The 52,163-nt window shown below is 38.8% G+C and overlaps 4 protein-coding genes and 1 non-coding gene across 13 annotated transcripts in view; 2 read left to right on the top strand and 3 right to left on the bottom strand.

Moving 5' to 3' along the window:
* Positions 1 to 9,854: 9,854 nt before the first annotated feature.
* LOC131313356 (ATP synthase subunit b', chloroplastic) lies at positions 9,855 to 10,798 on the bottom strand. Its single transcript, XM_058341632.1, has one exon. It carries the CDS (start codon positions 10,644 to 10,646, stop codon positions 10,011 to 10,013), a length of 636 nt encoding a protein of 211 aa, XP_058197615.1. The 5' UTR covers positions 10,647 to 10,798; the 3' UTR covers positions 9,855 to 10,010.
* A 1,217-nt stretch (positions 10,799 to 12,015) lies between these two features.
* Positions 12,016 to 23,220, top strand: LOC131315663 (UDP-N-acetylglucosamine transporter UGNT1-like). Its single transcript, XM_058344853.1, has 10 exons — positions 12,016 to 12,381; positions 15,011 to 15,087; positions 15,505 to 15,666; positions 15,780 to 15,913; positions 18,531 to 18,661; positions 18,744 to 18,788; positions 18,948 to 19,045; positions 21,812 to 21,919; positions 22,664 to 22,720; positions 22,847 to 23,220. The coding sequence occupies exons 1-10, from the start codon at positions 12,237 to 12,239 to the stop codon at positions 22,919 to 22,921; spliced, it is 1,032 nt and encodes a 343-aa protein (XP_058200836.1). The 5' UTR covers positions 12,016 to 12,236; the 3' UTR covers positions 22,922 to 23,220.
* Positions 23,221 to 37,314: 14,094 nt separating this feature from the next.
* Positions 37,315 to 39,860, top strand: LOC131315885 (auxin-responsive protein IAA29-like). The gene is made up of 2 exons (XM_058345110.1): positions 37,315 to 37,701; positions 39,407 to 39,860. The coding sequence occupies exons 1-2, from the start codon at positions 37,391 to 37,393 to the stop codon at positions 39,648 to 39,650; spliced, it is 555 nt and encodes a 184-aa protein (XP_058201093.1). The 5' UTR covers positions 37,315 to 37,390; the 3' UTR covers positions 39,651 to 39,860.
* Positions 39,861 to 40,327: 467 nt separating this feature from the next.
* On the bottom strand, positions 40,328 to 40,400 carry TRNAR-CCG (transfer RNA arginine (anticodon CCG)). The gene has a single exon. It is a non-coding gene; the product is annotated as a tRNA-Arg (tRNA).
* A 2,947-nt stretch (positions 40,401 to 43,347) lies between these two features.
* LOC131315858 (DEAD-box ATP-dependent RNA helicase 47, mitochondrial) overlaps positions 43,348 to 52,163 on the bottom strand; it is a 9,055-nt gene continuing 239 nt past the window's right edge. Inside the window, exons 1-6 of one of the 9 annotated variants that reach the window (XR_009196925.1) lie at positions 52,102 to 52,163; positions 47,620 to 49,373; positions 46,660 to 46,711; positions 45,399 to 45,462; positions 44,435 to 44,498; positions 43,348 to 43,734 (exon numbers count right to left, since the gene is read on the bottom strand). The exon at positions 52,102 to 52,163 is cut by the window's right edge and continues 37 nt beyond it. Coding sequence is in view for 2 of the 9 variants with exons in the window: in XM_058345073.1 (XP_058201056.1) it covers positions 47,625 to 49,289 (1,665 nt within the window). In the remaining 7 variants the exon portion in view is untranslated. Of the gene's footprint in view, positions 43,735 to 44,434; positions 44,499 to 45,398; positions 45,463 to 45,548; positions 45,800 to 46,659; positions 46,712 to 47,419; positions 49,374 to 49,956; positions 50,104 to 52,101 lie in introns of those variants that run through there. The other 8 variants (XR_009196924.1, XR_009196922.1, XR_009196921.1 and 5 more) reach the window with 8 other exon arrangements.

Below are 52,163 nucleotides of genomic sequence, written 5' to 3'. Positions count from 1 at the left end.
AATCTTCGGGAACGAAGAAGCATCAGTCTGGAAAGCAGTCTGGGAAACAGTCTGCCAAGCAGAAAGGCAAAGAGGTCAAGCTGGGACCTAAAGGAGGCGTTGCCAAGAAAAAGTTTCAGTTTCAAGGCAAGTGCTTCAATTGTGACAAGGTTGGGCACCGTGCTTCAGAGTGCACCAAGCCTCCGAACCCAAGGGCGCGCGCGCATTTGGCAGAACTGGAGGATGGCTCTGATGTCAACTTGTCAGCGGTGGTCTCTGAGGTGAACTTGGTGGGGTCAAACCCTCAAGAGTGGTGGGTTGATACTGGAGCTACCCGCCACATTTGCTGTGATAAGAAGCTGTTTACCTCCTTCGAGCTGGTTACAAACGGCGAGAAGCTGTTCATGGGGAACTCTGCAACCTCTGAAGTGGAGGGTCAAGGCAAGGTGATCTTGAAGATGACATCTGGCAAGGAGTTGACTCTCAACAATGTCCTGTTCGTGCCGGACATTCGCAAGAACCTGGTGTCCGGTTCTCTGCTGAGCAAGCATGGCTTCCGCATGGTGTTTGAAGCGGACAGGGTGACTGTCACCAAGGCTGGGGTCTATGTGGGAAAGGGCTATATGACTGGTGGTCTATTTAAGCTCAATGTAATGACTGTAATTCCACGTATTAATAAAATGAAATCCCCAGTTGCTTACTTGCTTGAGTCTTCCAATTTGTGGCATGGTAGACTAGGTCATGTTAATTATGATGCTTTGCGAAGGTTAATTAACTTAGACCACATTCCAGCTTTCCAAATTAATAAAAAACACAAGTGTGAGACTTGTGTTGAAGCCAAATTGACCAGGTCTTCCTTTCAAGCGGTTGAAAGAAGCACTGAGCCATTGGATTTAGTTCACACTGATGTGTGTGATCTAAAGTATGTCCAAACGTGAACTGGTAGAAAGTATTTTATTACTTTCATCGATGATAGCACCAGATATGGCTATGTATACTTGCTTAATAGCAAGGATGAAGCGTTGGAAAAATTCATTCTTTATAAGAATGAAATTGAGAATCAACTTAGCAAAAAGATTAAGGTGGTGAGAAGTGACCGAGGTGGTGAGTATGAATTACCGTTTGGAGAATTTTGTGCACAACACGGAATTATCTACCAAACCAGTGCACCTTATTCCCCTCAGCAAAACGGAATTGCTGAACGGAAAAATCGTACCTTGAAAGAGCTGATGAATGCTATGTTGATAAGTTCTGGGTTGCCACGGAACTTGTGGGGGGATGCTATCCTCTCCGCAAATTATATACTTAACAAGGTACCTCGCAAGAAAGTCAATAAGACTCCTTACGAGATGTGGAAAGGCAGGAAGCCTACCTACAGTTACCTTCGAATGTGGGGGTGTCTCGCAAAGGTAGCTGTACTTCCACCTAAAAAGGAGAAGATAGGGCCAAGGACTGTTGATTGTGTGTTTATTGGTTACGCACATAACAGTACTGCCTATCGGTTTCTTGTGTATGAATCTGAGATACTGGATATTCACAAGAACACTATCATGGAATCTAGGAATGTGACGTTCTTCGAACACATATTTCCTTATAGATCCATAAAAGAGTCAAGTTCCGTGAAACGGACTTTGGAGACTGCATATGAAAGCAGTCAAGACCAAGAGGAAGAAGTTGAGGTTGAGCCAAGACGTAGCAAAAGGGCTAGAACATCAACATCCTTTGGTCCAGACTTCCTAACATATCTGTTAGAAAGTGAGCCTCGGACATTCAAGGAAGCTGTGAGCTCTCCTGAGGGTCCTTTGTGGAAAGAGGCTATTAAGAGTGAAATTGATTCCATTCTGCAAAACCATACGTGGGAATTGGTAGATCTTCCTCCTGGTAGTAAGCCTTTGGGCTACAAGTGGATTTTCAAGAGGAAGATGAAGGCAGATGGATCAATAGATAAGTACAAAGCTAGGCTTGTCATTAAAGGTTATAGACAAAAGGAAGGCCTAGACTACTTTGATACTTATTCTCCTGTCACCAGGATCACATCCATTTGAATGATAATTGCATTTGCAGCTCTGCGAAATCTTGAGATACATCAAATGGATGTGAAAACAGCTTTCCTTAATGGCGATTTAGATGAGGAAATTTACATGGAACAACCCGAGGGTTTTTCTGCGCCAGGTCAAAAAGGGAAAGTCTGCAGACTTGTTAGATCTTTGTATGGTCTAAAACAAGCACCGAAACAATGGCATGAAAAATTTGACAATGCTATGATGTCAAGTGGTTTCACAATCAACGAGTGTGACAAATGTGTATATGTCAAAGACACAGACGAAGGGTACGTCATTTTGTGTCTCTACGTTGATGACATGCTCATTGTTGGTAGTAACGATAAGACTATCACATCTACCAAGAAGATGTTGAACTCGAAGTTTGACATGAAAGATATGGGTCTTGTAGATGTAATACTAGGTGTTAAAATCATTAGAACATCTGATGGACTTGCACTATCTCAGTCTCATTATGTCGATAAGATTCTTGAGAAGTTCAGCAAGTCTGATACGAGTATAGCAAGGACTCCTGTGGATGTGAATCTCCACTTATCCAAGAATGTGGGGGTAGGGGTATATCCCAATTGGAGTATTCTCGGATAATTGGGAGTCTGATGTACTTGATGAGCTGTACAAGGCCTGACATAGCCTATTCAGTTAGCAGACTGAGTAGATACACGAGTAATCCAGGGCATGACCACTGGAAGGCGATAGTAAGAGTACTACACTATTTAAGGCATACTCGTGATTTTGGGCTACGCCATTTTCTTGAAGATATTCCAAGATGGTCGAAACCTGTGCCAGCAATTTGCGTCCATTGCGATAGTCAATCAGCAATAGGAAGGGCACAAAGTAATATGTATAATGGTAAGTCTAGGCATATTCATCGTAGACACAATACCATTAGACAATTACTCTCAACTGGGGTTGTTACTGTTGACTATGTGAAGTCAAAGGACAACATTGCGGATCCGCTAACCAAAGGGTTAAACAAAGAGCTAGTTGAGAAAGCATCGAAGGGAATGGGGCTAAAGCCTACTACGCTCGGGTTACCGTGAAGGAAACCCAACCTAGCTGACTGGAGATCCCAAGATCTAGGTTCAATGGGACAACCTACTTGCGAGTAACGGAGAACGATCACTGTGGAGACATGCTCTCTTGCTCATTCCTATAGTGCGAAACAGTGATACCTGCAAATGGAAACAGGTTAAGCGTTGGCTTTTAATGACTCTTATGCGCTGGAATGCCAAGCGGGGTATAGCAGGATACCTTTTATAAGAAGGTCACCTATGTGAGTATGAAGTGGGGCCGCTTCTTTGAGAATTTAGGAAGGCGAAATTCTCGAGAAAATACTTGCAGAACCAGGAAGGGGTGTCACGGCCAAAACGAACCCAACAGTGAGAACTAAACTGTGTTGGGAGAAGTTCCGTGTGATGCCTGTTGTCTCGGTTTACACAAACGGCAGAACAGTTCAAGACAACATGTTCACTGGTCAGCCAGTAAATCCGATAGGTATTCACAAGGGAAGGTTCAAGGCCAAAAGCTACCTATCCTATGCGGAATTTTTCCATTGTACTCTCTCTCGTATCAGCTTTGTCTCTCGAGTCGGATTCAGTCAATTTCATTCATGTGGGGGATTGTTGGAAAAATGGAATTTTAACCAAAGAGAATTTGGTGGGACCCATAGCGCGCGAGGTGGGCCCAAATTCCATTGAGAGATGAATGAGAAATTGTCTCTCAAAGTGGGTTTCGGACCGACAACAGTGCACGGTTGAATGGTCAAAGCTGGGTTGATTACCCAGAGTTATTACCCATGATTATGTATTCAATTTTGAGAATAATAACTGTATCAGTTTTATTTTAGAATTGAATTGCGAAATCAATTCCCCTATTGATTATTGGCTCCTCCATGAATATTCGTATTCATTGTCGTATTGATGGTAGAGGCTCCTCCTTCAGCTATATAAGGGGACCTCTACCTTTGGTTTCAACACACCGAAAACAATCCAAAGCATTCTTCTGCAATACAATTATTCTTTTCGAGAGAGAGAGTACAGACACAAGTTAGTTCGACGGGCAGTCTACGGCGGCTGAGTCGTAACCGAGTCAACCCTGGGAGACGAACACTGACACAACCTCCAGCACCGGTGAGGCGGCGAATTTGTCTTAAGGGCACCGTTGAACAAAACGGGTCTCGGTTTGGAATTGCTAATACTTTTTTACAGTTTATGTCTACATTTCATATTCTGTAATTTTGTAATTCATGTTCATGTTGTAATTTTCAGAAATTAGAAAAATTGTTTTTTGTTTTTCCGCACTATTTTCCTACACTTTCTCCACGTTCTGAGTGAGGTAGTTATTCTGACAGGATGCCTCATCGTGCACTCCATCTTCAACAGCCTTCATCAACTGTCTCAGCCATGACTCTGATGTGCTTTACTTGTTCCTTGATCACTTGCCAAGTGTCCCTAACTATAATGCACGTTTTCAACCAGTCGATTAGTCCATTTAGTTCGCTGCCATGCATAAACTATAGCCAAACGAGCCAACTCCCTGCTGTCACGTGTCGCCATTCGACCCAGTCGATCATCAGTGGCCAATTTGCTAAATTATGGTGTAAACACAAGCTCATGCTCACACTTGGTTGCCCACTTAGTATTAACGACAATTGAGATTTATCATTATTGTTTGAAGCCATGAGTAAATCGGAAACCCTTTATAGTGGTCTTCAATTTCATGAATTCCAATATTTATTTATATCATAAAATAGAGCGATTTTTGTCCACACATACAAACGAAAGCACCTCTCCAGCCATCAGATCAAATTTTCAATAGGTTATAGCCGTCCAATCAACTTCTTTAATAAATTTATCCTCTCCCTCCCTCTTTCCTTACTTCTTTGGCAATGTTTTCATTTCTAGGGACAAACATATTTTTTCTTTATTTAACAGTGAGCCTTTTATTATCAAAACGTTTTCTTCTCCCTATCGTCAATCTTTAACTCTATCATTGGGGTGTTGTGCATTATCCAGAAAACTCTATTTAATTCTTTCTTCCATCAACTAAGGTAACAATAGAAAAACATTATAGAAACTTTAGTCATACAAAAGAATAAACTTAGTTTTTTTTGGTAACAGGTTGTTTCACCTATTTCTTGGACGCATGATTCAAAGTAGTAGTGCTTGATAATTTGTCTCCGTTGTAAGCCTGTAGCATTCTTTTGATTTGAAGGGGGAAAAAACCTTAAGTTGTAGCATTCTGTTGCAAGAATCATTTTCAATGTTAAAGGAAAACAACATTCGTTAACTTACGGGAAGTGGAGTTTTAAAACTATTCATATTTTTTTTTTTTGGATTAGTTGTTGGTTGAACTATATTGGATACGGGTGTGATTTAAGTATTGGTTGATCGTGATAGCTGTTAACGAATAGTTGTGCATAAGTTAATTACAAATTTCATTTGGGTATGTGCTCCTACTTTTTCAATGGGTGTGGTATTATTTGTTGTGAAACTATTTTTAGAAGAAATTAGTTCAATTTATCCTATTTGAAGAGAATTTTAAAAAATAAATTATAAAATTTTCCACTTGAGTTTGTTAAGATCACTAGAAGGGAAGTTTTTTTTTTAAAAGTTGTAATAAAAAAGTATTGTGTTGTGCCTTTTTTTTTTTATCAGCGTGTTGTGTCGTGCCTAAAAAGGCACAGGCAATCACTAGTTGTTTCACAAAACGTGAGTCTACATGACTCATAAAAGGTAGGGGGTCACGCGACCCACCTAGTTATGCTCTAGCGTTACAAAATCTAAATCTAAGTCTATAAATCGAAATGTGTTTGGAGTTCCATCAACAAAGGTTGACAACGCAATAACCTCGTGCTGCCTGGCTGAAACATCTCACTTAGGTTGACAAAACAATTGTTGCTTTCATATTATAAAATATTCAATTATTGATATGATTGATGTTATTCGAAATAAATGTGTTGTTTTCTTTTTCAAATCATTATTTTTACGAGGAACGTATTACTCTCCTCTTTTAGAAGTCAATTATTGGGCCCCTCATGCCCTACAATCAGGCTGTGAACCACTAAAATCTATGGGTGATAGATAGGTCTCTCCCGGAATGTCGGATTTGGAGTTCCTATGGTTATTACTAGAGGTGGTAAATGGGAGGGTTGAAACGAATCGCGGGTCAAATATGAACAGGTTAAATACGAGTCAAATAGTAAACGGATTGAAATGAATCGAGTCGAATATGAGTCAAGTCAAGTCCAAACCACCCCTGCCCCCCTCTCTTTCCTTTTTCCCTTCCCATTTCCCCCCTTCCTTCTCCTCTATCTTCCCTTGGTATGGGTTGAATATGAGTCCTCTTTGTGGATGCTTCAAAAAGTAATATAGATAACAAATAGCAATGAGCCGATTAAAAAAAAAAATAGTAATGACATAAATTAGAACTTCGGTTTTATTATCCTGGGCCCCTCCACAACATGCAAAACGATTTTTTTTTGGTCAAACGAAAATAACATGTAAAACGAATTACTATCAATTTCAGTGAAATACAGGAATGAGACTAGATTGGGCAGTGCACCATCACAATCCTTTTAAGCTATTCCTTTTTTTTTTCTTTATTCTTTTAAGTTGTTTAGATCAGTTTATGTGTTCTATGACTAATTCTTGAGGAATCAATTTCGCCATTCGCTAATGAAGAGTTAGAATAAACCGGGGACGATAGTCCACATGAATTGTCCGGTCAGAAGAAAAGGGTGTGGAATGTGGTCTTTCTAAATTAATTGATGAAAAACTTTGAAAAATGAAATGGATACATAAATTAGCGAAAAGGTAACTGTGGCACCTGCTAGACTAGAGAGAGAGAGAGGAGGAGGAGCATATGTGTTTGACTTGTATTCTGTTTCCCGAGTCGTCTTTTACTAGGCTAGTTCTGTTACTTCTGTAACTACTACTCCCTCCGTCCCTAAATAAGTGTCCGGCGCGCAAAATTAAGCCTTCAAAAAAATGCATTTGTTTCGTTAAAAAAATTAATTTTTTTTTCACAAATTAATAGATAGCAATGAGTTCTATTAGATTGTGAAAAAAATTTAATTTTTTTAATAAAAAATATTCATGTTTTGTCAAGCCTAGTTTTGCGCGCCGAACACTTATTTAGGGACGGAGGGAGTATTAATGGCAATTTTGCAATTAGCTTCACGTTTTCTTCCGTGTTTGGTGTCTCTTCCGTGTTTTATAACAAGTTGTGGGCCTTTTAGTTTAAACTCATATTGAATACATTTTCAACCCATAAGCGTTCAATCCATATAAACCCATTATAAAATATGAGCGGATTGGGTTAAATTATAAGTGGACGAATTTGGACTGATTAAAAAATATGGATTGAGATTGCCACATCTAGTTACTACTGTGGAAAGTTGTTATAGCCAGTTGCCCGACCAAAAATCACCCTTACTAAACAGATGTCACTAAATCATAAAAACGGCCATCTTCTTCATATGTTGTTTCGTCCGAGCTGATGACGTAACGGGATGACAAGTGTTACACGTCATAATATCGTGGCTCATGTTCGAGTTTGGAGAATCAGGCTCTCCATAAAAACGCAAGGTGTAAGCCGTGAGGTTGCTTACCTACTATGTGTTGAGCTCCCCCAATCTATTGGCCTCTGAGGCTGCAGGGTTTGGGATCTTTTTTGGTTAAGCTCTATTGGGGTGTTCTTTGTGATCTTGTTTGAGGAACTGCAGTAGAAGCAAAGAACCGATGAAAGGCGACCGCGATTCAAAACGAACGCTGTGCTCGAATCTTAGATTTTACAGAGGGATTCCTAGTAGAAAACTAGGAAGAAAACTAAAGAAGAATTATCTAATACCTACATGTGAAAGCAGAACTAACTAATACCCACCTGCGAATGTTGTGCCATACAAAAATGGAACGGGCATTCCATACTGGAGATGAGAGGAAGTGGAATAAGCTGGAATGGTATCTACATCCTCGAGAGGTTCGATCCATGGGGAGAGTGGTAAAAGAAACAAATGAAGAGCATGAGTTAGAATGGCATAGATACCTAACGTGTATACGATTGAGGACAGGGTTGCAATAGCACCGAGCTTTGAATTGTTTGAGCTTGGCTCATTGCTAATTGACTGAACTCGAGCTTGGCTTGAGCTCAAATAATCAAGCTTGGGCTTGACTCAACTATTGCTTGATAAACTCGAGCTGATTTAAACCACCAAGCTTGATCTCAAACTCAAACTCAAACTTGGAAAGCAAAACTAAGCCCTGGTTATGTTTACATCAAACACAGGCAAACACATAACAGAAGTTAAGGCATATCTCACCACGAGTAAAATTCAATAAACAGATCATTGTGTTCACGATCCTACTCAAGCTGAGCTAGGTATACTCGAGCCAACTCAATTACTAAACGGGACAAAAAGTTTGCTCTCGAGCATGTTCTTTAGCAAAATGAGTCGCTTGTACCGGCTGAGCTGGAGTCGTTCACGAACTTAGGATCCCAAATAGTTGGTACATATGCTTTGTCAATTGAGTTAGTGGAGGTACTCGACACAAGGCCATGGAGTCAGAGCCGACACTGGGCTAAGGCCCAAGACGCAGCCTTTTTTTTTTGGCCACACGTTATATATCAGCTGCGTTAGGGGAGTCAGAAAGTTAGTCCACAAGAGATTCATAGGCTGTCCATAGCCTTGAACCCACAATCGCCCATGACGGGGCTTGAACCCTGGTTAGGGCTAGAGGCCCCTCCAAAAAGTGCAAAAATTAGAGCCCCAACTGTTTTTAGTACCTAACATATAGCTCAAATTTTTTTTTCTAGCAACCAGTATACAAGTCCAAAAGGAAAAAGTAAGGCCCCATCTAAAAAATTCGCCACAGGCCCCAAACTGTCAAGACGAGCTCTGCATGGAGTGAAGCATTCAATAGCTCAAAGTTATACAAGACCCAATTTGATGCAGATTCAAATACATTAACCACCATGAGTTAACAAGGAATTGGATACATGTTACCCAATTACCCAATCTCCATTCAAGAAATTACAGCTTCTACACATATGGAGTATATAAACAATAGATCAAGTTTACCAGCATAGGTAAACTACCGTTGTAGCTATTTTAGCTCACCAAAGTGAGAAATGTTCAGCTATAGCAGCATAGGTAAACAATAAGGTAAAATTCCTTTGTCTATGGTTCTTAGCTTCTTTTGCCTAAGAATTGTTCACAATCTACTCATTATTTTATTGTTTCAACTCTCTCCTTCACAATAAATAAACAATAAAGATAAAAGGAGAAGAGTGGAAAAATGTATATTTTAATTGGTGTTAGGTAAAATAGATAATATTTGTGTAATTGTGAAAGAAAAAGTTGATAGCTAAAGTAAAATTGTAAACTGTTCACAAGATAGTATACCTATCCACCGGTAAACTTGCTCTTAGAGCATCTCCAATCCATCCAAAATAGAGGATGGATGTAACACATTGAGGGGAGATTTTGTAATTTATTTCATTTTTTCTTCACTTTTTGTACTTTTTGGGAGAATCTTTGAGGGACCCATCGTCCTTTTTAGAGTTTTGGAGGAATTTTGTACTCCAAATTTACTTTTGATCCTCTATTTTTAGAGGACCAAATTTACTTTTAGAGGACCAAACTCTAAAAAGGACGGTGGGTCCCTCAAAAATTCTTTCAAAAATTACAAAAAGTGAAGAAAAAAGAGAATAAATTATAAAATCTCCCCTCAATGTGTCACATCCATTTTCTATTTTAGAGAAATAGAGGTGGATTGGAGATGCTCTTAAACAAGGGGAGACAACATCAACAGAATGTGGCAGCATCCAAAGTAGTATTTTCAATTTATTTAATCTCGATTACAAGAATGCATCTCAAGAACACAATATCAGCCCATCTATAAAACATTTTACACCAGAACTAAGACACAACAATTAGAGAGAGAGAGAGAGAGAGAGAGAGAGAGAGAGAGATTAGACAGGGAGGACCTTCTTGACAATATCCTCACTGAGCGCCTTGATCTGGGAATCAAGAGCCTTAATGGTCTCCTCCTTCTGCGCCTCCAACTTAACCAGGGCCTCCTCCAGCTCCTTCTCCACCTTCGCCTTCCCTTCGCCCAGCTTGACCTCCAGCTCCTCCTGGGCCTCCTTCTGGGCCTTGTTCAGCGCGGCCGCGACCTCCGCCCTCGCGGCCCTCATCACCGCCGTCGCCTGGTCCTCCAGCTGCTTCAGCTCCTCCGACGCGTCCTTCACGCTGGCAAGCTTCTCCTTGATCTCCGCGTCCCTTTCGTCCATGAAGTTCCCCAGGGGGCTGTAGTAGATCTTGTCGAGGGCGAACATGAGGAAGAGGAACTCGGCCATGATGATGGGGAGGGTGAGGTCGAAGTCGAAGAGGGCGGCCTTCTCGAATTCTTCGGCGAGGGAGGGGGGAGCGGAGGCGAGGGAGGCGGCGGCGACAGCGGCGAGGGAGGAGAGGGGTAGTTTGGGGATTTGGGGTTTGGGGAATTTGGAGAAGGAGATTTGGGGGAATTGGAATTTGGGTTTAGAGGTAGGGGTGGGGGAGGGAGGGGGGATTAAGGTTTTGGAGGAGGCCATGATCATGTTGGCCATAGGGGCTGTTTTGGGGGTGTGAGTGTGGTGGTGTAGGAGTGGAATGGTGGTGGTGTGTCTGGTTTTTGTGTGGGGTGGGGATTGGTGTTATCTCATTGTATGCCACACAAAAGAACGATGATGAGATTGTGATCACGAAAATGCTTCCATTTTATGTGGGGCATAAAAAAATCTCTACGGTCATAATGCCTTGTTGTCTTTTACGATTCAAAAAGAACTTTTAAAAAAATTATCTCTAGATTCTTTCTATTTTTAACCTTTTTTTTTTTTTTGTCTCTCTTCACTTATTATCCATACTATTTTTTAAAAAAAATTTCAAATACCAATCCAAACATAGCACGATTTTTGAATTGTTTCGTTTCATTGTTTTTTCTCGTAACTTTTAGGTTTTGTTACAATGTAAAATATTTTTTCAGCAAAACAAACTTCAAAATTTTTATTTTTTGGCGTTTGGTTAGCACATGAAAATTATTTTCAAAAATCGACAAAATATGTAGTGTAGAAAGAGGGCTTAAACGAGGGAATTCAGAGAGAGAGAGAGAGAGAGAGAGAGGGAGAGAGAGTTGAACGTGACTACGGATTGACGATCGAAAAAACTGAGCAGTTAGAATTGCAGTAAAGGCAGTGGGTTCATTTTGGAAAAATAACTTACGGAAGATTTAAAAGTACATCATTTTCATCCAATTAATAAAAATTATTTTCCTTAGTTTTTATACAACTAAACACCGAAAAATAGATAAAATATTTTATTGGAAAACATTTTACATCAAAACAAATGGAGCCTTAATTTGTTTTCTCGGCTGAAGGAATGCTTAAATATCGATTTTGGTGTTGCGAAAAACATTTCCATAAGTATTTAAGCACACACAAACACTTACATTCACTCACTCACAATAGGGATGAGTCCCACGCACACTGAACTCAATATGTATGCTAAAAACATAGTTAAGAAATTATTATTTCTATATAAAAAATTGAATGAATTCCAAATTAAAGTTAAAGAATTTTGATGCAAAATATTATGAATTCAAAATAGTAATTAAGAAGTGCATATCATGCACGTACCAGAGAAGGGTGTGCATTGCAGGAGTATTATTTAGTGACAAAAGGTCATTTATTTATTTATTTCTTGAATTTGACCGTTAGAGGTGTTTGTGACGCGCATCTCAACTAATTTTTTCCTCGATTTAATCAAAGGCACATCATCCCTGTCAGGACTAACAAATACACAAGAAATTATTTTATTACAGCTTGAACAAAGATCGAACCCTAGTCTATTGTGTGAGGAGCAAATACACCAATAAACCGGACTAATATTTCGTTCCTCCTCCCACTATGGTCCAAGTCAATGTGAGAGAGGGCATATATAAATATAACCGTTACATGAAATATCCCTCCCGTCCAAACACACCCTTAACCGAAGACGCTTGCGACCGGCTGAGAGAGCATCTTCCCCGTCCTGTACCAGATACCACCCCGCCTGCCTGGCCTGCCCATCTTTGAACACTCCGAGTCTCCGACCACAACACTACATACCCAGTCAAGAGAGAGAAATTTGTCTTTTAGAGAGAGATTTGAAAAGATCTGTAGATGGCGTCGAGTTCATCGATGAACAAGATGGAATTACCTGTATCAGATCCCTCAAAAGGAGGAGGAGGAGACGAGAGGCTCTTCAAAGGATCTGGAATGACTAAGCGAGGTGCTTACGCCGCCATATCTTACATGTCTTGCGCTGGTACGAACCTAAAACCATATCGATTATGAGAGTGGAAACTACGTTGATTTTCTTGGGTAGATTTTTGATGTGCCTGTGTTTCGTGATTTGAACCAGTTATTCGAGTTTTCTTTAATTGCTTGTTTCCTGATCGATTCGTCTGAGAATTGTTTGGCTTCTTATGGAGGACCGAAGTCACATAATGTGCGTGCGGGAGCGCGAGAGTGAGTGTGAAAGCGCCTTGCAAAACAAAAACATCCCGAGCTAGTAAAACGTGCAAGAGCGAGAATTGAGAGCGCATGGGCGTGATGAAGGATTATGTGACTAATTGGAGGACTATATCTGTGAATCGGATTTATGAATGTCTTAGGGAATGATTATTTGATCCATAGAATTAGGTTTTTTAATATCAGAATATGTTATGTTGGAGTAGTTTTTGTTCGATGTTGACGGTATAGCAGGGTATTGGTTTGGCGCCTTGTTTTACTAGTAGGTGACGGTTTTAGATGTTTTCATTCACCGACATATATGTGGAGCTTATCAGTTGTTCCGTCCAAAGGTGCAGCAAAGAGCAAATCTTCACACTTCTCACATTTGCACGGAAGTTGAAATAATAATTTAAAGTTCACCGGTGAAGGTTTTTGGCTTAGTGCTGTGTTCTGTCAAATCTTTTAGGAGCAGTCCGGTTTGGACCTCTACTCTCTAGTATGTGCAAATCCTGTGTTTTGCTCCTACTCTAAGAAAATCAAATCATGTATTCAATCAGATTATACCTTACTGATTGTCTTAGCAAATGGTTGTTTGATTCATAGAATTAGGTTTTTGAAGAACAGAACATGAAATGTTGGAATAGGTTCTGGTGATTGTTTCAGATGTTTATATTCAAATGTGTGGAGCTTATCAGTTGTTGCTTCCAGTGTCTATTTGAAAGGCGCATCTAAGAGAAAATCATCACTGTACACATTTACACAAAAGCTGAAATGGCAATTTAAAATTCACCGGTGAAGGTTTTTTGCTTAGTGCTGTGTTCTCTCAAATCTTCAAGGATTTTAGGAGCAGTCCGGTTTGCACCTCTACTTCTAGGGAGTACATATCCTGTGTTTTGCTCGTACTCTAAGAAAATCAAATCATGTATTCAATCTGATTATACCTTATTGCTTTCTAAGCATTAGAAGATTGAGATAATCTTCTACATGTCATGTGTTTATTTGTTGCTTTATATGTAATAATTCGTTCAAGAAGTCACCTCCCTGCTTACACTTTTCCCTTGATCTTGGTGCCCGTTTAGTATCTTGAAAGTTGTAAATATCAGGGAGTATTTCTTTTGTGATGGACTGATATGGGTATGAACTAAGGAAGCAAGGTTACCAGTTACAAAGTTGTCGTAACCCTGTGAATAAGTTGGCACTGCCAGTGTAAAAATGTCTAAAAACGTCGAATGGTTCACATGGATCATTAGATCACTGATCACAATTTAGCCTTGTGCTCTCTTTGATCTATCACAGTTTTCAATTTGTGCTATCTGCCATTGCAGTTGCGATGAGGTTTGCTGTGGTTACAAACTTTTACACTTGCCTCTATCTCTACCATGACCAATCTTAACTGGTAGCGTAAGTGCACTCCTTTTGGACCTTCTATCAGGAATTGTCGCGAAAATCTATGAACTCCTAGCTTAATTTAAGTAGAGTTTCCTTTGCTCAGAGAAGGAGAAATGCACTAGGAAAGGCGAATAAATGAATATCTAGCCAAGAGAATAATAAAATGAAGTTTCTCTCAGCTGATAAACATGTTGGACTGATGTAGGTGCTAAGATTGCAATGTTTCTATGGTGCACTATGTGTGTGCTAAGCATGTGATGCTCCAGGCCAATCCAGTGCTCGACATGGAGGTGGATCACCCAATCTTGATGGCCGAAAGAACTTGTAGGCTCTACCATATCATTTAGAAATGAAAATACTTTTAGTTTCCTAGGTTTTGCTAATGTCATTTCAACTTCACTCTCCACTCCCGGGCTACGATTCAAAGCAACATTGGCTGTACTTGTATAAATGGTTTTGCTAATTCCAGTGGTCCAATTAGCTTGATCCGTTGTACAAATTCTGTAATTTCTCATTATGACAGATGCGAGTATGGCTTTAATGTTTCACATTTTCTTTCGTGGAATGTGGGCTTTTGGTGGTTAATTGTCGGCATTGCACCTGGCCTTCATTCCTCACCCTCCTGCTTTTGGGAGAATCGTATTGCTGTCTACTGGACTTGAAACCCTAGAGACCTGCTAGTCTGCTACCTACTGGGATACATCAAGTTAGCTTGCATCAAGAAAGCACTTGAATGCGATACAGTTAATGTGCTTAAGATTCTAGATGCATGATTTCTCTTATATGCTTGTAGGTTAACTGACATGAGCTTGATTTGCAAGTAAAAGAATTTTTGGAGGGATTGGTATGATTATTAATCCATGATAAATTTTGAGGTAGATCTTTCATTTGATAGAAACTCAGTTAGGTCAATCATCGATGCCCCCACCCCTAAGAAAACTTGCTTTCCTTAATTCAGCATATCGTTTATGCTTAAGCCTTATTGTTATTCCTTTACTCTTGATGTTTCCTCTTTTGTCTTCATTATGTTATGACCCCTTTTCCATTTGCAGTGCTGTTGGTTTTGTTCAACAAAGCAGCTCTTTCTTCATATAGCTTCCCAAGTGCCAATGTCATCACTCTCCTCCAGGTAGGAAGGCAATGAATGCGATTTTCAGAAGTTGCTGCTCTCATATTCTCACAGTTGTTGTTTTCTAACTCAATACCTATTGAATATTTGTCCACTTATTGTGCTGACATGTTGATACAAGTATTTTTGATACACATAATATTAGTTTCTAAGCAAACCACCACTGTTTGACTCATCTTTTTTGTTTTCTAGTAGGTGAATATGCTTCTTCTGACTAAGCAATAGATCCTTCACCACTAAACCTTTAGCTTTTCATAATTTTGCAATCTCGAGCCTTCAGTTTTTTTTATTGGTCTTCTGTATTTGTTCCTTAAGTTTTTGTCTTTTTTTACTACAGCATCTTATTTCCACTGATCAGGATGGACCCTTGCGAATGTGATGGTCTATGTTAACATGTGTTCTGACCTGTTGCTGCAGATGATATGCTCATGTGCTTTTCTTTTTGCATTAAGACGCTGGAAGCTTATCTCCTTCGGCGGGGGTGAATCCTTGAGTATCAGTGACAAGTCCACAACATTTGTTCCATTGAAGACATTGATCCATACCCTACCCCTTGCAGTGACTTATTTGCTTTATATGGTACAAAGTCCACATAGTTCACCATATAAGCTTTTCTTTTGGTGGATTTTTGAGTTGCCAATCTGGTTGTAAGTAATTTATAGCTACCGATATGTTTTCTTCATCCTTGAAAGCTAGCTACCATGGAGTCTGTCCGCGGAGTAAACGTACCCATGTACACCACCCTCAGGAGGACAACCGTGGTATTCGCAATGGTTGTTGAGGCTGTCTTGGCAGGGCAGAAGTACACGTCTTCTGTTGTTGGAAGGTAAACTGGCCTTTATAACTCCTCCTTCTCCAAGTGTATATCCTGTTGGTCATCAGAAGATGCTGAAGATTTAATTCAAGCAATTTAAATGCAAAATGTTATTTGACTCCGTCTCTAAACTGTGCTCAATGAAGGTTTTTGTACTGTTAATTTTGTGAATGCACTTGATTGGTTGTTCTGGAGAGCTGAATATGAGTAGTAAACATAATTTCAGGATTATGAAAAGGATTTATACTTACACTTACCATTGTAGTTAACTTCCTTTAGATTGTGGCTCAAGGATTTCTTCTTGAACCTCACCTCAAATGATTCCCATCGAACCTCTAGTCAAGGTCTATAAATATGAGCCTCTCTCCAAGCTAATCCCCACGAAGTTTGGATGATGAATTACTTTTCAATACAATGCAAGGACTTACATATGCATGTTCAGGGCCCTTTTTGTTTTCCTTCCAAATAATTTGCTAGATCTTCTTGTTAATGACTAAGAGGATTTGCAGACCCTGACTTTTACCTTGTAGAAGGATAGGACAGAGAGCCAATTCAGATCGGCTGGCCGAAAAGGTCTTGTCGTCATAGCCTCATATGTCGTGGCATCAGGGAGTGTACTATCATATGCTAAAAGCTTGTCTCATTTGAACTATGCTTTTCAAACGTAACAAAATCCAACGAGAGTTGAGACCATCGTTGTCTTTAAGCATAACTATAGCTTCTTTTCAACACTATTCCATGGACAAATATTCATGTACGTGCAATTTTGTTGTTTTTGCCTTTACATAACCAAGCTATGATATGTTAAAGGTCAGTGTATAATGATACTTTTGTTGGAGATGGAAATATTTACCTAAAACACGAAACATATTGGTGCAATGTCCATAAAGTAGTCTCAAACCAAACCAAACTAAGCCTTGTGTCCCAATCAATTGGGGTCAGCTGCATGAATCCTATTTTTCCATTTAGCTCTGTCTAGAGCTACCTCTTCACTTAGATATAGTAAGCCCAAGTCCTTCCGTATCGTGGTATCCAAAGTCAGTTTAGGTCTTCCTTTTCCCCTTGCCCGACTATCCGCTACTATCATGTCTCTCTTCTTGACTACTACGTCTGCACGCAGGGCTATATGGTAAATATGCCCATAAAGTAGTCTACCGGTGAAAAATATGTGGTTTTACAGCTAGAGTAATGTTTATCTTATTCGAGGAACGAGGAACCTAGCCCTACCCACCGAGGATGGGTTGGGTAAATTTGCAAACACAGATCTACCGAGAAGACACTGTTATCAATTAAAGACTGAGTGCAATACTATAAAGGTGAACCGAGGACAAGTCAAATGAGAGGCTCAGTTATCTTGTACATTTATGGAAATCATGTACGTTGGCATCTTCTGATACGTTGTAAATTACATGCATTATACTCTCTCTTTAATGTATCAAAGAAACAACCAAAAAACAAGCAACAAATGATTGTCTGGCAATACCTAAACCCAAATATCTTGAAAGTGACTCTGGTATAACCTTCATTGATACCTGTGGGGTTATCGATCAAGATCGGTTAACCTCACCTGAGCCTCTGGTTCGGATGGATGGGTTCGCCTAGCCTTTTGCTTGATCTCCACAAGCATTGTGCAACTAAGGGCCAGACCGGTCGGAGACCGAAAAGGCCCTCCAACGATCTAGTTAGAAAGTGTAGGAGGAAGAAGCACTAGGGTTTAGAGAGGTGAAGATTGCGTACCGTTCTAGGGTTTCATCCTTGCCTTTATATAGACCTCCTTGGCTTGCCTTCCAATCCAGCGCATGCCTCACACGCTCAAAAACTGCCCCGGCTGACGTCATGCTTGACTTACCGGATAAGGGCGTTATCGTGCATGTGCATGAGTTGTCACCCATGTGCGTTCGTGCCCATCTCGTGCCCTAGCCGCTCCAGGTGATGTCATAGCTGGCGTAGGGAGCAAGGCGGTTAGGCTCACGTGGATGAGTTGGCCTGTGCGAGTCCACTGAACCTAAAAGCACAAACCTTGAGGAGTAGAGTGTTGACCCTAGTATAGTTCGGCAGTTGGATACTTCATATCCGAACTTTTCCACCGCCAATTCTGGCATCCGAACCTAAAAGTCCGATGCTCGACTTGATTTGATTAGACAGAATCGAAGGACTAAGCATGGCCTTCTGCCGAGTGTATTGAGTCTGACTGAACCAAAATATTCGGCCCACTACAATACCCATTTGGTTGGTGGGTTCCAAGTTCCAACTATCTTGTGTGAGTCCCCCTTGGAATTGACACATCTTTGAGTTTTTCCCAGTTACTCTCACATCTAGGACCATTTTCCTATGAATTGTGAACCTTTTTAGCTTTTGGTACTTTAAATAGTCAATCGAGTGCCTAGCAGGTTAGTTTTGGATCACTTGACAAGTTATCTTCCTTTTTACCCCCATTGTTATGAAAACTTGCTTGGGTTATAATGTCCCTAATTCCTCCATTACAGTTAATCATGGTGCATAGCATCTTTGGCTTTGATAATTAAAGTTGTGATTGACGTTTTCTTTTTCACATGAAGTCATGTTGCTATCGTTTAAATTGTTATGATTCTAATTCCTCCATGTAACCAAAACGTTAAGGTGATATCAGTGTGGCATTGATCGTTCTTGGTGCATTTATTGCGGGAGCTCGAGACTTATCATTTGATTCCTATGGCTATGCTGTTGTTTTCTTAGCCAACATTACTACTGCAATATATCTGGCAACCATAGCCCGCATAGGTAATACTTCTTCTGTTTGGAAGACCCTTTTCAGTAGCTTGATGGTCCTCCTTTTCACTGTTGATACTTTCATTTTTCGCAGGTAAATCTAGCGGCCTCAATAGCTTTGGACTTATGTGGTGCAATGGTATGTTACCAGAGCTGAAACAAAATGTACCAAAAAAAAAAAAAAAAGAGCTGAAACAAAAGAATGTCATGTGGACTTGATTATCTTCTCTTTCAAAACATCTTAGTATGATTCTAACTCATGAACTATAAGATAATACCATTTTACTTTCTGATACAGGAATAATATGCGGGCCGTTTTTACTGTTCTGGACATTTATCAGGGGTGACTTGGAGTTGACATTGAATTTTCCATATTTGTTTTCACCTGGGTTTCTGGTAATTTGTGATCTTCAGTAGGAGTTTCATAGTTTGCATACGAGAGTTCTATGCTCATTTGCTAACTTGACTAGGATAATCGGCATATTGTTCCTTGTGGGCAAGAGGCTCTGACATCAGTTTCACGTCTCACTTATCAAAAATGAAAAACATAGAATTGCGCCCTATATCATGCAGATTTTCAACAAGGGGAGACATTATATTTTGCTTGATAATTTCATTAATGAGTATACTAGCATTCTATATCCTTATTTACCTTCTGCACCTCTTTTTCTAATCAATCACTTGAAGCTTTGTAAAGTTCATAATTGACCTGTACTTCTTGCCGCATTAGAGTTCTATATGTGCCTGCAAATTGGTTATTCTTTATCTATTTCAAAATTGTACTAGCATTTTTCGTCGTTGACTACCCTTTGCATTTCCTTTCAGATTTTCTCTGTAGATCTGAAGTTTTGTATGGTCTTAAATCTGATTACTTCATGTTGCATCGGTAACTAAAGAAAGATATGCACCAGGTTATTCATCTGTTTGATTTGAGTCTAGAAAACTGTGACCTGATTATATGTTTGGCCATGAAATTGTACATCTAGACACAGACACTGAAGTATTCCAGAAATGTTCCAGGTTTCTCTAGAATTCACTAGAATATTCCGGACTCGTCCGGACTTCTCTGGAGTGTTCCGGGGCATGCTGGAACCTTCCTGAATCTTCCAGAATCCTCGACATTGTGATGGAGTCTTCAGTGTTTCTCTGGAAACTTCTAAAACTAGTCTAGAGATGTTCTTGCCTTGAAACTTCCGAGGCTCCGTATAAATAGGAGATGAGAGCCCACTTGGTTAGAGTGCGCGAGAGAAACTGATGTAGAACACGTGGAGGCCCAATTCCATGATCAGCTGGACCGAGCCAAACCCCGGAAGTCTAAACGGTGTTTAATTTCAGATTACCCAAATCGGCTAAATTCGGACGAGCTCAGAATAGGCCCAAACTTGGTGGGCTGACTTATTTTCGCGCTCCAGTCGATACTCATTAACCGTAAAGGTTGATGATGAATGGTGTTTTTCGGCCCGATTCATTCGTTTAGGCTTTCTATTGCGTTATTTTGCCGTTTTAGGAAAGATTTGTTTCGTTAATAACTCTTAGATCGTAATTCCTTTTAAGTTGATTCTTTTTGGGAAAGTCTTGTTTTTCTTTCCCGTTTTCAATTTTAGGAAAAGCCCCAAATTCTGGGACTTTTTAATTTCCAAGTTTATTTTTAGGGTTTCTAGAGTTTCGGCCTATATAAAGGTTTGTAACTTAGGGTTTATGTAGCTTTTGATTAATAATATTGCAGAGATTTTCTCTTTCTTTCTTGTGCGCAAGATTTGCTCGTTGCGACGAGTTGTTTATCTCGTTTGGATTAGTACGCTAACTAGTCTCTTTGTGAATTCCGCTGCGTCAGAAACGCTCAAGGTGTGAGTGAGTGAGTGTGTAAGTATGAGTGAAGAAGGCTCTCAAATGTAAGTGAGAGGTGTTTTGTGTGTGATTGAGTGAGTACTCGTGTAACCTTGTATTGTGTACGAGTGAGAGTATTCATTAGAAGTGAATTAGTTTGCGGTATCCAAACTCAATATATTTAACCCCCGCCGTGTCCCTATACGTGTCCCTCCCATGTCCCCACCTTGTCCCCTAAAAAGATTAGTTAAATTTAATGGACATGTCACATAGCATGTCTTGCCGTGTCCCCGAGTCCTTGTGTTCGAAACAGGGACACGCTGACCTCTAGGAGTTTGGGTGCTTCATAGGTCCCTAAAGTTCCTGACAATTGCGGAGGGAACCGTCCTTAAGTTTGTTCAATAACATTTTCGTTCCCTATCAATGTCTAATGTGATGACGGAGGGAACTGTCTTTAAGTTTGTTCAATAACGTTTTCGTTCCCTATCAATGTCTAATGCGATGAGTTGAGCATATGTTTTCACATCTTCAGTTTTAGCTTAGATCATGTGGTTTATGTATTCACCAGGTCTATCTTATTTCTTCTTCCTTCATCTTGTTCTCTCTGTATGATACTCTCATCACAACCTACTTGTTCCTTGAACACATTCTTGACTGCAAGCAACTTGCGGACCAAAACCAAAACTTGAACGCCTTCCTCGAATCTCGACCACATCCATCCGATATTGACAACCGGGCAACTTGCGGACCCAAACCAAAACTTGAACGCCTTCCTCGAATCTCGACCACATCCATCTGATATTGACAACTGGGCAACTTGCGGACCCAAACCAAAACTTGAACGCCTTCCTCGAATCTCGACCACATCCATCCGATATTGACAGCCAGTCATTCCAACATCATTGACTCTAGAATCATGACTATAGTGATGGCAGATAGTTGAAATCCGAGAAGTAATCTTGTTTCTCCGAAGTCAATGCATAGTCCTTTTTCATTTTGTAGAACCTATTTTAAAGGAAACAAGTATAAACCTTTGCAATTGCATTGAAAAATTAAAGTGTTTTGACTTTTTCCAGATTTGCAAATTCATCGGACAGTTCTAGTTTTTTTGTTTTCATTTGTTTAGTCATCAATCATTGACGAGTGATATTCTACTAGAAGTTCAGGTAATCTTTCCATCTTTTATGCCTAAATTATGTGTAACTCAAAACTGTAGTTATTCATTCCTTGTGGGTGCTTGTATTTTTATGCACTTGTTTCTATCTTAGTTATTACAATGATGCTGTAACTAAAGGTAATGCTTTTGCTGATTTATTTCTGTATCGTCAATTGCAGGTTGTGTTGCTTCTATCCTGCATACTGGCCTTCTTCTTGAATTATAGTATATTCCTGAACACAACTCTCAATTCAGCACTCACGCAGACCATTTGTGGCAACTTGAAGGTTTGTTTACCCGCGGCTTTTCCTTATGGCATGCACAATTTTCCCAAATGTGACCAAAGTCTTGACAAACTTGCACATTAATGTGGTAATATTACCCTACGGAATATGCAACTAGATCATTTTCAACCTAAACAAGTGACACTGCTCCAAGAATGCTAGAGCTATTTGACCTGAAATGAGATGCTCTACAATTGGAAATTTGGAATGAGAAGATAAATGGATTGTCTTATGCAATACGGTGAAACTCACAGTGTGCATGTGGACACTCAGAGGATTGCTTGCCAAAGTTAACCAAGAATTTGAAAAGGGCTACAAAATACAAAGAAAACCGAAATACTGCTTTTTTGTTGCCATGCTTTTAGGTTTGTGATAGATAAGCCAATGAAGGGAAGGGTTTAAAGTAGTCAATTAGGGTCACCCTATAAAACTTGTTTAGCTGTTCACCACTTTGGTTAAACTGGGAAACTTCTTTTTCAACAAAAGAAGAAGAAGTGAAGTTTGGACAATATGTAGGGAATTGAGTGAGAGGTGGCTTGATTTTGTGAAATTGGTTTGAAGTTTGATTGATTTGATTGGGCGAAGCTGTGCAGTAAGATGGCTAAGGATGTAAAAGAAATCTCTGAGTGGCACGGTTCCTGGAGTTCATTTATTTTCTTGTTCGATATAGGTCCTTATAATCCTTGCTTTTCAAAGTCCAACAAACGCTCAGTTCCTTTTTTTTTGTTGTTGTTGTTATTGCTGTAGGATCTTTTCACCATTGGACTTGGCTGGATGTTGTTCGGTGGGCTTCCATTTGACTTTGTGAGTGTGAACTTCACTTTCTGTATCTCTAAATGGCACTGTTATCTGGACTTTTCGTTTTTATCACTTTGAACTCTGTTTTCGAGTGTTGCTCTTAAGAGATAGTTTGATTGGTTTACCTTGCAGTTGAATGTTTTGGGGCAGTTGCTTGGTTTTATTGGTTCGGGCTTGTATGCATACTATAAGCTCATAGGGAAGTAACTGCTAAGGCTGCTTCATTAGGAATCCACAGTTTTTGATTTGATGGTCACGGCTTTTTGGAAGGAGATATACTGGGTATAAGCACTCTACTTACGAAGAAGTTTGAGCCTAATTGATTCGGGGAATCGTCATGCTTTTGTTGTGGAAAGATGGGGGGCTGGAGGCACAGTAGGCATTTTAGACATATTTTTCTATTCTCTTTGCTTTACATGTTAGATTGATATTCTCATGCTATGGTTGGAAATCGACTTTGGGAATACATACGAGAAATATAGCCAATTGACTGGAAATTTGTAGCAGCTCTACCATGATTCCAGTGCCTTCGTCATACATCTAACTAGTTACCTCTCACTTGGGTTTTTTGGTATAAGTTTTGGCTTAAAATCTGTTACCAAACCAGATTTATAGCTACATAAATACTACAGTATTGATGAGCTTTGGAAAAGGTCAATAGAATATAAAATATGTGAAAAAGATGGAGCGGTGATAACTGACATCCAAACAAGACTGATTTTTTCAGAGTTGTGTGTGAGAGAAGATACAACTAGATTTGGCAATTCAGTTTTTCCAGGAAAAAAATTCTGGGCTTTTCCTTTTTCTAGTTTGAACAGACCTTTTTTTTTAGCTGAGGAATTGGAGTAAAGGCCTAATGGGGCGTAATAGTTTGGGATTTTAATGATGTTCAATCAAGCTAATCTTTTGCTTGATTAATTTTGTAAGCGGGACCTTTGAGCCCAGCAGTTCATATATCATTATTTGGGTCTGAGATGAGCCCAGACCGGACTGGAGGGTTGGAAACCCTTTTGTGACAACCCAATGGCCAAAATGGAACAGTGGTCCTTTAAATAGGGATGAAGGGAGTAATATTTAGTGGATACCAATCCATGACTTATCGAAGGTGTGCAAAAAACAGGAGGAGAGAATGACAAAATGAAATGTTTTATTGTAATAATGAACTATTAATTTGTACTTACCATTAATCTGAACTCAAAAGTAAAATATTTTCGAGGGTCAAACTTAGGTCTAGATTCATGAATTTAGTAAGGGAATATATGGTAAGCAGAGTGTTGGAGCTTTTGTTCTATGCCTGTACTGATCGCGAAAACATTTATCTGGTTGGTCCCATGCATGAAAGCTACTATTAGAATTAGACCATCAAATCGAGGATGAATATAACTTGATTCATGAACCCAGATACTAGTCTCTGACTTTGCATCTGACGAAACCAAAGGATTTGAATTTTGTGCAGTACTCGCCGGCTCATACTGTTTTTTAGCAAGTTCGGTAGTAGAACTGCGATTCTGTTTCGGCTCAAATATTGATCGGTATGGCTAGACCGATACCAGATTAATTTGAAAACAACACTAGTAGCAATATGTGAAAACAACACTAGTAGCAATAAATTTGAACATTATCTCATTGGCACTAGTACGCAGGTCCGGCCTTGAGATTTTTGAGGCCCTAGGCGGGGTTTTAAAAATGGGGCCTTTTACTTTTTAGTATATTAATTATTTGTTTCGATCGAAGAAACAAGTGGAGCTTGTAGTTCGGCGGCAATGTAGTTAAACAAACCTTTAGAACTATAGGTCAGGCGTTCGACACTCTAAAGGGTCGTTTTCGAAGCCTTTCTAAATCAAACAGACTCCAAAATTTTACATTAAAAACAAAAGAGATAAGAATCAAACTCGCGAGCTCCTATTCTAGACACTCGAAGCCTTTGTAAATCAAACACACTCTAAAATTTTTCATTAAAAACAAAAGAGATAAGAATTGAACTCGTGAGCTCCTAATCTAGAAACTCGCTGCTTACCACCAGGCTACATTATCCTGATTGTAAAATATTACACATACCTAATATTTTACGATTTGGGGGTCCAATTATTTGACCCAAAACAGAATGCCTTTGACGGTCGCCTAGTGGGTCTACGCCCAGGACCGCCTAGGGCCAGCCCTGCTGATACGTACTGTGCCCGTAGAAACATCGGTGCTCTAGCTGATACCTTGGACGAAACATCAGATTGAGGTCCAACATTCATGAGCTGGAAAGGACTGGCAAAAGTGACTACAAACTAGTAGGAGTATAGTTGTCTGAGCAATGTTGCGCACACAGATTGCATAGATCTAGATCTAAATGCATCTACGTAGACACAGTTGTGTCTCGAATTGTGCAAATGCACGTGGGTCTCATATTCTTTTGTGGGGTCCATGTACACAATCTATGTCCGGTCATAATCTGTGTCCGAATCTCTACACACAATCTATCCACCAAAGCTTTTTTTAGGCAACCCATTCTCTTCGCATAGATCGACTAAAATAAAATTTTGAGAAAGTAACTTAACTATTGTCATTAGCACAAAGACAAAAACTTTTAGTTGAAACCCCTGAGTCTTGTTTCATGTTTAGTAAGAATTAACCAAACAAAAATGGCAGCTTGGATTAGTGTGCAAACAATAATTGAAGAAGAAGGAAGGAACTAAACCAAACAATGATACTTAAATAAAGGATTCAACGGACGGATTCATGAACCAAAGCATTAATCTTCTTTTGAATCTAATGAAACATCAAAATGAGCTTCAAATGATAAATTTCACACAAGAAATAACAATTTTTATATGGTTCGGCCTACATCCATGGTAGCTACGATCAATTTTCAATGACGAAAGAATAAGAGAGTTATGTCGGAGTTATCCTAAACTAAAATGCCTACTAGCTAGAGTCACCATTAAGAAATGAGGAGTGCTAGATACAAAGAAAATGTACCTGAAAATTATCCCGAAAAGACAAATCAATGGTACAAATGCACTTCAAAGTGAATCTGTACCATTGATTTACCCTTTCAGGATATTTTCCGGGTACGTTTTCTTTGCACTTAGAATTTTCCTTAAGAAATTCCGCTAGGATAGTACGTATGACTCGGTGTACAGTAGCATCAGACTCCACACCACGTTACAATCGTAACCTAACTAATGACCACGATGGGGCCTATTGTAAGGTAGTTCCAACCTTAATGAGAGAGAAGTTTTATCTTGAGCTATGGCAATGTTGCCCACGTGCGGATCACGCATATGCAGTACTTGGCTCCTGATAAGGGGATTTGTGGGACAAAATCCATCAATGACCCTAACATCTCGGTGTATGGGCCAATTTATGTGTATCTCGACTAATTCTGAGAGCCCAATTTCACTATTAATTTACGGAAAGCCCAATTAAAGCCGGAATAAAGTTCCGTATGAACTGGCTTCAAAAGACTTGATAATACCTGAGGAATTTCGAACCTGAGACCTTAAAAAGACAAACCCTTGCAAATAGCCTGAAATTGCAGTATGGGTCTCTCATCTATATCTCATGGTGGTTCCTTATCTTGAAAGCCAAAGGGGGAAGCCTCTTTTAATAAGGGTACTGCTCTCCAACTTGGGAGGATTTGAGCCCTAGAATATTGGGGGACCCCTTTGAGATATAAAGACCATGAATGCTCTTTCATCTTTTTGGGGCTACAAAAGAGCATCCCATATATTCAAAGCAAATCAATTAAGCACTTGGGCCACCATGCATTCTTACAATAGTGAAAAAAGTTGATCAGATAGAAGTAGGCCGTGTAATTTAGGGTGTATCACCAGGAAGGTTTTAAAAATCGGCCGTTACGAAATGTATTTTTGCTTTCCGATACCGTTACATTTTGATATACCAGTGATGGAAAAAATCACATGTGTATCGGCCGATTCTCATGATGTATCGGTCCATTTCCGATTCATGGTCTTACAACCGATATTCGACCATTATTGGGTGATTTTTTCACCGCTCAATTTTTTTAAATGTGCCAAAATGATTTTTTAAAATTCACCACCACGACACCCATTATCTGTTGTATATTGTTCGATATTCTTGATACCATTACACCTCAACTGTTAGAGTTCCCACCAACGTTATTTAAAAACTTCACCACCAGACATGATGCCTCACGATCAGTTCAAGCTCTGATTGCTGCCTCGTGGATTTTTCTTTCATAGTAATGGTGAAGGAGATCAAGTGAAAAGGAACTTGGTGGGTTTTGTATAACAAGCTATAAGGTGGGAAATGTTAAATTTTCTCACGCAACAAAATAGTCACCAACTATTACTTGCCCCTTAATGATAAAAAATTATTAAATGCTCCATGAGACTTCTCTCCATCACACATTGGGGAGAGTTGTACCACAAAGTATGGCTTCCATGTCAATGTGTGATGTGATAGAGAATGATCCAAGAGCGCACCATGTGACGGTGCTCCATGGCAAGAGAACAGAATAATCACTACTCTTAACATGGTCACCAAACAAGGCCACGATAAGATGCTCTCAATCAAATTGAAGCGAGAGTGAATTGTAACATTTTCTTTTTCCAATCATCATGGAGTTGATCGGTACTCAACTTAGTCAAAAAGGGTTGGGATTGGATTCCCAGACACAGTACCTGTTCGTGGGTCAAAAAGTCTACGCCTTCTGCTCCTTTTCATCCTCTCTTCACTACACTCAATTTCACCGTCTAAAAGTATTTTAGACGGTTCGAATTTTGAAAAACTCTTACAGGGGAAGAATTTTTTTAAAATTCAGACCATTGATTGTCGAGACAGACTGAGAAATTGGAGGAGCAGTGAAAGTGAAAGGTGGGGCATTGCTGTTAATGGGTTGGAAATTTATAACACCCAGCTCAGCTATGGATGTTATGGTTGGAGCAATTTTAGTTGTTAGGTTCCATTTCACGTGTGAATGTGATCCAGCATCTACCAATGGGACATATTGTGTTCATTACTCAGTTTTTTTTTTTTTTTTTTTCAGAATTTGATAATTGGTATTCTACACATTTGACCCCCCCAAGTATAAGAAAATTGCTCCAAAGACCACAATGAAGCTATATTACTGCCCCTTACCATTAAGGGACGAGACCTAACGGCAATGAAATGAGCATGATTTCTTTCCAATTTGACTCCGCTATTCTTGAATCTTGGCTTCGCGCTCTCTGGTAAATCATATGTAAGTAGTTGTTTTGAACCTGCCAGCTTAATGTTGGTAGAGACACAATTTAAATATGTATATATGTTCAAAGATTGAACGTACGCAAATCTATATATTATATATGAAACCAAATTAAAAGTTATGTGGGGGCTGGAAAGTACTTGCATGCCCCATTCCCTGTTGGCTACCATGTGAACATCACAAGGGTGTGATTGACAAAGTTTCAAACAAACAGTACAACATCTATGGTCTGTTATGATCACATTTATTTGGAATGAAAAAGAACAAAACATGTATCAAAACGTATGGATCTTGTTGGCTGCTTTGTCTAGGGTTCTTTTTTACCCCCAACTTCACTCCCTGTCCCTTTCAAATTTCCATCATTGGGGTGGATTTGTTGGACTTATCTCAGACCAAAAGAATCCATGGCTATTATATGTAACCAAGGAAATCAAGACTCGTGTTAAGAATCAATGCTACTAGCTATGATCTGCATGAGATCAAAAGAATGCTCATGTGAGAACCCAACTTGTGGTTGTCCCACATCAGTGGGGAAAATAAAAGAAGGATAATATATAAGGATTCATCCACCAGCTGCTATTAATTTAAGGATTAATCTTTTGAGTCACGTGATTAGGCGAATAGTTCGCAAGTCAGCTAAAGTGGGTCGTTACGGCTCTCATATATATATAATATATATATAAGGCAGTTCCGGGAACAACTAATTATACACTTAAAAAAACACCTCATAGTTTTCGATCAAATTTTTATGATCCGAGCTGCTCAATGTGATCAGAACGTGATTTTGAGGGTACCCGCAAGAGAATTCAGCAAAAAAAAAAGATCGAAAATGCTTGATTTGAGCAATTTTTAGCCAACTCCCGACAAGTTTGAATTAGCATTATCAAGGGAGGCTTGACGGGTATCTCCGACAAGTTTGATCAACTGTTCACATGTATCAACACATTTTTTTAGCGTTTAATCTAAGATCGGGAAAAGCTTGATTTGAGCAATTTTTAGCCTAGATTTGATGAACGATTCAATTAAAAACTGCTCAAAACAAGCACTTCCTGGTCATACTTTTTGCTAATTTCTCGCCGGCACCTGTAAAATCACATTCTGTACACATTGAACGGTTTGGATCATAAAAATTTGATCGGAAATTATGAGATTGTGATTTGGGATATTTTTTTAGGTGTTTAATTGGTTGTCCATAGAACCGCCCCGTGTATGTGTGTGTATATATATATTTCACGCGGACATCCTTAAAATCACATTCTGCACACATTGAACGGTTTGGATCATAAAATTTGATCGGGAACTATGAGATTGAGATTTGATGTGTTTTTTTAGGTATTTTTTTGGGTGTCCCTTGAACAGTTCCAATATATATATATAATGAATTAGCATTATCAGGGGAGGTTTGAATGGTAGGATGGTTGAATGCATCATGGCATGGTTGACGGGTATCTCCGAGAAGTTTGATCAACTGTTCACATGTATCAACACATTTTTTTAGCGTTTAATCTAAGTAACTTAGAGCATCTCCAATGGGAGATATCAATTCTTACGTGGACATCTTAACGGTAAAAATGACACCAAAATTCAATTCAACCTAATAGTCTTATTTAATGCTAAATACACGTGGATTTGAAGGCAAGTCTTTTCATGCCAACTTTGACAGCCACCCTCCTCCATGCCAAATTTCAAAAAATGACCATTTATATTTTGGCATAAGGGTTGGAGAGGGATAATTTAATGTCAAATAAATAGAATTTGACATAAGAATTGAAGAGAAGGTTTTAATGTCAAATTGAAAATGCCAAAATGCCACATCAGCCTTCAAAAAAAAATTTGACATCCCCAATTTGATGTTAAGGGTTGGAGATTCTCTTACAACTTGGTCATTGATAAGCGACCAAGATTGTATAATTTTGGTGTCTAAAGTCCTCTACTTTGTAGCATTTGTGTAAATATGTTATCGTTTTTATTCGATATTGCACGTAAGGTTGCTTTTTGTTAGTTTCAGGTAAAACATGGAACTAAGGCGGTTTTTATCATCATGGATCACTCTTGGAAGCATCCGAGTATCCGAGGTCGCATGGCGGCTCTCCACCAAGTCCCGACGGGTGTTTAATTGAGTGGCGAGAGGTGCTTAGTCGTGGGGCCATTCGGACCAAGTGCAGATCAAAAACAGAAATCTGTCAACTCAGTATCAGTACTGGGAGTTGGCCAGTACCGGTACCCGCTCTCCAAAGATTGGTTTTTCCAGCCCATTGAAGCTTAGTGAGTTTGCCAGTACCAGTACTGCCTGGGAATTTCTGCGTTTTTGATAACCTTTTTCAACTTTTCTTTTATGAAATACTTGCTACTTTTGGCAAGTTTTTGGAGATATTTTGTGATGTGTGAGGAGAGAGAGAGAGAGTCGTGATACCGAAGGAGTTTCAATCCACAACGTTATTTGAAACAAAATGTGATGATTAGGCATCATTGTGCTTGGAGTCTAATGTTTCTTGATTGATGATGAGTTAAAAGAAAATTAAAATCATGACAATGACTAGATGTGGCAAAGGATGTTTGGTCGAAGAAATTAGTAATTAAGAGCAATAATCCACCATTTTTGACTCTTTCGAACAAACATTGAAACTTTATTAGCAAAACGTGTCCAAATTAATTACCCACTTTTGTTGATCTAAATTTACTTTTAGTTACCTAATGGTCTTAAAGAAAACCTAACGGTCTTGAATTTCCTATTAGGAGCAGTGAGAACTATGCTTTAATTATAAGAATCTATATATGATGCAGAAGGGAATTTGGGAAAATATTTTTTAAACATGAAAATAATTTACTTAATTTTTGATATTTGCTATCGTGTTAGGAATTATGCAACTATAGGACTAGGCGCGCGCAGTATAGAGTTTTAGCTTCCTGATTTGACTTGATTTGATTTTGATTTTTCATATTTACTTGGTCAGTAAGAATTAGCGATTTTTGTAGTTATCCGTAATTCACAATTAGGTTTAGGATACATCTTTTCAATTTTGTAATTGAGGGGGATTTCTCGCCGCTATGCACCAGGTGGTGCCGTGGCGACGGCTTGTCTTTCCGGACGGTAGCTATGGCTCAACTGGACATTCCACAGCGGGTCGGGAGCCCCTATGGTCACCCTTAGGGTGGAGTTGCTACCTTGGTCGCCCCCCACCCTATTGATTATCAAAAAAAAAAAGAACAAATTTTACACCAAAAGTGTTATGGATGCACCGGTGATGTACACCACCTATGTGGCAACTGACATGGTGCAGTAATGGGCCCCACCTCTTCTATTTTTCAATTCAAATTTTCACCATTTTGCCGAAAATTTTGACCCAACTTTACTAACTCAGTTCCAAACCCAACACCCAGGGCCGGCTAGGGGTAAGCCCCGCAAGCCGGCCGGCTTGGGCAACCCCCCGGCAAGGGGTAACAAAAAAAAAAAGAGTATGTATACAAAAAAAAATAGAAATTCAGCGAAAAATATATTTAGGGTTATCATCCAAAAAATTTTGTACAAATTTTTTTTGAAAAAGTAAATATGTATGGTTTCCACCCACTTTAAAAAAATTATGATACTTAAAAAAATTGGGAGGGCAAAGAGAGGTTTTCTATACCTAGGGTAAATAACAGATATAAAAAAAATTAGGAGGGTAAATTATTAAGAGAGAAAATTAAGAGGGCTATCAGATAAGAAGAAAAAAAGAAAAAGGACGCTATAGCCAAAATGAGAAGAGACGGGATTGTGCGAAACCCTTACTCTGATTTGCCCCCAAATTTACCTGGTGTAAACCCTTACTTTGATTCTGTGAAGAAGTTAAGAACAATGCTGATTTATAAGAAAAAATAAGTATGAAATGTGATTCATTTCATATTCGCACGCTACTTTGTTTTGAACCAGTATTTGCAAAAAAAAAAAAAAGAGTTGTTCAAATTAAGAAAGAAGCAATTTGATGAGGATGTGGGAGATGATGCCAATAAAAGTCTATCATTGGAAGATCGTTTAAAATTTTCTTATTTCCTCCGTATCATAGATCAAGCTCTTGCATCACTTAAGGACCGGTTTGAGCAATTTGAACTTTAAGAAGCAATCGTTGGACTTTTGTTTAACGTGAAATTTAAGAGTGTTGCTGAAGAGCAATTGATGGAGTATTGCACTAAACTATAAAGTTTCTTTGAATACAATTAACATGTTGATATTCACGGGAAGGAGTTATTCCAAAAACTTAGATATTTGAAAACAATATTGCCGATAGAAGTAACAAAATCGATGGACATTCTTGATTTTATAAGGTCTTATTGGAAAGATGGCGGTTTCCAAATGATTTGGGTTGCTTATCGGATTTTGTTGACTATTCCGATCATAGTTGCTTCGGCTCAGAGGAGTTTTTCGAAGTTGAAGTTGACAAAAACTTATCTTCAGAATATCATGTCACAGGAGAGATTATGTGGATTGACTATGATATCAATTGAAAATAAGTACTTAGATAAGTTAAAGTATGATGATTTAATAATTGAAAAATTTGCTTCAACAAATGCAAGGAGAAGTTATTTTCTTTGAATAGGATCGTGTTAATCATAAAGCACTATACCCAGGTGATGTAATTTAAGCTAAATAGACAATATAATCTTGTTTTTTTTTTGCTTGTATGTCAAAATTTTTTTTTTTTGCTTGTATGTCATTTTTTTTTTATATACTTAACACTAGTGGGCAACCAAGTGGAATGTCAGGCTTGGACAACCCAAAGGTCGGGCCCGGCACTGCCAACACCCTCCCGAGTTGACTCACTTTTACTCCCATCATCGATCCCATTTTCACCTCCCACCCTCGACGCCGCCGACCACCATCACCATTGACGCAGGCGACCACTCTCTGCGACTCCCATCTCTCTCAGTCTCTCTACAAAATCGAATCCGATTGTTGCACTTGTCCAACAAAATTGAATGAAACTTGTAGAGGTAAAAAACTCGAAGTTAGACGGCTTGATCTGAAACGTTTGAAATCACTTATTTTTTCCAACTAATCTTCCCCATTTTCTGTTTCTTTCTTAAATTTCTGTATTTTAATACAAAACAGTTTGCTATAATTTTTCAAAAACATCCTCTGTTCTGAAATTAGGGTTACTCTAAAGTTAGGGCTTTTCTAAACTTAGGGCTTTGAAAACCTGGACCTGAACAAAATTACCATTTCAGAAGAAAATTTGGCCGGAAGTTTCTCATGCTGATGAAGGAAAAGTTTCTCATGCTTCATTGAGAAAAAATGTCAGGTGGAGGCAAGTTTGGGGCAAAAATTGGGTCTTCTTTCCTCTGATTTTTCGGCACTTGTGGGTGACAATTTGAATTGAAAATATTGGGGTGGCTTGATGGTGGTCGATGGTGGTGGTGGTTGCCGGCGTCGATGGTGGTGGTGGTAGACGGTGGCAGGTGTAAATGGGGTGAGGTAAGAGTAAAAGTCAGGTGGGTAATCAGTGGTGTGGGTTTGAGTTTAAAAGTTGGGTCAAAATTCCCGGTAACTTTTTGGTGAAATTTTGAATTGGAAAATAGAAGAGGTGGGGCCATTGCTGCATCATGTCAGTTGCTACATAGGTGGTGTACATATGGTGTACAACATCGGTGAACCTATAGCACTTTTTATTTTACACGGACCCGTGTGCAAGGGAGGGTCCGTCCAACCAATTAAAAGAAGACAGCTTAGCTTTGAGTCAGGACAATCAGCAATTTTATTTATTTTTATTTAGGATTCTATGTAACAGAAACTTGATTATGAGAGCTCAATAGACAAAATTTAACTATGACACTTTATAATAATATGATCAGAATAACAAGATCTTTGCACCGGTTTAAACGGATTGAAAATTGAAGCACTTAACTTTTTAACCATATTTTTTAATATATAAATAGTCTACAAAAATTAAGTGCTCTAATTTTTAATCCCTTTGAATCGGTGTGAAGATTTTATTATTATGATCATATTATTCTAAAGGGTCATAATTAATTATTGTCTTTAGGACTCTTATAATCAAGTTTCTGCTCTATAGAGTCTCAAACAAAGAGTAGATACTTAATTATATGAGAGTCCTAAAGATAAAAGTTAATTATGTTCCTTTAGAATAATATGATCAAAATAATAAGATTTTCGCACCGATTCAAACAGATTAAAAATTAGATTACTTAATTTTTGTCGACTATTTATATATTACTAAAAAATATGGTTAAAAAGTTAAGTACTTCAATTTTCAATCCGTTTGAACCGATGCAAAGATCTTGTTATTCTAATTATATTATTCTAAAGTATCATAGTTAAATTATGTCTCTCTTATACTCTCATAATCAAATTTTGCTCCATAAAATCCTAAATGAAAAAAAAAAAAAAAAACCGATTGTCGTGGCAAACCTGAGCAAAAGTTGAGCTGTCTTCTTTTAATTGGTTGGGCGGACCCCTCCCTTATACACGGAGGTCCGTGAAAAATTTATTCTCTTCGTAGTAATTTGTGAGATTCAGCTTCTCTCATCTTCCGCTTTGGTAATTCGGTTTTGCTATTGTTAGCCCAGTGGGTTGACGATAAACACACTAAAAGACAGAAAAAATATGTATTTCTGTGTACTTTTTATACCCTTAATACACATTCATATAGTCATTATTGTCAGTCCATTGGGCTGATTTTAGAATTTTCCTTGGTAATTTCCTTCATTTGTTTAGTTGGGCTTGATTGGCAAGTATTACTTTTCGTTATCTTCTTTTCTACTTTCTCCGTCCGGATTTAATAATCCATCGTTCAATTCTAACCGGATAAAAAATAAGTTATATCTTTAAATTAATAATGAATTTTATATCCAATATGGATTTTATTTGAAAGATCTCGATTAGTTCTATAAGACAAATGTTTTCAAAATTACATAAAACATTATAAATTATAAGAAATAATCGTTTGAAAAGTGACATGAACTCCTACATAGGATCATGAAATCCAGACGGAAGGGGTAGTATGTTTGAGGTCCCCTCGACTATAAATAAGCATTCATGTAAGACTTTCGGGGATTTGGTTGACTTTTGATAATAACAAAAAATACCATTTTTCTGTACACATAATCTCGCATTTTCAAAAATCTCGCATTTATTCTTGTTTTTCAATGTATGATTCCCTTTATCTATCAACCTCCTTACCTCAATCAAATTACTTAGAGTGAATTTGTGTTGTGGAAATCTCTTTATTGTTCTTGATCCAATACATTTTCCAATGGGCCGTATTCAAGGTTTTGAATCCTGTACCAGCTGGTTTATGTACATGTATTGACCAAATCTAATCCCCTACATCTCCAATTTCGTTCTGACTCAAATATCGACATATATCGAATAGTACTGGTTTATGTGCATGTATACGCTAAATTTTTTTATGTGGAAAACTAACACTAATAGTGATAAATCCGAACGGTATGTACCTAGCCGGTACGGTATTCAAAACCTTGGTCATATAACTGTTTGTAATGTAGAACTCGCGCAAACACAACTTTTATTTCCCTTGACACAGTAGAATATTAAGGGGAATGATAATGTCACTCTATTTTTTATCAATGTCACTCCACTTTTTGTATCGTAATGTATGAATTTACATAATAGTCCATGCATTTGTGAAAAGTTTATTGCATTGAGGGGTAAATTAGTAAATTCACATAACTAAAAGACAAAAGGGGAGTGGCATTATCATTGGCCAATATTAATAGTGAATCAGTATGTCTTTTTTTTTTTTCCACAGAAAGAGAAGATTTTATTAACGAAGAATCCGATCTAAGAACCGAACATCATCCAAAGCAAGATTAGCTAGCGGGACAGCACTCCCAATTAGTATGTCAGATAAGTAGTTTTCAAAAAATGATGAACTTAGAACACAAGTGAGTTAAGCTTGTCAACTAACTAGATTAGATTCGGATCCGATCTGTTGCAATCCAATTCCGGAAATCCGAAAACTTATCCAACCCATGCACGAATCCGATCCCACAATTTGATGTTTGATTTGTTGGAGTGTTTTATATTTTTACGTAATTAATTTCAAGGGATGAAAGTGATCGATTGGAATTGGTTACACGAATCGGATTGGTTATCCAATTTTTCGAATTAGAATTCGAGCTTACTTAACTGAATTCGCAAAAGTCGGGTGTCGAATCCAATACAATTTTTTTCTCGTCGGAGCAAATTCGGATTCTATCGAATTCAAACCCCCAATATCATCCAAGACCCTGGGATGCTGCCGTGCAACTCCCTGCCGAGCGGGTGCAAAACGACCGATTTGGCTGTTCATATCGACACGGACGACTCAGATCAAATCTGAGTGCATACAAATCTAAATCGTTCATTGATCGGCTATGATCCAAACCATCGATCACCGAGATGAGTAGCTGAATCAGCCGCTTTGCATCGCTCTGCAGCCTGCAGCCAAGGGCAGACCCACCTTGGAGCACGTGGGGTCACGTGTCCCCATGGCCTCTTATTTTTATATATATATAATGCCAAATATGTGTGGGTAAGCAACATTTGGTGCAATGGTAAGTTGTTGGCTTTGGAAACAAGAGTGTGTGTGTTCAAGTCTCCCCCTACTCCCCTATGTAATTTTTTTGTTTCAAAAATCCTGGCACTAGAAAATAGTGTGTACCTCGGAGGAAAAACAAAAATCTTTCGTTGCGAGCGTCGTTTACAATCCACACCACTGCTCCAAACTATCCTCCCAGGCTCCCACAGCCAGAACCAAGGTTTCTTTCCCCCACTCCCTCAACGTCTCTGATCATTTGCGTAATGCTCAATATGAATCTGCACGTTGCATTTGTACACTTTTGATCTCTGAAACTTGTACTAGTATTGTTAATAATAAGAAAATAGATTATGAACATGTGATGATTTTGTTTTAACACATATAGTCGAGGTGCGCAAGTTTATCCAAGAAGCTGGTTATTAAAATACATATATATACTTTAAAATTGTTACTTTATCATGAATGCTAAAATTATTTTGGTGTGAATGTGCTCAACTGTAATTCTTATATTACGATAACAAAAAAAATTGATACTCTCACTATGTCAGATTTCTACATCCGCCACAGCATGCAAGTACTGCTTGGCAGCATCCCCAAGCATCCCCATACCTTGGGGTCCATCGATAGACTTAATTGGAAGTGGCTCGACGGTCCTCACACGGTGGGTACTTCACCCTTCCGCACATCCAAATCAATGCTCCACTTTTTCGCGACCCACCTACATTGCTGTCCTAATTTCATACGGAGTACAAATTTTTCAACACCGACAGTCTCTCTCTCTCTCTCTCTCTCTCTCACACACACACACCACCATGTGTATAAATATTGGACAAAATCAAACTAAAGCTCTAGCCTTTTATAGAGTAGAGCTTTTGATCACATTTTCATTCTGGTGTTCTTTGTTTCCAGTTCTATATATATGTTATGGAGCTTGAAGTACTTGGTCTACCTCTAATTCCAACAGGCCATAGTACTAATCCACTGGAAGGGTTCGACCGAAACCGAAATGGGTTCGAGCCGAATGATCAGAAAGAATGCTGTTTGGGAAGAAAATTTGATCATGGAAACGATTACTACAAGCGAAGTTTCGAAGCGGCTCTCAATCTTGAGGAAGTAGCTGCTGGGGATAGTAATAGAAATGTGAAGTCGTCTCTGTTGTGTTGGTATGGACAGCCAAATGAAGAAGATGATGATGGCAAAGAAGAGAGAAAGGGAGCCTCTTTCACCACTGACATGTGAGTTGATTTTAGTTGAATTGCGTAACTGAGTAATGCCTATACAAACAGAAAAGTGATTACCAAAATATATATAAAGCTGCAAACGAGCCAAGTCGTTCGCAAGTAGCTCGAGGCTCGGCTCCGTGAGGACTTGTTAATTAATTTGAGCTTGACTCATTGAGTTAATAAACAAGCTCGAGCCGAAATTTTAGGCTGATTTTGTAATTGAGCCGAGCTGGATCGAGTTAGCCAAACCTCGGCCAGAGTAGGCCCGTGAGCATGACAATATATATGTGTGTGTAAGTGTGTGTGTGTAAAATTCTGTATTTGTTCGAGTTCAGATCATTTATATTAATTTGTTAGAATCAAGCTCGAATTTCACGAACATTGGCAAGCTTGAGCTCGATTATTTGGTCTCAACACGTCCGACTTGACTGATCGGCTCATTTGCAGCTCTACCAAAATTTATCACCATGACTAACTAGTCTACCTAGATATTTACATTGTCAGCTTTTGAATTGGTCGATTTAATTCATAGGTGAATTTTAAGATATGTAATTTCAATACAAAAGATCGATAATAACACTAAAATGCGACAGTACTTAAGTTTCCTGGTTCAAAAATGAAAGGATTCATGAAATTGTTCAGAAAAAAAAAACTGATTGGTTAAGATTCACTTTAAATGAATCTGGACTGTCCAATTTTTTTTTTCTGGGCAATTTTATGGATCCTTTTTGTGTATTGTACCAGGCCTCTTCCTTGTTATTATGATCACTTTTAGAGTGAGTTATCCTAAACTTATAAGAAATTAAGTCAGTTTTGTCCTTATTTGAATTTTTTTCGCATTTGTTAGTTTTGAGCCAAACTTTTTTGCATTATTGATTCGTTTCGACGAGAGGAATTGGAAAAGTAAAAAATATATATATATACTTTTACCCAAGTATTTTGGAAAATAACCACTTTTTAGCAAAATAATTCAACTTATTTTGCTAAAAAGTGGTTATTTCTCAAAATAGTTGGGTAAAAATAAAAAATAAAATTTACTTTCCGATTCCTCTCATCGAGACAAATCAATAATCCACAAAAGTTAGGCGCAAAACTAACAAATACGAAAAAAATTCAAATAAGGACAAAACCAACTTAATTTTTTAGGAGTATAAGTTTGGGAGAACTCACCCTAATCTGGTTGATAAAGGGAAAATAAAAATTTGTTGATGCGACTCCATAACAAATCACAACCACAGATATATCGAGTGTATAAGCAGTAAAGAGGAATTAATGGTGGTTAATTAACAATTCATAATTTGGCAACAATATTAGATCATGCGTTCAATCATCACCACCAACCTAAGAATTAAATAAGATTAAAAAAACGTAATAATTAAAATACTTTTTTTTGCTAAGTAAAAAAATTTATTAATCTTTATAAAGGATTGCAAAGATAAAAAGGAACAAGGGTATACCGGCAAAAAGCCATCCAAGACCTAAAGGAAGGCAAGACGCCAAGCGGTCGAAAACCAAAGAATAGACTAATAATTAAAATACTTGCACGCGTTTGGTTATGAATTTTTAAAAATTTGCTAATTTCCCTGAATTTGTTGATAATGGAAGTGTGATGTATGTGTCTAGCTAGTAATTAAACAGAGAGGCGGTCGAATCCCATTTTTATGAAGTAAGAGAAAACCCTAATTTTTCATCAAACTTCAAACTGATCTAATGGCAGGAATGAAGAAGAAGAAGAAGCAGAAAACCATGTTGTGGGGTGGCCACCTATAAAGTCATGGAGGAAGAAGCTAATGCATCGCCAGCAAGGTGGTGGGAGGATAATGGAAGATCGGACGGTTGAGAGGGGAAGCCGCGGATCAAACTCCACGTACGTGGAGGTCAGGCGATGGCGGGAGTGCCAACCGGAAGAAAGATCGATCTACAACTGTTTCATTCTTCCCGGGCACTTTCAGACACATTGATCACCAAGTTTGGTAGTTGTAGTTGTTGATTTGCGCTTTCTAAAATCTTTCATGTTCCAAAACAAGGGTTTAATCAGTTGAATTACGCAATTCTTGACCAGAAGAATAGTGTGGCTGTGACACTTTGGCATAGTTAATTATGTAATCTTGCTTGGCTTGGCTTTAGACTTTAGAGTGATGATAAATCAATCAAAACTTTTTGCTTCATTCTGCATTGATTGTTAGGTCTAGATGTTTGTTTGTACATATAATGAAATGGTTTTAGCCAACGCTTCTTTGATGCCTAAGCTAGTCGAGTTTGTAGGTAAGACTGAGTAGAAAGCTAAAAGCTAGAGAGCTTGCGCATCGTTCCTTCGGGAATTATATCGATACCATTTGTCAATGTCAAATGGTATCACAATGCAACATTAAACACCATCATCTTGCTTATTAAGCACAAAAAATCTTACAATCTTTAGTGGTTGTTTCTCGGGTTTTTTTGGGCTTTTTTCGTTTTTTTTTTTTTCCTTATTCAAAAAAAAAAACAATCATGTTTGTTAACTTTGGACTATTTCTGTGAACCTTGCGATAGGCCTACTCACCCTCCAAATATTTGAATGTCAATTGGGCTCCTCTCTCTCTCTCTCTCCAGGAAAAGTATGAGAGGATAGAATTTGAGTGAAAAAACAAGAAAGAGTCGATCACGGTGGGACTCGAACCCACAATCTCCCGCTCCGGAGGCGAGCGCCTTATCCATTAGGCCACGCGATCACTTGCTATGATTATCTGGAATTTTATTAAATAACCTTTCTCTCTCTCTCTCTCTCTCTCTCCCTCTCTCTTATGTTTTTTACTTCCACATTTTTTTTTATAGGCAACACAAATTTTACTAAGAACACTTAACAAAGGGTATATCAAATGGGGGGAGAGGAGAAGAGGAATCCAACTAAGGGTTGGATGAAAAGAAAAAAATAATAAGTCAAAGCTCACCAACACCCAACAGGCCAGGTCCCAAAAATAAATTTAGAAACCACATGGGCCTGGCCCAAAAAGAGCCAAAACAAACCCTAAGCCCAAATCTCTTCCAAACACCAGCAAAAGCACGCACTGCCGCCGTCGTTGCCGCAACACACATCCTCCACCAACCCAAGCCACCACCACCAATCGCCTGAACCCCAGCCCCTCAAACCACACCAGCTGCCTCCTACCACACCAGCCGCTTGCCCAGACCACCACCAGCCACCTCCACCCTTACCCTCAACTTACGGCCGCCACCACCCAGACGACAAGCAAGTAATTCGATGCCGACGCGAACCCCGAGAGCAACTGGAACCCGAGAATAACCGCCGAGGAGCCGACGATTCTGTCCTCACAAACGATTTGGGAAGCCAGAAACTGAGCACTTCCATACGTCCACATTTTAAAGATTCAACTACACAAACATAAATAAAAATGAAAAAAGGTTGAGGTTGGTTGAGGTTTTCTGTATAATCATAGTCATTCAGTTATAACTCTGACAATTCTTATCCTTACTTTAGCATGTCTTCAAATCTTATTTTTAGAATAAAATGTCTCGAAATGCATTTTTTTCCCCCTAATGTTGGTCAAAATTTATGAATTTTTGTTTTGTCTCGGCATGAGATGATGGGAAAATAAGATAATTTGAGTCTAACCATATATATATATATATATATATATATATATATATATATATATATATATATATTTGCGCTAAACCAAAACAGAAGACGAAATTTAATTTCTTCTCCTTTAGAAAACCCCTTTTTTTTTTTAATCTTTTTAAAAATTTGTTGCTAATCTGGTTTGTTCAAATGAGAGGAACTAAAAATTGTTCACTCCTCAATATAATGCTAAAGGTACTTAAAAGTTTTTCTTTTCTTTTTCGGGAAAGTAGAAACTTAAGAGATTAGATACATGTAAGTTGTGTTTTACAAATCACTCCCCTGAAACACTGACATGCGGCCTCTTCTCTTCCTTCCCCTCCCTCGCGGCGGCGGCGGCAGGGTGTGTGGTTTGTGTGTTAGGGTTTTATATTGATAGTTATGTTTTTTCTTCCTCCATAGTGATGGTTTTTTCGCTTTTGATAACTCCTCATTTTTAGTGAGGGTTTTCTCTCTCGATTTCAGATTTGAGAATTTCCTTGGGTTAACCTCTCTTTTCTTTTCTCTTGGCTTCCCTTCATCACCGATCCCTCCTCTGCAGGTCCTCCTCCATCGTCGCCAACGCGTAGTCGCCAGTGGGTCGGCGTTCATAGTTATGGTTTTGGTTAGCATCCTGAGGTCATCGGAGATTCGTAAATTGTGGTCGTGGTCGCAATGTATTTACCAGTGACGGATTAGGATGGTTTGGTGAGGGTTTTCTCCCTTCTTTTTCCTTTTTACTTTTTTCATTTGATTTCAATCAAAGCTTATGGTGAAGTGTGTGTTCTTTTGGCTGTGAAAGGTTTGTTTGGTTTGGAGTATAGCCATTGGGCCGAGTCCCCACCATTGTGGTTTCTAGGAACAAGTCTTCTACTTGATGTATTTTGCTTGGGATTAATAATATCGTCTTTTATCGTTTTGGGGGGAAGAAAAAAAAAACACCGGCCAACGCTATTTGTTTCTCCAGTTTTCAATGGATGGTCACATTTTGGCATGTGGAGTGGCGGGTCCAGGAATTTCACACAGATGGGTCACCTCCGGAGTACAAGACTGCCCCAGAGATTTCAAGTACAAATATGGGCTCTCAATAATGTTTTACAATAATTGAAAATTATAAAATCACTCAAATAAAATTAAACCTTTGTAGTAACATTGTTAAGTTTGAATTAAGATCATGTAATGGACAACAATAAAAAAATAAACTTGCTAAGAGTACAAAGAAAAATATATGGCATGCTATAATTACACATAATCGATTTTCTAAAGATGAAAAAAAGTACTCCGTAGTAAATAAGTTTTAAGTTACAGGAAGAATTTTTTTTTGAAACTAAGTCAAACACATTAAAACATATTGTGTATATATATTTGCGCAGAAAATCTTTGAGAAATTATGGAGGGAAGAACTTGTAGAGTATTAAAAATGAAGCAAAGAGAAATCTTCCAAAAATTACGGAGAGAAGAACTGTTAGAGCATTAAAAATAAACAGAGTAGACTACAAGTTTCGAATCTGTCTTTCCCCTTACATGAACCAGTCCTTACCACTGAACCATCAATCATTCCGATAACAATACTAACATATTTATTATTTATTATAAGGTCGGCTGGGTCACATAACTCTCCTGATCTTACATTGAATCTGCCCCGTATGTGCTTTCTTGAACCACTCTGGTATGTGAATAGAAAGCCCAATAAACTCTTCAAAAAAATCTGCCAAAACTATTCTATTTCGAACTCTTTACTGTAGCTTTGCCTAAAAAAGCATGTTCAAGTTGCCTCATTTTAGTAGAATCAGCCGTGGTCTTTTCACTTCTTGTTGCCAATGGAGTACGGTCGGATCGCTGTCTCGACTGAACTGAAATGAGTAAGTATTTTCTCGTAAGCTATAATTCTGCCAGCTTCACAGAACTGGATCAACTACAGTATAAGAGAGTGCGAATGATCTCTAGGTAGCTCACAAAAACGGCTAACAAATCAAAGGTGTTTACAGACGCCTGAATCCCCTTAACCTATATCCGTTTAGTTTCAAAAAGCAAGATGATCGCGTGCAAGACGTACATGGTCAACTTTTGCTTCACAAGTTATACATTATCCATTTGATCAGGTCCGATTTAATAAGCAACATCCGTCACAGTATCGAAAAATATCATCCTAGACGTCCATTTCGATTCCTTTTGGGGACAATAGGATCAGAGAAACTGTTGTATTTTCCAGCTACAAATGCAACTTTCCTCCTGGTGTGTCGGAATACAAGGATCTAGTCTCATTTGCATAGGTACAAACACGAACACTTTGGCGTGCTATGGCCCTAAAGCTAATCAACTGCCTTGGAAACTGTATTACTAGCTTGCATTGTAACCGAATGGAATGATGACGGTCCAGTGAGATGCAGAGAAGCTAGCGACATCTCCATTGAGATTCTTACCATCTTCAAAGTCAGTCATACCTAATAAAATGAAAGCACAAAGTAAATAAAATGTTTGTCAAAAACTAATGAAGATTGCATGGCCTACAGTATCACAACAGCGAACACAAAGTCAGATTATAAAAAGCATATCCAAGCAACATTGTCCAACCAACAATGAACTGTGCTATAGAGTTAACTACTTAACCTACTGTTTCAACTTAATGGTCCTTGAAATTTTTTCATCATCGCAACGAATCCAAGTAAACACATAATTGGTTCCACTTCCTCCCAACGCCACACCCCAAGGAAAAAAGAACAAACTTCCTCATGTGCTGGAGAACCAACAAACCATGGCCAGGTTCGGAAATTAGTAGAATGTACTATTCCATTCTTGAACAAACATGGCCAAAACTAAACACTTCAACCGAAGTAATAGCCACAAATACACTCAAAATAACACGGGTGATCACATTAGAGATGTTTCAGGAATCCCAAAATTTGAAAGTAGATATTAAACAATTCCCAAATGTGTATCTCAACCAACTCGGACTAGCTCACATTGCGAGGACTCCTGCATCTCATAGAGAGGTTAGGAGTTTGAATCTCCCCATCTGCATGTGGGTGTTGTTCACCTTGTATTTGTTGGGATTATTCCTCCCCTTCTCCTACCATTTGCAATAAAATAAAATAAAAACCACCACACAAACTGGGAAGAAAATTCATGATCAGACAATCTTACCCAGGGAATAAAGGAACACTCCCACCGCCATGTAGTTAGTTAGGACTATCAGACATAAAACATCCTGCACAAAAACCAAAAGACATACATCAGCTTGGTCCCATACGCTCCGAAGGGCTAGAGTGCATTCAGATTTGGGAAATAAGGGAGAAAGCAACTCGACTATTTGCCAATTTATATAGCAGAAAGCCTATCAAAAAAATAATAATAATTGTAGAGCAACAAGATGCGTCGACAACATGGTGATATAGAACCTTAAGACGGGTTTGTAAAATAGCATTAGGTGTTCTATATGAAAACATGGTCTACTACAATCTTTCCAACCTTCGAGAAAGCAAAAAACCCATGTGAGAATAATCTTCCAATATCAGTGTTCAACTCCTGTTTGCAGTTAAAAAAAGGATCAACTTCTAATTTTAGAAACTGAAAGTTTCATGTACAAATGACACACTAACTTACAAAATTCCAAACCGAGACCAAAAAAACCCCCATTTACTACCATAAGAAAGTAGAAAAAGGAGCACCATCCACCGCCAATTCCATGAGGTTATTGGGAAGAATCATAACGATGGCCTAGTATCCAGATCATCCATGACCAATTCAAACTCATCTCCATTCCAAACCAAAATTATGCAAAGCCAGTAAACATTGTCCAATAAAAAAAATATCAAGATCATCCATGACCAATTCAAACTCATCACCAAACCAAAATTATGCAAAGCCAGTAAACACTGTCTAATAAAAAAAAAGCCAGTAAACATCGTTTATAGACTACAGAATTATAAATTCAATAGAGTCTAGATTAAATCATATTTCGCATCTTTCTTGATTTTGAAATTTTCAAAAGCTAGGAACACCCCTATGGGCAATATGAAAGAAACCCTTTCCATCAGTACCAATAAAATTCCATACAGGCAAAGTGCTAAAATCAAACAAAATAAATCTGACTCTTTTCCTTGATCACCTTGAGAGAGAGTGGCTCTTTATTTATTTAGGCCACTATCGCAAAACACAACTATCCATACCACCTACACAAAAAGGAACGAGAAAAAATTCACACAAAAGAGTAGCAAGTGATTTAAAAGAAAATCAACACAAAGCAGAGAAAGAAGTTGGCAAGAAGCTATACAATTCTTTCTATAAGTGATCATTATTGGGCAATAAAATTGTCAAGGTTAATAGGAATCAAAAATCAGTACCAAAGGGGGGTAAAAGTGAAACAAATTAAATAGTTACAAACATGGCTTGATGCCAAACATATTCAAGCTACTTGCATTTCCATGCACCAGATTTTGCTACACTCTTAACATGATTTCTTCACTTACATACTCTGCACAACTCCTATCTTCAAAAGCAAGAGAATACCTATATAGAATAATCTCACATATACAAAGATGAAACACTAAAGCAATACTTTGTGAGCAAATGAAAGAGTGTCTACATGCACATGGCCGATGACAGTGCCAACTTACACAACTCTAACGAACACAGTACAATCTCACAGTTAGAATACTCATTTACACAATTCGTCATCCAGTTTTTCTCACATTCTTTTAAAAAGAAAAAAGCACATCATTGCCTAGTATTCTTCCAATATGATCATCCCAGTTGAATATCATTTTTCAAACTTCAACTAATGTGTTCACTTAAGAAAATAGACCAATTTGTATTTCGAGCTATGCAAAATATAAGCAAGGATTAAGGAATGGTTCTCTGTTACCATTTCAATTATCAACATCGATTTCATTATGGTATACAAAGACGCAAGAGCTACACACTTAAAAGAAAAAAGTTACATAAGGTTACAAAAGGATACTACTTATGACAATAACCTCTCAGAAACTAAATGTTTCCTCTGAAGATAATTGAACCAAACAAATTCCTCAATCATGGTGCCTTTCCAAAGTTGGCATCTTTCAACTTGAAATACATATCCATCTATCCTTTCAATTTGGTAACAATCTGCAATAAATCACCTAGAAATGGTTTCTCCTTTATTTTATGGTCCACAATCTACATATCACTTGACCTGAAGCTACAATTCAAGTTCTTAATGGACTTGAATTAAAAATGCATGCAAAAGGTGAACCCTAACTACAATAAGTCACTAACTAAAATGCTGTTGTGGCACAAATATGCAAAAAAGATTAACTCCAAAGAACACGGAGAGAACTCATACTAACAGCAAAACAAACAAAATGAAAACCAAAATTGTTCTTATTTACCTCAATTGAGGCTCATTTGGTATGGGAAATCACCAAATCAAAGAAATTTCACCTGCAAAATAAGAACGACAAAGAGAAATGAGTATTATGAAAAGTACATAACAGGATTCAATGAAGATGAGTTTCCGATTTTTCAACATGGATTTCGGAAGGATGAGCTTTAAAGCGTGGATCAAAGTTTGATTTGCTTGACCTCCGGGATACCCATTGTCCATTGCTCCCGGTTGTGATCTCACCAGAGGGGAAGATGTTGCCATGGTGGGCGGCAATGTTGACGTTGGGCTCGGACAAGAAAAAATAGAGAGAGAGAGAGAGAGAGAGAGAGAGAGAGAGAGAGAGAGAGAGAGAGAGAGAGGAGGAGGAGGAGGAGGAGGAGGTGAGGTGGCCAAACTACCCCACGGTGGTGATGGGCTGAGCAGGGTAGGATTTGATGGGTATGATCGGGACAAGGGCTGCTGCAAGGGAGGAGGAAGGGGTTGCAACGGGGGTGGAGGAGAGAGAGAGAGAGAGAGAGAGAGAGAGAGAGAGAGAGTCCAGATTTTGAATCTTCGATATAGTCTTACGGAAGACTGGTTGACAACATCAGTAATCTAACGACTCAGCTAAGATTAATTTAGACCATACCTCTAGGCTCAAAATCAATCTCAGCCATCCTGACAAACTGTATTTTCTAGGGCCACACCATCCTCTCTTCTAATATAGATTACTGCAACCTCTTGTGAGGTGTGACTAGTAGAGAACCTAAAATGAAATCCCGAACTCAATAAAAAAGACTATTTATAGTGATATTGAAACAAATCAAAATGTTGCATACTACTTAGTCCTGCCAACTAGCATAAAACATTAGTGAAAAACAATAACTAGCATAAAACATTCCCATCTTTAACAAAAGCAAAGGAAGCTTTTCCTCATCATTTCTCTCACACTGATTATGGTTTTGAAATTTAGAATATGTCCTACCTCACTCATCTGGACTTCCCTTTTTCTTCACCAACATTAAGCTTCCCCTCGGTAAACTCACAAGGTTCAAAAGGAACCCCAAGTTGCTTTTGAAACTTCTTTACAACAAACACTTCAGGCTCCTCACATATACTGACCACAGTCCCTTTCCTTCCAAGCCGACCTGTTCGACCTGCCCGATGCGCATAATGGATCGCATCCGTCGGTAATTCCACATTAACCACAAGATCACATTCCGCCACGTCCAAACCACGAGCTGAAAGCTCATTCGTCACCAATACCCTCACCTCCCCATTCTTGAACTTCTTCAAAACCGTCGATCGCCCAAGCTTGCCCAGATCTCCGTGCAACTCAGCGGCATTCATCCCACGCGCCTCTAGCTTGAACACCGCATCCTTCAGTTGTCTCGTGTGATTCATAAAAGCTATCACCGATTTCGCATCGAGCGCGTGAACACATCTCCTCAGGGTATCTATCTTATGTTGTACCCTTGCAACACAGTAGTAGTGTTTCAGAGCTGGTGGAAGGCTCTCCGTCGGCAAATTTGAGGATGAATTTGTACTGGAACTATTTCCTGACAACTTAATGGGCTCAGAATGTGGGACAGAATCAACAGATGTAACACTTTTAGCTTGCACAAGTAGGGGATCTTTCGCCCAGCTCCTAGCAGCCCTCATCACCGAAAATGGAACTGTTGCAGAAACCATGATTGTCTGACGCTCGATCCGACTAGTAAGTGGGTCTCGGGTAGCCCGCGGGTCTGACCCGGATCTCCTCCCTACATGCTCTAATATTCGTTGCATGTCAACCCGGAAGTTAAATGAAAGGAGCTCATCGACTTCATCCAGTACGAGGAATTGGCAGCTGTGAGTGTGGAGTTTTCCAGAAGCACTAATCTCTGCGATACGCCCTGGAGTTCCAACAACAATGGACGGCTTGTTTTTCCTAAGGGCATCCTCCTGCCTTGATCGATTTGCACCCCCCACGAGTTGCTGCACCATTTTCTTGTGTACAGGTCCTAATAGCTTTTCAAATTCCCTCACAATTTGCATTCCGAGTTCCCTAGATGGAGCTACAATTACAGCTTCTACATCTGTTTTCCTCCCTGATTCATTACCATTCAAGTGATTCTTCATCTTCAGTGGGCCCACTTTGGAGAGAATAGGAAGAAGATAGGCTAAGGTTTTTCCCGAACCTGTGTATGATTGAATTACGACATCGTGATTTTTTAGAATCACTGGAATTGCTGTTGACTGAACATCAGTTGGATCAGTGAAGCCTTCCTTTCCGAGCCTTTCTAATAATAAAGGTGGGAGGCCAAGTTCAGAAAATGAATTTGCGGCAAAAGGAGCCGTTTCTATTTCAAGTGATTTTTTTACCCCAACTTCCTTGACTCCATTGCTTTTAACCACCTTCTCTTCAGTTCTTTGTAACTCAATAGAAGCTTCTGAGTGCGCAAGATTATTTGGCCTTCTCTTGTTTGTTGTCTTGAAATCACTTTTCGACCCTAGGCTTGCAAGGGTGAGAGTTCCATTCTCGCGATCAGCCTGGCTAAAGGAACGTACAGTAGTGCAGAATGGAGCTCTTTTGGAAACCAAGGACAATCTTCTCAAAGGTAAAATGTCACCAGCAAGGAGAAGAACCCGTGTTGCAGCGACTAGAGTTGGCATCTTTGGCAGTGTCCCACACACAGAAAATTTCACTCCGTTCAGCTAATCCAAGTAGCATAGGAAAAATCCACAGATCCTAGACACCTACAACAGAAAACATAATCCACATTACAGCTTGTAATTTGACCACATAAAAATGCTTTCAAGATCAGCAATATAGCTATATACTCCGTCCGTTCCTAATTGTTAGTCCACCATTCCTTTCTGGGATGTTCCAAAATATTGGTCCTTTCTAAAATGGGAAATAGAAGTTTGATGAGTTTTCAAAAGTGTCCAGTGTTCTAAATGGCGCTTGGCGCTGGTTGGGCGGTGACCCGCCGCCAAGCGCCTAGACCGCCTAGGCGCTGCCAAGCCGTTTGGCTTTTTTTTTTTTTAAATTATTATAAATCTTTTGTGCCGTATTGTAAGGCCACCGACACCATTTTCAGTCTTCCGTTTTCTGTTCCAAGTTTTTTTAAAACACAGTAGACTAGTTATTTAAATGGGGTTCCAACTTCCAAGTGACCCTATGAGTCTGTGGCTCTGTGAGAAACAAGCATACTGAGAGAGATGAGGGAGAAGAGGCAGACGCGAGAGAGACGAGAGAGATCAGAGAAGGGAGAGATAGAGAGAAAAGAGACGCGCGCGAGAGAGAGAGAGAAGAGAGACGAGAGAGAGAGAGACATACCGGCGAGTCAGCGACGACGATCGGACACCAGTTCTCGCCTGTAGTGAATTGGGTTTGGGAGGGGCTAGGGTTTTGATTGTTGTGAACTTGGAAGACGGTGAATTGGGTTTGTGGGCCAATATGTAATTGTAGTATATGTATATATGCTTTTGTAAAATTACATATTAACCGCTTTTATTCCAATTCCTTCAATTTAGTCCCGCCAAGCATCCCAGACCGCCATTTCAATCGCCTAGGGGTATAGGCATGGCGGCAAGGTGCCGCCAAGTGCCTATGCGGCCGACTTGACTGCCATTTAGAACGCAGAAAGTGTCCCTCATGAGTGAATAGAAAGATTTGTAAAAAAGGTAGACTATAGCGATATTGGTGGAAGTGATGTCATTAAATTTGAATTTCGAGGTAATCATTACATGTTCCCTTAAAAGTTGGAATCCCCAAGAGGACCAACAATTAGGAACTGAGGGAGAATCAAATATGTATTACTAGCTTCGATGCACAAGACAGATAATTCATAAGTTTGCCATTCAGAAGCAACTAGTAGAAGAAATGGATTGAGATTTTGCAATTCGATATGAATATGGACGGGGTTGAGATGTTGATATGAAGAACAAGAAGGGGGTTCAAGAGCAACGCACCTAGCCTCCTACTGACAATCCTCATATTCACTAAAAATATAACAGCAACAATAACTCATAAAGGATACTCCGTACGTGTAAACAGCATCTGTGGGATAGGTAACATTTAATAGCAATGATAGCAAATTAAGAAGCCTAAAATGGGGGACTAATCCTCGTGTTTTAGCATATGGATGAACCTTTGGCCACGATAACACATCAAGCAAAACCCAAGCAATCAACCTCTTTCATAGCCAACACAAATCCACACCCCAAAATTAACAACCTCAAATGAATGTCCATTGCTCCGTTCAGTCGTCGGTTAAGTTGAGCGGGAAAGTTGATCACAAGAAAAAGTGAAGTAAAGGAAAAGGAAACCTACGCTCCATTTGTTTTGGATAGAAAACATTATCGAAAAACATTTCCATAGAAAACCTTTTCCAGAGAATGACATAAGATTAAGCGAATAACCTTCGCCACATAATGTGTGCACATAAAAGAGAGGAAGCGTGAGCAAGGAGGTGTCTCACAAAAATATCATAATTACATAAAGTATTAAAATTCGCGAGAACAAGTAAAGGGTCCTACTAAAAGATAAAGTGACAAAGTGAATAAATAGTTCAAACTTCAACCAATTGGCCATCCAAAACCCATAATACTAATATTTCTAAGATGCATAACTAACAAAACATGGGTCAATAAATATGCAGCCAAAGCATACAATCATTGATTTCAGCACTAAGCACAGGGCGACCTTCAAACCCAAATAAAGGATATCACTTAGCCACAAAAAAAAGTTACTTGGTCGGTTGAGGAACTATGCTAAATAAGCAACATTAAGTGAATTTTACTTTATATTCCCGCTGATACCTAGTCGATAACAAATCCGAATGGCTTTTTTAGGTCCAATTCCATAAACATTTGATATTCATATTGTATAGACTCATATTCGCTCGAATGTCCATCATCATCTTATAAAGAGGGAATGTAGCTTCTAATTTCTTTTCCATGAACAATATCATGAAGAAAAAAAAACCCTGAAACAACCCAATAATCCAACGCCACATGTAATATGGCTATACAGAAAATTGCTTAACTATACCAACATAAGCAGATATCAGGATGGCATAAGAATTCAACTTGAAAAGCATCAAAATCTCCAAATTAGGGTTTCCAGGCTCTCTTTCTTTTTTTACCTCAACTAATTCCGATGCCCTAAAGTTACCGACCAGGCAAACCCTCCGGTGGCCTCCAAGGTTTGGAATGTCGGGCTTCCGTGGGTTTCCACGTTGTAACTAGTTGCAGGTAAAAAACAATGGCGGCAAGTCAAAATAAAAAATTCCGCCTTTTTATTTTCAGTTCACTCTCACACCTTTGGCTTTGGGTAGCAAGTTAGTCAAAGGGATTAGAGATAGAACTACCAACACAAGACGAAACCCTAACCCTAAAATCAACCGACACATCATGAGAAAACCTCTGTAGCTGAAATTCATAAACAAAAAAGGCATATAAATTTGAAAACAAAACTTACTTGATACTGTAAACGGGGAAGTGCAGGTTAGGAAATACATCGACCCTTTGTGCTAATAATTT

Source organism: Rhododendron vialii, chromosome 2a, assembly GCF_030253575.1.
Source record: "Rhododendron vialii isolate Sample 1 chromosome 2a, ASM3025357v1".
In the NCBI taxonomy this organism is placed as follows: domain Eukaryota; kingdom Viridiplantae; phylum Streptophyta; class Magnoliopsida; order Ericales; family Ericaceae; genus Rhododendron; species Rhododendron vialii.
The sequence above is the reverse complement of the archived record's forward strand: the minus strand, read 5'-3'. Positions and strand labels throughout refer to the sequence as shown.

What these genes read in the sequence shown, in the direction of transcription:
- LOC131315885 (XM_058345110.1), top strand. Translation starts at nt 37,391, where the DNA reads ATGGAGCTTGAAGTACTTGGTCTACCTCTAATTCCAACAGGCCATAGT. An exon ending in GCCTCTTTCACCACTGACAT is followed by an intron (nt 37,702 to 39,406) that starts GTGAGTTGATTT and finishes ATCTAATGGCAG; the next exon opens with GAATGAAGAAGAAGAAGAAG.
- LOC131313356 (XM_058341632.1), bottom strand. Translation starts at nt 10,646, where the DNA reads ATGGCCAACATGATCATGGCCTCCTCCAAAACCTTAATCCCCCCTCCC.
- LOC131315663 (XM_058344853.1), top strand. Translation starts at nt 12,237, where the DNA reads ATGGCGTCGAGTTCATCGATGAACAAGATGGAATTACCTGTATCAGAT. An exon ending in ATGTCATCACTCTCCTCCAG is followed by an intron (nt 15,088 to 15,504) that starts GTAGGAAGGCAA and finishes CTGTTGCTGCAG; the next exon opens with ATGATATGCTCATGTGCTTT. An exon ending in TGGACTTATGTGGTGCAATG is followed by an intron (nt 18,789 to 18,947) that starts GTATGTTACCAG and finishes TTTCTGATACAG; the next exon opens with GAATAATATGCGGGCCGTTT.